A 63,364-nucleotide genomic window follows, 5' to 3' on the forward strand; every position below is an offset into this window, starting at 1 on the left:
CCCAAATGCTCAAGCCATTCTCTGGATTTCCAGGATGATGCCCTGGGACACATCCTGGGGATTTGTTAGCAGGGACACCTGCATTCCCTCCAGGCAAAAGCACTGCTCTTACCTAAGCAGTTAGTTTTGAGTCTGGGACTGTTCCTGAGAGTGCACCTGGAAGTTTCTGTCATTACATGGGACCAGACATCTTTTCAACCAAGGTCATTGATCATCCCAGCAGAAACATGTTACTGCAATTCCTGAAAATCTCATACAATTAAAAATCCTGCTGACAAGACCTCTAGCAGTAAGAATGAGAGGGTGAAATTTTTTTTATGAAATGACCATGACAATTTATTGTGAAAATTTGAATCTGGATGCACAATGCCACTGAAAAATCAAAAGTAGTGAATTTTTGATAGAGCTAATTCTACAATACTTTTAGTATAAAAAGAGGAGGCAATTATTTAGATTGGTCCAATCCCTCTCAGTCACATGAGAGCAGAGTTTTCCTTAAAATAGGCTATATTCCTAGGAATCTGAATGAACACAAGCCCATAAACATGTTATTGCATTTGCTGAAAAGGGAACAGAAGAAGCAGTCTAATCTGATCATATTACCAACACAGAGTAAGTGTCTCATAAACTGTGAAACTGGAAAAGGTAAACTCCATTAATTTCCTCTCTGCTAACCCAGTTTGCTTTTAGCAACTATAGAAAATAGAATTATAAAATAACATTCTTTTTTTAATATTAGTAACATAAACAGTCTCTTGCTCCAAATGAATGTGAAAAGCAAGCCACTGTTTTTTCCTCTTTACAGATAGAAATAATTCTCCTCCTCTCTGCAGATTTAAAGATCCCAGTAGCCCTAGAAAGGACTACTGAAAGTCTTAGGCAGACCATAAACAGGTCTGAGAGACATCCCAAAAGCCCAGATCAAACAGTTAAAAAGGGAAGCATTCTTTTCACTCCATGACTACCATTTTCTTGTTGCTGAGGAAAGAGGCAAACCTTCTAACTCCCAATGTGATATCTTTGTACATTAAGCAGTTATAATAAAGGCTAAATTCAAAACTAAATCGCTTGAGTAGAAAATCAGGACCTAATTTACTGTAATATTAGGCTCCTGGCTCCTATTCTCTTCAGTTCATAAATGCAGATTGGCTGGAGGGACTGCAAAACACAAAGCAATAACATAAAATAAACTATTAAAGCAAAGGACACCATGTTCCTTTGGTTCTCACACACACCCACACAAACACGCCCACACATACACAAAAGCTCCTCAGGAATAAGAATTCTGAAATGAGAGAAGTCCAATGTACAACAAGGCTGTAAAATAGACTTATTGCTTTTTTTTATGTTCATGTCCTGTGTCATGAAGCAGCTTTTTCTGAAAAAAGGCCATGACATCTACATGTTTTTGGCTTGTTTTTTTTTTTTTTCCCTGCTTGGTATGTAATTGCTTTTTTAATAGTAGTAATTTCAAGCTTTTTGCTACACATTGAGCGACAAACTGGACAAATAATTTTGTGTTCCCACAACACCAAATTAGAAAAGCAGCAGAACAGTACAGTAACCACAGGACAAACTTTTTTAATTGTTGCATAGAAAGCAAACAATATAATGCCCAGCTTTTGATTCCACAGTGGAACCTATTTCACCTCAAACTCTCTTGCAACAGTTCATGTCTATATTGCTTTTGAAAGGATTGCAAAGGTCTAGAAAGTTAAGCAAGAAACTTACTAATGTTTAATTTTACAGCAAACCATTAAAAAATTAGCCTTTTTTTTTCCATTTGGAAATAATTTCTTTAATAATTATGTCAGAGGCCCGATTTGTCCTTTAGAGTTCTTCTACTTTAACCAGTTTTGCATTCAGTCATACAAATTCAGTTGTGAGTCCCATTCACCAAACCCTCAGCTCAAGGTGGTAAAGTTATTCCTGGATAGCCCTTGCCTTCTCATAGCACAGTTACACAGTTGCAGGAACATACCACAGTAAATGGTGAATCCTCTGCACTATCAGAAAAACAGCTTCCACCAGGACCACCATTCTTTCAATTTTTTTATTCTTTTTAGAAAAAAACATAGCTGTCCAGAAACCACAGTGAATGCCTTCTCACCTTCTTCTTTAATGTGTCAGGTGGTTTTGGACAACTTACCTGCCAGCCCATCTTTGCCAGCATGTGTCTATGTCACCTGCAAAGAGAGAGGGCAGATAACCCCAGTTACATCATTTGCACAAGAATAAAGACATGGTTGTCCACGGAAAGCAAAACAAAGCTTTTGGGACAGTTCTGAATAGAAGAGAAAGGACTGCAGTTTTTGTACTTAAGGCAGGGGAAAAAAGGATAAGAAAGTCTGGAGCTGTCACCTCCATACCAGATGCTACTGTGCAGAACTGGATTCAGTGCTGAGCTCAGATTGCAACACTCCCCATGCCATAGTAGATGCCTTGCAGCACTGAGAGGAAGAGCTGAGGAAGGCCAGTTTTATTCAAAAGCATGTGACCCCTCCTAATGACTCTCCAGTGTTTGGCTAAAATTGATACAGCCTGCTGAAGAAGGGAAAAGGAGTTAAAGTAGCTTTATAATTGTGTACTCCAGTTTAACTGCCCTCACCCTTTCCTCTTTCCCAGAAGCGTCAAGCTTACACAAGCATACGCTGTGGATGGAAATAGGAGAGCCCCTTTGGAAGAAGACCATTTATTTTCACAATGTGCCCTGACAGTCATAAGCATACAAAACAGAAAACAAAAGGTTAACATTGAAAGCATGCATCTAAACCATTTCCAAGTGTATGATTTTACAGAACAGGCAGAGAAGTTTTTACAGAATAAATCAAAGCAATGAAAATGGAAAAAAGAACATGCTGAAACTCATACTTCAGTACTTAGATAAAATACATACAAATTTGAAAGAAAGTTTTGCAAGCAATTCACTAACTGGTTGTTCAGATTCCATGACTTTTCATAAATAAAATGACAAATATGTGAAGTAAACACCCAGATGCAGCATGTCAGTTTTCCCGTCTCCAAATCCAAGTCCAAAACAAATTACTTCCCTTCTGTGCTTGGACTTGGAATTAGAAATAAGCAGAACTGGTTCACTTCTGGCTCAGGGGATTGGCTTTCAATTGGCTTGCTTGGTTAGAGAGCAGCAATAAGCTTCCTGTTTGTAGAATATAATCTTAAACTTGGCACTTGCTGTCCCTACAGTCCTCTGGCACAATGACATCTATTCAGACTGCCTACTTTACTTGCCTAACACGAGTGCTGAACATCTCAAAACTGGATGCCTGTCCACAGCAGGCATCATTAAAAAGATAACTCAGAGTACCCAGATTAGGGCTACTTAGCCAGCAGAAGGAGCCAGGCCTGAAAGAAGGCTCCTGAAGAATGATTCAAAGCACTAAGAGGATGCCAAATTCCCCCTGGGGCCATGAAGGCCCTCAGCAATGAAGAAACAATCCTGGAGGTTTCCTTGGGACTACTACTGTGCAGCTGAATAGCCAATTGTCTGAAGGAGAGGAGAGAGTGCACTCCCAGCAGGTGTTTCTCTGGAAGTTTTGCATTGTTTGTTGCCTGCAGGTGCTCAGAAAGAGGAGCCCTCTCCTGTGGGTGCCACATCAGAGAACGTCAGCGATGTTTCTGCTTCCTGTGTGCCCCAGTGCAGCAGAGCCCGGCTCAGGGTGAGCCAGACCTGGTGCTCTGCAGCCCCCAGCACGGAGGCACTGGGGACCTGAGCCCACTGCTCTCTTTTCCCAGGGGAGTGCTGTTTGTTACCTCCTTAGAGGCGGTCTAGCAGAGCCTTTTTTCACACCATCCCACACACCACAGAAGAGCAGATATATTTCCTAAAGCAATTAGGTAAGTGAAGTACACAATATCAGTGCCCCTGCTGCAAACCAGGAGCTGATGCACTCCTGGCAGCACAATGAAACCTTGTTTTTATGTCACATCCTGTGACATAGATGAGTATACAGCTATATATACACACCCTAAAATACAAGTATATGCACTATATATTTATACAATATATAAAATGTAGATTATGTCATACATGTTACAAACTGTTGCATCATTATAAATATTTATGTATTCTATATTAGTAATATATATATATAACTGAATTCTTACTCATTCCAAAAATAATAATTTGATGTTGCTTTCAGACTTTATGGGCTGCATTCTTTAAAGCATCTGACACTTCAAGAAAACCTTCATCCCACCCCTGAGAAGTGGATCAATAAATTTAATAATGTGCTTCAATAAAATATAGCATTGCAGTGAAAATTTCATCAAGAGTTGGAATGATGTAAAGCAATCAGTTAAACTTAACTTCTACTTCCTCTGCTTGCATTTTTAAGCATGGATAAATGTAGCATAAATATAGAACAACCATAAGTCTTGAAGCATCTGCAATCCCATCTTTCTACTTTTTGATTTAATTTGTTTCATTTTGCAACCAAACTTTCATTTGGTTTTTCCAGTATTGCTAATCTTATTCAGTGCAATGTTCTGGCATTGTAAATTAAAAATTTGTAAAATGTACAAATAAATTTAATTCATAGGTACAAGTCACGCTAGAGCTAAGCTGCTCTGCCAAATATTAGCCTGTAAATATCAAAGTGAATTGCACTCTGTTAGTAGAGGCAAATATAGAAAAATTTTACTGGAATCAGTGGATACTCCAAGTTTATATCATATCTAGCAAGTAGGTGTTGTGGATCAACACCTAACGTTATTAAGCTTTAGCAGAACTTTGCTCATTTGTTGAAGTCACGAACATTTTTTGGGTTGCTGTCAGCATGACAAAAAGAGAAGACTATGGAATTTAGAATCATTTTCTTCAAAAGTAAAGTATGCAAAATGTGACCTTATATTCGCTGTCCTGTGCTACTCCTCTTACAGTCACTCACTGCATCTTTTCTAGAACTTGTCTTTATATTTCTGTCTTCCTATGAAATGTCCCTTTCTTCCCTTGCAAAGTTGGGTTTTTTTCAGAAAAAAAATATCAGAACATCTGTTTCAGTATCAAAGTTGTTTTGTAGGATTTTATGGTTTTCAGCCATAGGTTATGTTCTCTCCTAGGCAGCTACAAGCTTGGCTCCAGCCTCATCAGCAAATACAAAAATTCCCAAATGCCCAGATGTCATAAATGTCTGCTTGTCAAGTACAGACATCCCACATATCTGGCCATAATCATTTGTGGGCTCTATGTCTTCCAGGCATGATAAATAAAATTCACTGTATCAGGGACAAGAACCAGAAGTCAGGAAGAAAAATCCAGGTGATATAAAATTTAGCTGTGCACCTGCTTAGTGGCACAAGTTGTTTTGCCCTCAAAATATAGCACGTCCACTGCAGAGAGAAGGCTATAACTTCTAAAACCATGCCATTCAAATTAGAGAGGTGGTAAATAGAGAAAATTACACTTGAAAATTAAGTAATAAATGTAAGATTGGCAATTGCTATTTATTCCTCCATCATCTATAAGGCATCACGGGTGTTCAAAGCTGTGTGCAGCAGCTGAGCTGAAGTTAGGTGAAGATCTGGTCATTACAGAGTCAGTTGAAATGCGCAGCTCATACTCCAAGAAATACCGTGAATTCTATTCTGCCTGTTGGCTCACTGATTTGCCTCTTCAGCCATGCCCAGCTGAGGCATGAATCACCCTATTTCTGGGGATCACACCCTCGTTGTTGCATACTTTGTGCCAAGGTATGTACACCTCAGTGTCTGTTTCCTGTGTCTATGATCTCTGCTTGCTCACAAGTAACCACCAAGTATTTCAATTATTCCACCTCACAGCTTTCCTCATCCAAGCTTTTAATGGGTTCATCACAGAAAAACATTGCCTAGACTAATATTAATCTTCAGTGCCACAGAGGTCTAAAATTTGATTGTTGTGGAAATTCCTCTGGCTCTGCCGTATTTAAATTCTCAGCCACAATCCCATGTTAACATAGAAATTATTGTGTCTTGAATAGGTTTGTGCCTTCCCAGAACAATGTTAGATTAGAGCTTAACACTTCAGTGTCACTCAGCTTCTTGTCACATGCTTTTTTTTGCAAAATTAAGTCCAGCTTTATCTAGTACATACTAATGAGTCCAAGCTTCTCCTGTTTACATGTCAGGAGTTTTCTAAGGCTGCCATCACAGGTTGGAAAGCCTACTGTGTATTCTGCTCAAAAGAAAGAATAAAAGAAACAGAGTGGAAAATTACATCCTTAAGTAAAATGACAAAACTAAGAAAATTCCCCCAGCCCTCCAAATAATCACTTGCTTATTCAGGCCTCGTATGTTGCCAGAGACTACACACTGATATAACCAATTTTGGACTATTTAGACTTGAGCAAAACTCTGTGAGTTTAGGAAGTCAGCATGAAAATCATGGGCATAATGACAAGCTCCAGCAATAAGAAAATTTAATTAAATCATTACACAGAAACATAAGCACTGATGGAGTTTTCACAGCTTTAATGAGGCCAGTATGGAGTTCATGACCCTCTATGAAAGTGCGTTTAATGACGATGGGCTGGGCCACTGGGTGCGCCATTATTTATTTAAAGTCCTAAAAGGGAGCTTGTCTTTCACTCTGGATGATTCTTATCAGAATTAAAAAATGCTAGCCTAAATAAAAGATATGCCTCTACCTTTTTCAGCCTGTCCTTTATAAGCACCAGAGGAGAAAGGAAAAATATGAGTTTTGCAGCATTCTCATATACTGAGAACCAGGCAACTGTTGGTGAATGAGGAGCAGAGTTCAGCTCTATCCATGGGTCATGGCAATATTTTAAGGGATGTAGGAAAAATTATTTTCTTACTTCCACAGTTGCTAAATAAGTTGTCAAAGTAGAAAGAGAACAGGTGAACTGGGGTTAGGGTGTACAAGAAAAAGACCCAAGTCTATGAGAAAAGAAACAGAGCAGGAAGTTCCTGAGTTTAGAAGTAAAGCATGACCAAATAAATGCAACATTTAACTGATGAGGCATTTAATGGTGGAGAGCAGAAAATCAGAAAGGCCATGCCTATTCTTCTAAATCAAACAGCACCAAGGCACATTTCAGGTTTAGCACTGCTAGGCTCCATTCTTTGCCCCATTAAATTGTTAGTGATCTCTGGTACAGTTCAGGAGCATTTCAGCTAATGCTATCCAAAGTTTCCAGTTATGGTTCAAAAAGCAGCAGGGACAATCAGCTGGCACACAGCAGCTTCACTTAGAGGGGAGGGTGGGTGCAGTGCCCACATCATGCAGCAACAACACCTGGCAGCACTCGCAGGCAGTTCCATTAACTGATGTAGATATAGCTGGAAGCTCCATCTCTATTGCTCCAGTCCTAAGAGTTGTACCTGGCCTCATTTCTGCTCCTGAAGAAAGACAGCAAGAGGTGATGAATTTCTGCCCCAAGACACTGTCTGAGAGTGCAAGATACTGGCATTTATTGCAGTGCTGAGTACTGGGTGTATGGTCAAAATTTTTACAGGAAATTAAATCAAAACCAGAAAAAATGTCAGCTGAATGTGTCACGAGACTATTTCCTTGGTCATCTTTATTTCATTTGTTTATTTCAGATCAGCTCTTGGGAACATTAAGTACTTTGGACTCCATATGGAGTCCTCAAGTCAAAATTTTATTAAGATAAAATTGAACTCCCTCTTTAGGGAGTACACAAAATGAAATCCAACACCAAGAAAGAAAGAAAGGGAATTACATACTTCTGTACCCATGGGAAAAGTGAAATGCTATTAAAAAAATGCACAGTGGGTAAACACAGCTCTTCATGTTCTCTCTCAAATTGCATTTTAGAAATATTTTATTAGGGTCACCACTACTCAGAGTTGTTGTAAGAATGGGGAGAAAACACTCCTTGGTTTTCAAGAAGCTGTGCTCTGCAGCCTTCAGAGGATCTTTTTTGATTTTTTAACTCTGACTGTCTCCATCTACTGCTCTTCCATATGCAGACAGGACCCTTGGTTGAGTGTTTATTGAGCAGATATGTATTATGCTGCCACATAAATACTGTTCTATTGACATTTCCTAGCTAAATAAGCCTTTCTTTGGCTGTTTAAAATTCATCATGCAACACACAGTGTTTGTAGAAAGGTGCTAAATAAAGAGAAGTAAGAAAAAGAAAGGGAGAAAAATGCTTCAGGCAAAGTTTTCCATCATCTTCTTTTTGCTGTAATTATCACCAGAAAGCATAGCAAAAAAAAATGGTTCAGAGCACAATGGTTTATCTAACATGATAAAGTAATAAAGGTCTGATTCTGATTTTCTGATATTTATCAGTATTAATAAGTATAGTGTTAATAAATTCATGTGTTCTGTGGGGTCAATGATTGGAGACAGGGACAACACACACACACCAATGCTTCATGTGGCAAACAGCCTATTTTATTGTTGAGAGCTTTCTTATATAGAGAATTCAAAACTCCCAGGTCTAGACAGCTCATTGGTCTGATTCTAACACACAGCCCAGCTCTTGACCAGTGAGATATCTGCAGCCCAGGAGGGAACATGATAGGTGAAGGTCCCTGTCTATCAACCCAGGGACTCCAATGCCACAAGAAGACAGGTCCTCAGTATTCTACATTCTTCTACACCCTGTGTAAATGACACCACAAAAGAGTGGGGACTGATGCCCTTGGGGATGTTAACCTTATTTCCTACCAGACTGATCCAGCCAGTTTTCAATGCTCCCACTTCCAAGGAAGCACTCAGCTATGCTGTTTTCATCAGCATCTCTGTTCTCAAATGCCTCCATGCTCCAGGGGACAGTTTGCATCAAGGCAGTTTGCTCAGGAGGACACTGTAGATTGTACTGACCATGGCCTCCACTCCCTCTTTACAGAGCACAGAGAAACATCTGTGGAATAAGCCTGATTTCCTGAGGATCTAGAAGTTAGAGAAGTTATTGCTAAGAGAAGCAAGGCAAGAACAGAGGAAAAAAGTAGGATAGGTCCAGGAGGGCACATAGGAGAAAAACAAGCCCTGGGTTGCTGCGCTTTTTATAGATGTAGAGGGATTGCCGTTTAAATGTTGATGTCTGCCAAAGTAAACAAAATATTTATTAAGGAAATCGCTTGCTTGGGTGGAAAATAGCAGCTCTTCAAAACCAATGATGCATTTACCTGGAGCAAATGGAGATTTATTCTTTTTTAATAAACCCACACTATGAGCAAAAGTAAAACCCAGACCTTGACAGAGCATACTCAGAGCAATTCCTCTGCACTGCAACATTTGGAAATAACCCAGGTATTCCAACATTTGATATCTAACATAGCTCAGCTTCCCATTTGCACTTCTAAATAAGCTGCAACCACTGCTATAGGTAATGCCAATAAAACAGGTTGTGTTGCACAATATTCTGATGGGGATGATTCCTGCCTTGTTTTACTGCTCTCCAGCAGATTATCTTGCAAGTGTTTGCTGCAAGATATGATTATGCCTGATTGAAAAACAAAAAAACCCAACAGCATGTTCTTGCTGGGAACTGTAATAATTTCCTTGAATTGCTAAGGGTTTTTAATCCACAAAAAGGAATCATGCCATTTTAGTCTGAAATGCCTTTACTAGAAAAAAACATAAGAAACAAAAAACACCCACAAAAACTTTTGTGACAAAAATTCCCCATGTTTGTTTGCTTTGAAACAGTCAGACTTTATCAATTCTGCCCCAGGAATATCTCAGTTGCAAAGAAATTCTTTAGAAACCAGAAGGCAGAACACAGAGAAAATCAAATTATAATTGCATCAATGTCTTCTTCCTCTTTAGCCAGACTGGAAGCTGTTCCCACAGATATTTTGTAAATATACAGACTGGAAGCTGTTCCCACAGATATTTTGTAAAACTTTTCCCCCAGCCAGTTAGATGCAGAATCATTTTGGGGTTTTTGTCTGTTTGTGAGAGTCCTTGAATTTGATGCAGGAATACACATTGATGCACTTCTCAGGGATGGCTGAGTTTGAGGGTATTTAAACATTAGCTATTTATTGCACAGTTTTCAAGCACTTGAGTAGCAGATTTCATATAATTAGGCTTTGAAAAATAAAGATTTATTTTTTTTACAGCTTTCCTTCTTTGATGTCATTGTTTTTCGTGGTTTTCTGTGCAGCTTATTTATGTTTTGGAGCATGATCATGAAAGCTGTCTTGTTCATGGTCAAGGAAACAGCTGTGAACAGATGAAATATTTTATGCCCATTCTTGTTGTAGGGTCATACAATAATTTGTTTGAATTACCATCTGAGCTGAAAATTTTCTCTTGTCAATGTGAGTTGAAAGATACTTTGGCCTACATCAGGACTGGACATTTTAGAAAAGTACAAAAAGATAGTGAGATTCTCAGTTTAAAGAAATGAAACCTCTGAAATTCATTTGTTGTCAAATTGTGTCTCAAAAAAGATGTGATGAAAGCTAGCATGCTATTATTTTTGCAGCTATAGCAAAAACTTTGAAGAGGTGACAACTGCATTTCCAAAGTTATGCAGTATTTACATCAGGGTCCCCTTCCTCTTTCCTTGTGTTAGTTTGTCTACCTTCCTACTTCCACCTCCTTTATAAATATAGCTACCTTTATTCAGGCTTATGCTTCTGCCCTTCCAAACTGCTGGTCTCTCCCTGCCCTCTCAAATGTCGCAACTCTTACCTCTTTTTTTCCAAACAAATCCTTACATGTAAGCCGTGCCAACCCTGTCCATCCCAACTCTCTGCATGCCTGTCAGGGCTGCAGCTTCCTGGAGGAGTTCCTGGCACTTTTCCTCACACAGGCCTTAACGTCTCACTTTTTAGCCAGTTCCTCTACATCTATTCAGATCACTCAAAAAACCCACTCTTTTCCACATATCATTGGGGCTTATCCCTTTCTGCTTCCATTCCTGGTATGGCCTACCAGCTGCACAAACATCCTCCACCAGAAATGTGCCCTTGCCACCACCACCCTACACCCATGCTGCCCCTCATTGCCCCACTAACACCTTGGACATTTTAAATAGAACTGGTATTCACAATTATTTTTTTAAAGGTTTATCATTTAATATACTTTAGATTGTTATCTTCTAAGTTCTGTCATCAAAATTCCTGAAGTAGCAGAGGGAGAAAATATTAAGAGAAGAAATTCTGGCTGTGCATCAGCACAACCCAACTAGATTTGTGCTCCTATTTTTCTTGTTTAATGAAGGTTGATGAAATGTGGCCCGGTTGTATACATGTGAAAACTGTATCTCATTAGTTGATAACTCTTATAAATGTGTCAAAAACTGTTACTTGTATTAATGTGCTAAGGAAAGACTTCTATAATCATTACAAGATAATGAAGACATTGTGATCTCAGTTACATCTATTTTAGGAAGATATAATGAGCCAAAATTCATCTAAACTAAAAAATTTGAAAGCTATGTGTCTTGAGAGTTTGAAAAATGTAATGTCTTAAAAGCAATGCCCAGACAATGTAACACAATGAATTTTGAGTAGTATTTAGATGCCAAGAGAAGACAGAGCATTCTATTTCAAAATGAAAAATATCAAATCACAGATTTCTGTAAATTCTAGAGCCCTGAGAATAGTAACAAAATGAGAAGAAAGGAGTAAAAGAGGAAGAAATCAATATCTTAAAACGTTATGATACAATGATTTGCATGTTGTTTTTCTGGTTTTACCAGCACTTTTGTTGGAAAAGTTTAAGGAATTCTGTGAAAATGTTACATAACCCATACAGCATGTTTTCACCTAGAAAGGCTTGTTACAACACAGACTTTAGGAAGAACATGCTTACAGAGAAGTCAGAGCAGCACCCTAGAACTATGCTTTTGAAACTCAACTTTGGGGCCTCCATTGTGACCACAGTAAATGCTCTAGCAGAAGCACTGCCTCACCTGAACAACCTCACACAACAAGATGTAAGCTTCCCTTGGCCACTTTCACATCCCACTATTTCCAGAAACAATGGTCAGGGTCCCTTAGAGAGCAGTAAAAAAGTTGGAAGCAGAAGGACTGCCCACCTCCAGGCTGGATGGATGGCCAGGGAGAGGTAGCAGCCCTGTGCATTATCACTGCTCAGCACTGTGATCATCACAGTGACCATCACTACCCATCTTCACTGCAGCTGCACCCATCCTTTGTAATGGCACCAAAGGATGTCAAAGTGGCAGTCTTTCTTCTGGCCAACAAAGTGATCAGAGGTACCCTTAGGCCACACAGCCCCTGAAACTCCTGGATACAAAGATAACGAAAGTATGTAGTGCAGGATATATCCTGTTAACAACCCACAGGGCTGGAACTAGACTGATGCATCAAAAATTATTACTTTCTAAGCAAGTAGCTCTGTGTGGTAGGACAAACTGTTCTGAGGATCATCTCGTACTCAGATAACTCAGACCTTGGCACACAGCACCAACAGTTGCCATCTCCTCCTGCTGCCCTATAAATTTGCTGTCACACTGCTGCCTTTTCCTCCTCTCACACTCACACTTGCAAGTAGACATGCTGCTCCTCTTTGTTTTCTCCTTACCAATCCTCAGGGCTGGCTCACCCATACATACATACATAAATGACATCAGGACAGAGTAAGTGCAGCTGGAAGGAAAGGTGTTACCTTACCTGAGGATTAATGCAGTACTACAAAGATTCTATGGAAACTGTCATAATTTTAGGTGATGACAGCATGGCCTCCATATTGTTCAAAGAACAGGCCCTAGCTGTTCTGAAAAAGGATAAAACCTATAAACATTGTTGCATTCATTCATGAAAATACCTTCTGAAAACCTAACACCATTAAATCAATAATAATAAAATAAGCCTTGGTAATTCTGTACAAGCTAAGCCAACCAGAAAGATTCTGAGAGGATTTTCACTGTTTGTACTCTCATAAATTGTTACTTCCTAGGAATAGTATTCTAAATACAGAAAAAAAAAAGTCTTGAAGAAGGAGTTTTATAATGTCCCCATAAACCTGTAAAATAACAATGCAAGTGCAGAAGCTTTTTTTCTTTTTTTAAAGTGTATCACAGAATGCTGATGTGTAGACTGGAATTATGTTCTCAAGAATAAATCTCTGGAACTACCTCTGGATCTATCTACTTATGTCATATTGCATCCATTACAGCAGCATTTGAACACCTTACAACTACTTACAGTACAAATAATAATCTCTGTCTCCTTTTCCACAATAGGGCAGTGATCATATTCGTGGTTGGTATGTGTATCTGGTGTTTACATAGTGTGTATGGCAACTTGATGCTGTTTCTGGGTACAACCTGCAGTAAGTATAATAAGAAATAACAGAGGTGAAGCAGGTGACTTTTTTTGTAAGACTGTGTGTACATTCAAGCCTGGAAAATTGAATGGGCAAGTATTGCATTTGCTTTTCAAAGCAAGTATTATTTATCACACCAGCACGTCTCTCATTTTGTAGAGGCAGATTATCATCTCTACTGCTGAAGATTTCTTGTCACACTGGTTCAGTCCCATGTGCATCTCCTTTCTTCTAAGATAAACCCTCCATGAAATACTGGTAGTGAACTTTCGATTTTCACAGTCATTTAATAAAAAGTACTTCATTATTCATTCTATATGACTCTCTCTGGAAATAGTAAGCTCTTTTTTAACAGAGAGATGTTTCAGCAGTAAATCATAGTATACCAAACAAGGAAGATAAAACTTGTGAAAAACTTTTTAATTAAAAGAATGAGTGAACAATTCATAATTAATTAGTTGGGAATTAATGCCACCTCAATTTATCATCAAACATCTGCAAAGGCAATACATGCACTTGTATGCCTTTTATAGTCTTTACAGTCTTTAGGGTCACTACTGAATGCTGGCCCAATCCAATATAGTATGACAGATGTAGTCAGGGCATTAGTTCTTTGTTGACTGCTCTGCAGAAGTTGTATGAAGGATGATGTCAGTAATCATTTAAATGCTCAATTCTTTACGGATAAAAGGACCAGGAAATTAAAACTTTGTGCCTATTTATTATTTCAGTGTGACTGGCTGTAAATTGTTATGCAATGATTTGTGTAATCTCTGTTGGTACAATTTGAAAATAGTTTGATATTATGAATTCCCTGTGTTTCAGTCATGAAGACCTCAATTTCATTTCACATACTGAGTTTTCCTTCACTTGCCATTGGTTTTTTTATCTCTTCATTTTTATTTTTTACTGAAATTCTCAAGGATGGTGATTCAGGGCTAATAGTTGAGCAGGGATGCCATCTTTCTGCCAGCATGTCACATAACCTGTTATGGAGATATTGGGCAACTATTCACTGCTAACTTTGTCACTCATAAAACCACACATGCAGCATCTCAGGAGCATTACCAGGGTCACTATGTGCACCATCACATCACTTCTGGCCATGGGGTGGGATTGTGCATCAGGTCTTCTAAGCAACTTCTCACACACATCTCAGACCAGAGCGAGGAGATCCTGAGCATGTCAGCTGCAATAAATACATTTCATTCAAAGTCTCAGGATGGAAGAGCCCACTTAATCTTCAGAAGGGAGAATGTTAGGGAAGAGGCAATGAGCTCCCAGAGCATTCATCCAGTCCAATTCAGGCTCTCCCCATCTCCAGGCTAACCCCATAAAAGGAGTTGGTATGAAAACCACAGAATGGTTGAACTCTTCTTGAATTCATTACAGTTTTTTTCATCCTCTGTTCACATGGACATTTATTGTCCAAACTGTTCATTAACACATTGGTCATCTGCTTTCCTAGACCTGAATATAAAGAGAGAAGTAACCAAGCAGGTAATTACTGAGTGGGGATCTAGATAACTTTGAAAGGCTAATAAAAGTTTTAATTGACACAGAAAATTTTGGTCTAAGTACAGGAGATAAAGATGAATCCAGGAGAGGAGACATAAAGATAGTTACATGCCAGAACAGAGACCCTGAAGGAAAAGAGTTATCATTGCTGCAGAAAGAGAATTCTGGGCACTCCAAGCCCAAGGACAGGTCCAAAGGAGAAAACTGGAGTATGTGTATATATGGTTCTGATTTCTGATTGTTCTGGTTCTGATTTCTGATTCTTCTGGTTCTGATTTCTTGTGCAAGGCAACAAAGCGTTACCATTTTCTAGAGCACTTGCCTCTTGCATCTCCACACAGCCAGAACTTTGAGAAGGAATGAGTAACAATGTTTGGGGGAAACCAAGGGATCATCATTGTTCCTGGCTAGTTCAGGCTTCTATATTTAAGACCTGTTTCTGAGAAAGATGCCAAAGTTTCATAGATAACATTTACAGAGACCAAGGAAACAATACCAGAATTATTAAAGTGGCAGAAACCTTAAAAGGACAGAGGATCAACAGCAGCCATCCTAGCAGTGTGACATATATCCAGCTTCTTTAAAAGTTCATATTTTTCCTTCCTTCAAGGATCCTCAGAATGTCTCAGTGAAATGCAACCAGATAATGAGACCTAGAAGCAGCAATTAATGAATTCTCAAAGGAAAATACATTTGCTTCTAGTTTTATAAAACCAGCTTCTGTACAAAGACATTTAATTTAGACATGCCATAATATTTTGAGAGTTTCCAACACTATTCTTTACCAGTATTTTCCATACCTGACATTCTCATGCAACTTTTATTCAGATCTGAAAGAGAAAGATTAAGTGAAGCCTTCAGCATTTATTGGAACTTGTGACTCAAAAATCAGCAGGATCTACATGTTACATGTAGACCATTCCTTTGGGCCTGCATGCAGGTAGGATCTCCTGGAAAAGCTCTTTTTTCTGATTTGGGAACTTTTGATGGAGGAAATCTGCTGGATAGATCCATTGGTCTGGAGTTTCTGTACTGCTGTAAGTACAAAGGTTCCTGAGGTGTTGTTGTCTATGCATAACCCAACTCCAGAGCACTGGCTTAGCCACCTCTAGAACTAGATAGGCTGCTGGAGTTCTGCTGTAGTGCAAATCCTGTATTTCTAAGCTGCCTTGGTGTTCCTATACACAAATAAATAATCAGTATCCCCATAAACAGTCGATCCAACCTGAGTAGACCTCAATAGCAGAGATCTTCCCACACATGTGGTGCATAAACAAGTACTTCTGACATTTCCAAGACTCAGATTTCATCTCTCCTGCCCAGAAGCAGAAATCAGCTTCCCACAGATCACCAACAGTCATATCTCATGGCTAAGAGCTGAGAATATACTGAAGGCAAGGCTGACATGACTCACTTCACTCAGCACTCACATAAGTTTTTTTGAGAAAAGTTGTTTCCCTTTTATGCCCTCATTCCTAGGGAGACTGTCACTGTCGTAGGTCCTCAGGTACTTCTGTACAAGGACAAACTACACTGAGGGAGCAATAGCCAATGTTTCCATGCAAACAACAACCCAGCAGAGCATTCTCACTGAAATAACATAATGGAGGTAATTATACAGAGGAGCTGGGTCCAACTCATGACCAGAAAAATGAAGTAAACTGATGACGCTCAAAATACTTAACTTTTTTCCCATTAGTCATTCCTACTGCAACAAAGATGCTATTTGTTCCCCTAAATTGTTTTTTTTAATCTATGTTGGCCAAAATATTTGTGTCCAGAGCACTGTAGTATCCCTGGCCAAGCCAGTAGAATGGCTTGCCAAACAATGTCTGTGGACACATACAAAAGCTGGAATGAAAAACAAAATGTTGATGCTGGCCTGGAAGCAGGAGTCAGGTTTTCAAGGTCAGCAAGAGGTAAGTGATTTGTTTGTTCTCATGGGGGTAAGTATTAAGCCTCTGAGGCTTAGAAGGGAATTAAGCCTGGACATTTCATTTTCTAAGGAAGTGATGTACTCAGCAAGCTATTCGATAATCAGAGGGGACACATTCATTTCATTGCCACCTAAAAGAAAGAGAGATGTGTTGTTTTTTGAGAGAACAGCTGCAGATAAAGATCCCTCCATGCAGCAGTTTCTTCACTTGTTCTCACCTACCTTTAAATACACAGCAGAAATACCTAAGCTCGTATCTATGTTTGCTCAAAGGTCACTGGAGGCAGCCAGAGAGCTTAGCTCAGAGGCTAGATGTGATTTCTGTCTCCTGGAGATGCAGGACTTCAATGACTGTAAAGGAAGTACAGGCACTACAGGTGGGAGGCTAAAGTTGATAGAACAAACACAGGTAGCAGTACAAATGTTTTTCAGGAAACTCCCTGGGACACCCAACTGCCTTCCTGGTTTGAACAGAAAACCACAGACATGGCTTTCAGCTTTGGGTCCCACCTTGTGAATTAAGGACTTAAAAGACATGAACCTGCCTTCTACTACATCTGTCTTTTTACTCCTCTCCTCCCTCTTAGTCAGCTCCTCAGTCAGCTTCAAGTTTCACAGATCTAATGTTGATCCCTAGAGAGCTACCCTGGAAAACCTCAAGATCCCTGATACTAATGAGCCACATGTAGCTCCTCAGCTACAGGATACTTAGGAGCAGTTCAGAAGTCACTCCTGCATGAAAGCTGTGCCTCCCAGGGCTGTGCTGACCCCACAGCCAATGGGTTATCTAAACCCTTGGCTGCTAGAAGAAGCTGCTGAGACTGACTTTGCTGGGTTACAATCCACCTCTGCACCTAATTCAAGAGCCATTGCCATCTCCTGTCAATGTGTCCAGAACATTCTATAGCTTTTGGAGCAGTGTAACAGGCATCTTGTCATTCTCAGTCTGAGAGCAATGCAGGCTCAGGCAGCCTCCCCTTATTTGGAGCAGGTGAACATGAGGACACACCCAATCTATATTCTGCATTCCTTCCCAGTGCACTTCTAGTGTCAGTTCAAAGCCTCTGTGACTAAAGCCACAGATAGCCAAGGATATAGATAACACCCTGTGAAAGAGCTCCTGTAGCAGGGAGATTGGTCAGCATGCTGTGGTCTGCCTCTGCATCTCAGTGCAGCTTTGTGTAGAATTACTATCACTCACTGTACTGAGAACAGCCATTTACAATTGTGGAAATTCAAAGGGTCATGGAAACACCATCAATGAGGCAGTCTGCAATAACAACTCCTGGTGAGAGCAAGCTATGGCTCACAAACAAGCAGCCATTGTTAATAGCTGTCGACACAACAGGTAGCTACAAGAAATAACAGAAGAAAGGAAGAAAAGAGGAAAGATGGAGGGCAATGCTAAGAAATCAAGCCTTTACAAGACCTGACAAAGTATGTAACTGAGAGATTTTAATTGGATTCAAGGTGTTATTCAGCTCTTCTGTGATTAACTCCTGGTCAATCAAAAGCTTTTTGAGGTTATGCAGAAGTTAACACTTGCACAATAATGGAAAAAACTGATGCAAAGCCACAGGAGTTGTACAAACACTTTCCACACATAGATGCCTATTCATTTTGGTGAAATCTGCTTATCCATACCTCTTCAGGCAGTTCATGATATTTCAAAAACCAATAAAGACATTCAGTGCACAAATAAAACCAATAAAAATCTATAAATTATTTTAAGAAGCCAGGTGTATCCCTAATATGCCATGTTTATCAGAGAGGAAAACAAACAAACAAGACACAACAAAACAAACCCTGACCAATGCTGTATTAAAATGCTGGTGGTTATGTAATCATTATTGGTTATAAGTAATTTGAAAATTCTTTTAACAATAACAGATAACTGAGTGGACTAAATATTAGTCCAGGGAATTAACCTGTATGAGTTCTGTGGACTAGATTCTAGTAATTAGGGGAGGTGGTATTTCAGTATTTGTGCATCCTATATGCATTTGGGATATGAGTTTGTATGTTACAAATGAGTTTGTAATGTTACAAAAATGGAAGGAGAAGGGGAATAATGAAGATAGGTACAGTGCAGTTTGATTCAGCACTCTTTCTTGGGGCTACACTTAGTCAGGAGAAGCTGATATCAGACACTTTGTATGCAGCAGCACTTAAGGCAGGAGAATTGCTGAAGGGATGGAAGCTAGACAGAGCAACAGGATTTACCAGGAGATCCAGTCCCATCCCCCACTGCCGTGGTCACAGCATTTGGCTGCACAACTCTTACCTGATCCAAGGCAGAGTCTCTCTGGGGGCAAAGGAATCAAAACCTGGCCACATCTTCTGATGTCTTTACAGTCTTCAGTCTTACCATGATATTTTCACACGTTACCTGCTGACTGCCTGAATTTAAAGCACTTTTAATGGCAATATTAATGTTTTCCCAGTTAAAAATAATAACGACAAATGCAAAACACTTACATTTTTTCATATAAAAGAAACAGTACTATGCCATCTGTAGTTCCTAATAAAAATTGCTAAATGCTCTTGTATAATAATGCCAAAATAATGACACACAAAATAAAGCCAATTACTAAAGACCAAAAGAATTAAATTCAAAGAAAGATGAAAATATAAGATTATAACGTTTTATTCTGTGTACATACTGAATACAATTACCACACAAAATTCTCATATAAATCATCATAAGCTGCTATGCTACATGTTCCAGTGTTAAGTGTCTGGGAACAGAAATTTAAGAGTTAGCTGAATATTCAGTTTTCTTTTGCTTTTCAGACTCTGGAAATCTGCATGGTTCAAGATTCTTTTGTTAGCTTTCAAGAAAAAGGTAGACTTTGTGCCATCTGGAAGGTGAGAGGAGATAGCACATTTTAGCAAGCCAGAGGTACGAGGCAGGGCTATTTGGCAGATCTTTTACTCCTCCAGAGCAGCCAGCTCAGGCTCCCTTGTGCCGCGGTTTCGGACAGAAGGCTCTGCTTTACCATTTACAATGCTGCCATCTATTGACCCCGGTGGGCTTTCATCTCACGATCCGTGGCAGTATTTTCCTTTAGCAACTTTTTGCACTTGTATTTGCACTTGTATTTTTCTCGATGGGATTTATCTGACTAAACACACACACCTGCAATAACAGCACCATGTAAGAATTGCCTCAGGCTTCCTTGAAAATCACTGGAAGAAAAAAGCACTTCTGTGGTGTGATTCACATCTACCCCAAGTAAATAACCAACGTATACCAGACGAACAGCACCCAAAATGCATTACTGTGCTTTGCCCGTGGCAATAATGATATCTGGAGAGTGACTAGCTCAAGTGTAGAGATCACTGTCAGACTGTAAGTGAGCACAGAAAGACAGCAAAAGGAATATTATCCCCTGTCCCAGTGGGGAAGTTTTTAGAGGTGCTCCTGGTATTTAATTTATCCATGTACAGTGGGGCCACAGGAGCTTCAGAAGAGAGATATGAGCTACATCTAACTTTGGATAAAAGTACTGGCATTTGGTCTAGGAGTTTACCTCCACTTCATATTTTCTTTGGCTGTAAAATTGTTTTAAAAGATATTTTACCTCTCCCCAGCTCTGCCTCTGGTCCCTCAGAAAGCCAGAGGTAAGAGAAATCTCACATGTAGTTTCCTACATCCAAACACAGCCACACACCTTCCCCCTCCCCCATATCCCCCCAAAGAGGTATCTTTTCCTGTAAATTTTATGGATTGTAGGTTCACATTATACAGGAGCTAGACCTAAGAAGGATTTATTTTAATCCAAGCAAATATTTTATATAACGATTGACATTCTGCTAGAAACAATGTAAAATATTATTTTGTCTTAGTAAAGCACAAGTAGAGTCAATAATTGCAACATCTTGGACAATCTGCAGTTCTAAATGTGACTTATTTTGTATTACATTTAACTCACTTCAAAAACACAATCTCTGCAAAATAATGGTCTATACACAAATTTGCACAAGTTTTGCAGAATCATACACTTGGGTGTGACAGATGTATGATTCTTGAACAGTGGAACAAGAAAAATAGCTTACTGCCTACTTTCCAGCTTCCAGTCATTGCCACTGTGTGCTGGAAATGACCTCCCCTTCAGATCTGATGCCCAGAATGCTTTCTCAGCTTATGTAAGTGTGCTACAAATGTAAACCTTCTACACTTCTTTGTTTCCAAACCTCCAGTCATTGAACTCATTGCTCCTTAAAGAATAAGTTAATGAAATTAATTGGCCAATTAATGAATCTGAGTAGCTGACAAATGTTCTCTAGGACTTGACAACTGCAAATACTGTTTCTTATGAAGAAATTTCTGTACTTTAATAGGCAGCAACATTTTGTTTTCTTGCCAGGAAACATTTCCCAGCAAAGAGTGTCCTTATTTTTAGCCTACTGGAGCAACACTGAAAGCTGCAAGGAACACAGTCATGGAAGAAAGTAGTTCAAGAGGGACGTGCTACATTATGGGACACCATTGACAAAACTGATCAATAAAACCAAGGCTCCTCTGTGATGCCTCTGGCCCTCAGCCTGTGAGAGATGTCATGCTGGAATCAATAGGAGCTATGCTTTCATCACCAAATCATTATTTTTGAGAAAGAAATTGCTGGGGTATTCACTTCATTCTAGACTCAGTTTACATTTTTATGCTTCATGAATGTAGAAAAAATATATTTATCAATCAAAATTAATGTGAGACCTTTTCTACTGTTGGGTTGTGGGAGGGACCATGAAGGGGGCTTCCTTTAAAAGCAAACCTTGCAGGGTGCTCCTTCTCCTCTGATAAGACAGATTTTAAACTCCTTAAATATCTGCGTGGTCTTCCAAGGAAATCACAGCTCATACAGCAGCAGATATCTTGTGAAGTGAAAGATTCAGAGGTGATCCAGGGAAAGTGATCAGGTGAAACACAGAGGAAGAAATTGGTTTTCAGCAGACAAGAAGTACGGATATCACTGTTTAAAAATGTATATAATTATAGGTTTATTTAATGTGATATTTCAGTAGATCCCATAGCATAACTTTTTCTGTGCTTCCAGACAAATATGCATAAGTAAGGCAGATAGAAGGAAATAAGCCAGAAGCAGTGAACCAGGAGAATGTACATTTTATAAGTAAGACTACCCAAAAAAGTACTATTTCAAACTGAAATATTACAAAATTACAAAACATGACAATGCTGATTGCATTTTCAAAATCTACATAGCACCAACAGTAAGACATCACTTGAAGTCTTTGCCTGAGACTGATAAGTTTAACAAAACCAACACATATACCATACCTTTGTGCAGGTTGCCCTGATGCCTTTCTCCCATAGAAAGTGCAGAAGTTCAGCAATAAAGCATGCCTTGATTTTAATATATGTGTAACATAATCACCATAATGAACATGATTTACTCCAACTAAAGATCTGTGCAGTCCATCACCACTTTTTCTGAGAGTGGCGCGTGTCAGTGCCCTCAGGAGTGAACAGGGCAAACACAGAGCCGCTCTTTCTTAGTGCACCAGGACTACTTAAGTCAGAAGTGTGTCCTGATGACTGACTAATAGATTCTCCACTTATGATTTGCCTTCCTTTTTTCACCTACTGACTCTCCAAGATAACCTCGATGTGCTGCTGTCCACATCCTTCTGCCATCAGTGTGCCATGTATAAAAGCAGATACCAATGTGTGAGCATAAAGCAACCTAAATCTGCTTCTAAGAATACAGAGATCAGAGCAAGAAAAGCTGGAAGAGTCTCTGAGCGCACTGGGTGCCCATCAGACAAAGCAGGCTGGTAGTTGTATAAAACACTTCTTTCTTGGAGACAGAGGCTCTCTATGAGTTTTTTGGCCATACACAGGGAAATCACAAAACACTTGGGATGCAGGGGCTGAATGGGACCACAGTTAAAATCCACTGCAGTATCTAGACTTCCCAGCTCTGCACAGATGCCTGACTTCCACAGGAAACTATACAGTGACACGGTAGCTGGAAGAAAAAAAATACACAGATGATGGAGAAGCCACTAGAGTTTCAGAAGCGGTGACTTAGTGCTCTGAATATGCTGAAAACATATTTACATCCTACCATTTTTACCACTTTTAAAGAAGATCTTGTGAAGTATTAAATGTGATGCCCTTACTAGGCAGATTAGTAACAATTATTTTTAAAAATAACTTTAGTAGATATATGGGAAATAAATGTAGAAATCTGCTATATGAATGAGACTCAATATGAAATTTCACTTCACAATGGGCATTTTTAATTAAAGCAGGTAACAAAGGGAAGTTGTCTCAATATGATCTGCTGAAATTTTCAGCAGGCAAGCAGCTAGAGCAGTAAGCACACCAGGAGAGCTGAAAAACGGGAATAATCTTGTGCTGAAAGTATTAATTAAAAGCATGGAAATTAGAGAAGAAAAATAGCCTTAGTGGAGAGAAGCCCTAGGGGACCCCTTCTTGCTGGGATCAGGAGCACAAGCCACACTTGTGTGTTACAGCCCATCCGTAAGGTGTCTAGAGAAAGGCACAGACAATGGGGTGGCACAGTCTGCTGAGGATCCTGGGCTATTCAGTACAGTACAGCTGAGTGGCTTATTGACCATGGAGAAACACACAACAACATTATGGCACCAGGCAATAGCTGGCAAATTTAATACAGAGAATGTAAAATGCTACACAGGGGAAAATGCAATCCATGCAACCCTGCTCTGCCAGCTGTGACAGGTCCTCAAGGGGCTGCTCATTCACAGACCCATGAAAATACTGGCACAGTGCAGAGCCCTGAACAGAAAATTAGATATTAACTATGGAAAATATAATAACCAGAGGGTAAAGTATGGAAGCGCCACAGCACCACCACCGCAGTGCACGCATGTTTTGAGTAAGGTGTCAGCTTGGTGAGCACTGTGTGTGTGCTCTGGAACTGGAGATGGTGACCAGGGTCAGGTGGGACGGCAGGAACTCAGAACTTGCCAGAGAAGGGCAATGAAGCTGGTGAAAGGTCTGGAGCACAAGGCCTGTGAGGAGCAGCTGGGGGAGCTGGGGGTGTTTAGCTGGGGGTGTTTTGCCTGTTTTCTCCTGTTTAGCCTGGAGAAAAGGAGGCTCAGGGGTGACCTTACCACTCCGTACAACTCCCTGAAAGGTGGCTGTAGTGAGGTCTCTTCTTGGTCTCTTTTCTGGGATAGCAAGTGACAGAACGAGAAGAGATAATGTTAAGCTGTGCCAGCGGAGATTTAGATTGGACATTAAGACAAAGTTTTTCACAAAAAGGGGATTAGACATTGGAATAAACTGCCCAGGGAGGTGGTTAAGGAAAAGACTGGACGTGGCACTCAGTGCCATGGTTAAGTTGTTCGGTCATAGGTTGAACTGGATGATGTCGCAGGTCTTTCCCAAACCATCTATCCTGTAATTCTGTGAGGGACCGGCAGCTCCAGGGGCGGCTGCGGGGAGCGGGGCCCCGGCCGCGCCTCCCCACAGCACCACGAGATGGCGCCGTGGGCACGGGGAGCGCCGGGCGGAAGCAGCGGGGGAAGCGGCGCTCGGCCCCGCCGGAACGGAGCGAGGGAGCGCTGGAGGCGGCTGTGCCCGGCTCTCCGTGCCCGCCGGAGCCCCGCGCTGCCCGGGTGGGTGCGGGGACGGCGGTGCCCCCGCGCAGGCTGCGGCCTCCCGCCCGGGAAGGGGACCGGGCTGAGGGCGGTGGCAGCCGGGGCGAAACGGCGGCGGGAGCGGGAAAACGAAGGGCTCAGGAAGGAGATGTGGGAGCCCGGGCGCCTGGCGGGGCCAAGGCCGGGGATTGTGGTCCCAGGCGGTGGTTGTGGTACTGGCACGGGAGCGGGGCTTTCCCGTTTCTCTGCAGTTTATCTGCCCGGGGCCTGAGGCGGCGATGAGCGAGCTCGGGCAGAGCGGCGCTCTGTGCGCTGGGGCAGCCGAGGCACAGGGCCCGTGCTCCTGGCAGCCCTTGGGTGTAATTGTGTGCCCTGCTAGCACAGGCCGGAGCTGATCAGCGCTGCTCGAGCCTTTCAGTCACTTGCCGGAGTCTGGGCACGAGATCTGTGAGACCAGGAAATTACTACGCCTTCAAAAGCTGTACTGGAGAAGTTCCATCCTGTTCCTTGTTTATGACTAAATTGACCAGATTTATATATAAAACTTAAGCTAACTGGGCTACTGATAATTGTACAGCTTTCACACTTTATTTCTTCCCTCTGACTTTTGGCCGAAATAGCTTTTGGGTTTATGTCCTGAAGCTCAGAGAATAAAACACCCTTTTTTGGGGACCCACAGTGGATTACACTGCCTCGATTTCTGATAGGGCCAAAAGATCTTACACATATGCTAAAGTTTGAGAACGTTCTTTTGCGTTATGCTAATTTGTTTCCCTTCCATTCACAGGAATTGCTGCTGTTGTTTTAAGGACATTGATGTGAACATCATAGTGATAGGTGGGTCTTCATAGCATTCCTGTTGGGATGAGTAAGAGCTGTAACTGTATCCTAAGTGCTGGACAAGTCTTGTATTTACAGCCATCGGCAAACCACTATGCAGTATAGTGTTGGGAATTTTTACGCCTTCTTTTGAAGAGAAATAACTTTTGCTGCCAGCTGCCCCAGCAATCACAGGCTTGTGTTTCTACGTGACTGTAACTAGGGCACTTCAGTATTAAAGTTAACGTCACAGCAATGTGCAGCGTTAATCTGAAGCACAGAATGTCAGACCACTTTTCAAACATTTCCCTCTTCTGGAGGTAATTCTGCATCAGAAGTATAAAATGAAATAGTGTTCATGAGAAGATGCATGCTATTGATGTTGTTACGTTTACATTTTTTTAGGTAGTATGTACTAAGGTGAGTTCAAAATACACAGCACAAAATTATGCTTAATCCCTTAAACTGTGAAGTTTACTGCCAGGGGATTTATTGGAAACACCTGTTTCTCATGGGGGTTTTGGGTTTAAATGCCAAAATCAGTTTGGGGATAAAAAAATAACAAAGTGTCTGAACTACCACTTGCTGAAATCAGGAGAAATGTATATGGAAAAGTAATTCCTTTATGAATATGTTAGCATCACATTTTACCGAGTATCTCCTACTAACCATTGCCAGAAACTGGATAGTAGACTATCCAGTCCACTTCGTAGATGTTGTATGATTATTCCTCTACATTTCTATCTACTGATGAGGATCTTACTCTTCTAGTATATTAATTACAATCGACTACCAATCCTTAGAATCTGGTTTAAATCCAGAGAAGAGTAATAAACATAATCTTATTCATACTAACCCTATCACTAACCCTAAGTATCCTTCTAGCTGCACTGGGCAGCTCTGGCCTGACTGAAGACAGTTTTCACAGCAGGGACAAAAGCAGCAGCAGCAGGCAGAGGGGCTGGTCAGCTCTCTGTTGTTAGGGACATTTCCAATTCAAATGTAGTTAGCTTTTTACTGAAAGCTTTGTAAAAATACGTTTTGTTGAAACCTGCTGAATTTATTGAAATTCCACCTTCCTTTAATAACATACTATGTTTTTACCATAATATCGTGTAATAGGGTAGTTGATTTTGTGTCGATGGATATTGTGCATAGTGGAACCCTCACTGGTCCTGCACTGGGCTTGGAGTTGTCTCTGTTTCCTTCATGTGGCCACACTGTATCCAACACACCACTAGTCCCCCAGTGGTCCCAGAGTGGGATTTACTTAGCAAGTTATAAACCCCAGTGCATTGAAGTTGAGTCTAAGGTATGACAGACATTGTCTCCATTTCTATTGACTCCAAGGGAATTAAATACTGTCATTGCTTTGATGGGATTTATTTATTTTCTCTAATGCTCACCTGCCTCAAGCTGGTAAGGGGGACAGACACGTTTTGATGAAAGGGAGTACATCCCTGGTTCATTATCAGTGGAGAAATATTTTAAAACCGGGACAAGAAAGTAGAAAAAATGTCCATCATTAATGATCAGTATAAGCAAACAAATCTCTTTCCCATCTTAAATTGTACATTTAGTCATGAGTTTCATATATTCAATGGTTACAGATTTCATTTTTTTAAAGTATAAATTATAGAAGTAGAACTATTACATTTATTTTTCTGCTGCTTGTCATGTTTCATATTTGATGTAGTTTGTTTTGGAAGAGTAATCAACTGAAAATAAAACAAACTCACTTTTTAATTTCGTTTCCTCGCTTGCAGCATTTTTGTGTTCTGCTTTATATTTGTAGTCTAATGTTTCATAAATAATTTATGAAAATAATTAAAGTTTCTATGTTGGGCAAAACAGGTTTTTCATATTTGGTAAACTAATACAGTTGGATGGTTTTGCCAGGGTTTTTTCCCTCCTTCCCTTTCAGAAAGCATAGGTACATGTTTTGTGTTAATAATAAAGTATCAGACTTTACCAATTACTGCTTAAAAAAATTATTTACATTGAGATCAATTCCGATTTCTGTTTATTCTGAAACTGTTTCAAAGAAATTTTTGTCATGTAGGAATTAGCGTGAACATGAAAAGTAAACACACCTACTTTTCTGAAGTAGAAAATGAAAGAATTGGATATCATGGGCTTAGGTTTTTAAGTATGAGAAAAAGACTTTATGGCAACCTTGACAGTATCCAGATGTATCTAGAGAGACAAAAAGTATATGTGTACATCATGAGAGTGGAGATGAAAGTTCTGAAGAAGGCAGTGGTTGTAAATGAGACATTTGAAATGCACAAAGAAGGATGGCACAGCAATCTTCTATCTGTGCATGGTTTTTGGGTGCTAAAAGTCACTGCAGTGTTTTGCAGTGATCTCAGTGCTGGGTTTCCTTCTTCCTCCAAGCAGACAGAAGAGATTCCAGCATGCTTTAGTTGCCTAATGCCTGAATCTGCAGCCTTTGCTGGCATGAGTAGTTCCATCAACTGCAGTGGGACTGCTCCTGTATGTAGAGCTTCTTGCAGACATGGGGTTATGGTGTTACCAGGGGTTTATGGCTTTGAGCTTAGTGTGAGCTTTGGACACATCCAAAAGGACCATCATTTGCTTTTGTAGTTGCTGCATGATTTGCATTTTGTTTGACCATTCCATTCTCCTTTCATGCATTATGGCTTGTCTTAAGTGACAAAAAGTTGCTCTTTAATGAGTATTGTTAAATATGAGGCAGAACACAACTGTCCTGTATTCATATGCATTTTGAAAAACCCTGGCTTTATCCTGGTATGAATCTACAGTGGTTTTAAGTGCTGTCTTGGCTATATTCCAGTGTTTCTGGGAATAGCATTTGACCATGTCTTAAGAGTAGCAATAGGTAGTTTAGTGTACTCTATTTCTGTTACCTTTCACTGGCACCTAAAATAAAGTTCAGGCTGAGGGTGAGAATGTCAGGAGAAATATGTGAATGAAGCAGCTAACCTATTAGTGTAATAAAATAATTGTCAGATAAGAGGAGATTAAGAATATTTCTCAGTGATATGTACTGGTAAACCACCAGTTGTGGTGGTTTATATGTTGGTGATTATACATCCTGCCTGATGGTTATAGAGCTCTTGTTCCCCCTTTCTACCCTCACAGCCATTTTTTCCTTTTTTCTTTTTTTCCTGTCCGGTTGCCCCTCTTCCTTATGCCTTTTCCTCGCATTTAAAAATTGTGGCTGCAACTTGAACTGATCTGTGTTTCCTTCATGGGAGGCAGGATCAGATGCTGGAGGGAGAAAAAAAAAAAGAGAAGCAAGGAGAAAGAAGGGACAGTATGTGGTCCAAAGTCTACCACAGGTTAAACAGAAACCTCACTGCATGAGTGGAATCAGGATGGGTTTAATCATTTTATGGCAATTGCTTTTTTTATAAAAGTTCCTGTGCAGACACAGCTAAAAACTGAGAACAATTTGTTTCTTTTAAGTTTATAGTTTTTGTTTGGCATTAATTTGGAGAATAAAGGTTGGGGAAGCATGAAAAAAGAGAAGAGCAATGGGAGAATGTTCAGTTCCAGCATTTCAGGCTGCATTTTGTAGAAGGCTCTATTTTAACTTTCTTACTGTAGTGGAGAATTTTAAGGAATGGGATTTTTACTGCTGCTAATCAAAATCTATCAGTAAGAGACTTCAACTTGCCCCAACAGAGAAGGGATGCTTAACAGCTATAGGTCATAGTACTCAAATATAACAAAAAATATATTCAGTGTCTGTGACCACCTTAATACATATATTTTTATGAATTAAAATGCTACTCTTTTCTTTTCTAGTTCACCTTGATCATCACCAGAACAAACTCCACAAGAGATGGTAAGAGGTCTTCACAGATTTCTGTGGAATGGTTTAGTCACATTTTATATATAAAATGCATATAAATACTTTCATTGAACTGTGAGGGCAGACATGTAAAAATTAGATGTAAAAGTCACTAAATTGCTTTGAAAATAGAATTCGGATTACAACAATGAATGATTTGTCTACTCCTGGGAAGACTCCAGAGAAATAACAGGAGAATAACAGAGGACTCTGATCATTTGCCTCGGATTTATAGCTTTTGTTTCCTTGAGGAAATCTCTTATTTCCATTTATTCCACAGCTGAAAAAGCAAAGACACAGAATTAAGTGAGACTAAAAGTGTTCCTTTCCCTTTTCCACCCAAATGTAAAACATGTCTATAATTTCTTTTTTAACAGATGTATTTTTAAAATTCAAATGTAAGGAGGTTTTCAAGGGTCGCTTTCAACAAAAAAACCCTCACAAAAAGTAGTTGGACAAGCACCAGCATCACAGTTCTGTCTGTATGAACTGGCTTTTTGTCTTCCTTTCCCCAAAATTAACAACTGGAGCTAGTCAGCCAGACAAATCAACCAACTTGATTCCAGAGCTTTCAGTAAAGTCATCAAGTTCCTTTGTAGAAACATTTTATAAGAACTGGAGATAATTTTTGAGCTTTAAAAGAATATATTGTCTTTTTTGCAGATATATAGAAGGTAGGAGATACCTGCTTTTGTCAAGTGTCGTGGTCTTTCAAAACTGGATTTTAAAGTATATTAATATTTAAGGAAAAAATAGTCAAAATGTTTTAAAAGTAACTTGTTAATGTATCAGGTTGGATAATAGGACATTCTCATCTGTCTGCTGAAGGATGAGGAGTCAGTATGACATTCTTAAGCAAAGGGAAACAGTAAATAAAGCATTGTTCATCCTAGCTGTTAGGTAGTTGGATGATTAAGGATGAAGAAATTCCATATGGAAGGCAGATGCTTTCCTTCTACCCACTCATCTTGGGAATGCTGCATTTTGGAAGCTCCAAATGCATGGTCTTGTAGCAATGCAGTGTTAGACCAAGGGGAGAATAGCAGTGAAGTTTCATCTCCATGAATTCTTTCTTTTCAGGAAAGATAAGTTGACTGCACTTTTAAAACACATAGCTGAGCTACACAGCCCTTCACAAATAGGCTGCAGGTTTTTTTCAGGAATACCTTAAGGAATGCAAATTTGTGGAGGTTTTCTTTATGTACTCTGTTAGCTGAAAGTATTTTGTTTCTGAGAGCACTTCGGAATGACCTAAAAAAGATAGAGCATTGATCTCTTATGGAATAATAGGCTAAATTTTCCAGAAAGAAAGGCAGCACGAGAGTTGCAATTTTTATTCCAAACTCACTAGCATTTGCTTTATTGTCTTAGAACCAGAAAGTGAAAACAAGTGTAAGTAAACCAAGTGAAACTCTCTGGATAGTGTTAAATGGAAAGTATTTTTAGGTTTGAGTTTTCTGTTTTTGCCTTGGGATTTCTTTTCCCCACAGAATCATTTTTTTAAAGGGACCAAATAGTGCCAGGGTAGATCAAGAAAACAGACTTTAAGATTTTTGTCCTGTATGTCCTTAAAAGGAAAAAAAAAAGGAAAAGAAACCATCTTAGTAAAGGACTGTAAATGTCACATTCATATCTGAAAACATCAGCTAGTTTTGCCATAGTTTTGAGTGTTTGCCAGAACATGGCTTAATTAAAATTCTCCTATTTAAAGTAGAGGCATTCTGTTTTACTCCAGATAAAGTATTTTCTATGGAAATTAAGACATGAGGGAAAGGGAGAAAATATTTGCTATTTAGTTTACTTGTTCTAGGCTCTAGTCTACTTTATAGCTTTGTTTTTTTAAGATCTTCTATTCTGCTTTTTGAGAGTAGGATGAGGTGGGAGATGAAATGGCTTGTATGAAGGGAGCTTAAGGCTACAGGGACTGTGGGGCTTTGTAGTTGCTGGTGAAATCTGAACAGCATGAAACTTCTTTAATGAAAACTAAAATTAGCTGGAAGATAGGAGGTGTGTACACTATGTTTCTTTCTATAGAACTGTTTTTCTCTGTACTTTATCAGTGGCACTTTATTGCCTCTTTTCATGTTTTGATTGGTGATGGATACAAAAGGAGATTTACTGGCAGCTTGCATTTGGCTAAATACAGTCTTGTTTTTGATTGTGGCCATGGTGGATATGCGAACTTGTCTGAATTGCTGTTTGACCTTTTCTGAGAAACTTTGGCAGGCAGATGGAGGAAATATATTACTGTAGGAAATATGTTACTGGATAAAATGAATGCATTTGTTTAATACAGAGGAATCTTAATCTCTTGTGTTTTCTGTCTGTGGAGTTGGAAATTAGGTATAGGCTGTAACATCTACACCTTGGAATTACTCAATTCTTAAAACTCAATGTGAGTGTCTAAGGAATTGTAGATTATATCCACATGGCATATTTCCTAAAAAAGACTGTTTCTTACTGTAGTAGCATGAACACTAGGAAAATACCTTCTGGACACTACAATTTCTCTGTTTCTAGTTCTTCAGTGATAGTTGATGCCAAAGGAGTCTCTTGTAGGAGTAATGAGGTGTGGTGCAAGTGCACTGTGCTCATACATGCTGTTTTTCAAATCTCTGTGTTCTATCATAGCTAAAGGATGACTAAAAGATTAAAAGGTAGCATTTAGTTGCTCCCCTCATTTCTCTCTCTCTTTATACCTTCTTTTTGGAGGGAGCATGAGTGCTGTGGTCTGTGGTTGATGGTTTGTGTTCTTTCCCTCTCTCTGGCCACAGGAGGACACGGAGCCGTGGTACTCTCACAAGGTGTATGCCAGGTACTGGAGGCACTATGACTCAGCCATGCGCTGGATGCACAGGCACCAGAAAGCCTACAGGAAAGCCATGGAGTCCTTTTACTGCCTGCCATGGCATCCCTGGCATCCTGCTGCAGCCTCTTCAAGCAGCCACTACTCAGATTGGCATGGGAGTGATCTCCCACATATCCAAAACTATTCTTCCAGCTACAGACCAGATGTCAGAGCTCCGTGTCACGGGGGAGCTCAGCAGTACGCCGGTGCCTACCAGGAAAGGGAGGATGCTGATGAGGACTCCGAAATGGAAGAGGATGCTGAAATGGACTCTGAAATGGAGGAAGACTCTGAGTCTGAAGGAGAGATAGAATATGACTTGAGTAACATGGAGATCACAGAGGAGCTTCGTCAGTTTTTTGCAGAGACAGAGAGGCACCGAGAAGAGCTGCGTAAGTCCATGCTTGTTCTGTGTTTATTGGAATTATTACCAATATAACCAGATGGGACATGCCTAGGCTTGGCTGGCCCTTGCTCCTTGACCAAAGGCGGCAGCTGTGGTGGTTTCACCTCAGAGACACCTTTGGCTGGCTGGATGCTGCAGCTGGGCACTTGGGACAAGTCCAGGCATGCAGGAGCTCAGGTTTACCTCTGGTGGAGAGGCTTTAAGGCGAGGTGAAGGAAAAGGAGTCGGTTCTGATGGAGGGTTTCAATCCAGAGCTTTATTCCTGGCACACAGATCCCTGAATCCAGCCACAGCTCTAACAGAACCACTGAACCGCGTGGTTGTTCTTCCTTTTAACCCCGGGGAGAGGGAGAGGGAAGGGGTAGGGATCCCACCAACCAGGTAAGGGCGGGGGTGGTGGGGGAAGTCTCAGGGCACAAATGACACCTGGATGGCCCAACGTCCCCCAAGGCTGAAGGGCATTTTTTGAACTCTGCCAATCATTCAACACCCTTCTGGAATGCCTGGACTGACAGACAGCACTCAGCAGGGGGCAAGGGAGGGGGAGGGAGAGGTGGCTGGCAGACCTGGGGCAGGAAGCAGGATAACTGACACAAGCTATGGCATCACACTGCAACATGTGTTTTGTGGTATTTGGTGGCCATAACCTTGAGTGCTGGGTGGCTTCAACATTTACAGGTTTTGTAAGAATTCACAGAAATAGGCACTGCAAGTGAGCAAGTCAGCTGACCGAAACAGGCAGAACTGATGGGTGCACTTAAGTACCACTCATTAGAAATAAGTTTCAGAAAATGTTTGGAAGTTTTTGGTGAGAGAGAGGGAGAAAAAAAATTATGACTGCAAAGAGGAGAATAACACTTTTGCCCAGAAGACAGTAATTAATCTTCAGTGCTGAGGAAAAAAGCTCCAGAATTTTTATGGTTAAATCTAGTTAATGTCTGAGGGGGAACCCACAGGAAATGCTTGAATACATCACCGAATCCTAGAGTAACCCTCAATGTATTTTATAATATGGAGCAGCCATTTTGTTTGTTATTCTTTGGCTAACCTGGCAGTAAAATTTCATGATCCTTTTCTCCTCCCCCTGCATCCTCTTCATTCTGTACTATACCACAAGTTTCTCTTTGTTGAGCATCTTGATCTGGACCCAAGTCCTTTGGTAGGGAATGTAAGCCTTAAGAGTTTTCTCAGGTCTTGATCCTCAGAGGTGTTGGTCATCTTTGTTTCTGTGAAATCCTTAAAAGAGTAAAGGATTATTCTGTACTTTACTGATACTTTACTCATATACAGATGTTGCAGAAAAATTTATCTGTTTTAAGAAAGCAGAATAATAAAAATAACTCTTCTCACATTACTCCAGTAGAAAATGTGTAATGAATGTTTAATAGAACTTTTTCTGCTTCTATGAAAGAGAAAACATTCTAAAAATGTATAATAAAGGCAATGATTGAAAGGGAAAGAAAAAGTATGTTAAATTCTTTGATCAGCAGGTATCAGAGGGTGAGCTGATAGCTCAACTTCACGCTTCTCATCAATGTGATGCAGAGTTGATCTAGTTAGCAGAGGAAAGTGAGTTAGGGAGTTCTGTGGTAGTGCCTGACATGAGTGCCTTTCTCACTGTGCTTTTGCAGAATCAGCTTGGTGTTCTCTGTTGAAATGTTCCTTTGATGAAATACATGGTGCTTTAAGACACTGGGCTACTTCTGGGAATGCAGAACATTTTCTTTGGATTTTTTTTACCAGTATGATTAGTGGTATTTAAAGGTATGTGAGTGATTAAAGGTGTTATCCTGGAAATTGGGAAATCAGGGCTTAGAGATGTTCTCTGTTGTAAATATCCTGTATGACCTTGGTGTAGCTATTTAGTCTCTTCCTGACCCCTCACTGGCTGTGCTTGCTAAAAATATGACCTGTTCTTTATGATGAGCAGGTGAATTGGGAAGAAGTTTATGACTCAGAATACAGATTTGACTTTTGTTCCTTCCACCACAGCAGTACTCAGAGCCTTTTGGAATGATTTGGTGTCTGCTCTGTGCTGTGTAGTAACCTAGTTCTGGATGAGTGTAACTCCATGTGCTTCAGTGGCACTGCTGCAGATCTTCATGCAAATTCAAGCAGGCCCTGGTCTTTCACTGCTGCATCCCTCAGTTTCTTTAGCAGCTTCCCTGATAAAGTGAGGATAGTGCTGAGTAAGCATCAGTAATTCCTCAAAGCATGAGAAAGTAAACAAGTACTTGACATTAATGAAATTTAAAAGTGACATAGAAGTCGAGGGTGAATGTTGCTTTCTAAATGCTAATTTTGTGAGTAATTGAAAACACAGTATGATCTTGTTTGTGGTGCATCTTTTCTTGCATGGTGAGGGAAAAGGAAAATAGAAGAAATTTTTTATTCTGATAAAGTTTCTCAAAAGAAGAAACATAAGCAGCAGGAGGAGGGGAAAATCATTGTTTCTCTAATGGTTTGGAAATGAGCTGGTATGGAGACCATGTTGAAGGCAGTAGTACTCAACTTTAAGAGGTAGTTTTATTAATTTTCCTGATTGCTGTTTATGAACAAAATTAAATTTAGAGGTTCATTAAGCTGTGATCCATAATGATGCTATATCATGTTATATCTTTCATAATGTTTAACAGTTGACATTCTGTATTGATGCTTGAGAAGATTGAGATAATGCATCTGCAGAAGAAACCCTCAGTTACTTGAGTATTTTCTCTGTAATGACTTTTCCTTTTAATCCCAAACTGCATGTCCTTAGGAGCAGATTTACAGAGAAACTTGGGTAGCATTAACCTCAATAACGCCTGAAATTTACACCTCCACTTCTGAGAGAGACATATGTAGGGGTGAGGCAAGAGTTTTACACAGCAGTTAAAGCGAATGAGATTGTTTGGGTGTGCCGCAGTAGAATACCAATAGGGACCTTGACGATCAATTAAAGTAAAAGCCAGTCGTTATGGGACATCAAGGGGAAGGCTGTGTCTCATGTTTTCTTCCTCTGGCATCAATAAGGGGCTCCGGGTGGAATTCACGGCCTCTGACCCCTGCACCTTGATACTCATTTGTCTGGGAGAAGACACACAGCTTGCTCTTCTAAAGGCAGAGTTTGCAAGAGTTAGATACGCACTTATGGGCAGCTAATGAGGTGGGAGTCACAAGGGAGCAGAGCATCAATGGGGCAAATAGGAACGGGAATTTGGCACTTAGGGAAGGGGATACCAATCTCTGTGAAGTATGACCTCCATTACTTTGGTGTTTTTCTACCTGTCCAAGTTAGGAAATACTACACAGCATTAATGCATCTATTTTGGACACGTGTAGTGAGTCCTGATTTTTCATGTGAGTTATGCTGGCTCCCACACCTGATCCACAGATGTCTCTTAGGCATGTAGAAGGATAATCAAATAGATTAAAAGCAATCCTACCTGATGTCAGACTCTTCACTTGTAATGCCTGATCTAGAGCCTGCTGGACATAAATGATCACAGACATCAGAGGACAAGATCTTGCAAACTTTAACTGTGAAAGACTTAAATAGACCTGAGGTAGGTGGGAATGAGGTGATTCAATCTTGGAGGTCTTTTCCAACCTTAATGATTCTATGATTCTGTGGCTCTGTGAAAGGCATTTGAGCCTAGATGGTGGCATACAAGCCTTAAAGCTAATTGCAAAGAGAAAAGCTCTACAGATATGAAAGATGTTGTGTCAGACTAGCCAAAGAAGAAAACTTAAGTTTTATTTCATTTCTTTGTAGCTGCCACAAACTTGAAGAAGAAGCAGATTTCTAACCTCTGTAGGATTTTTGGTTTTGTTTTCTCAGTGGGCATTTGCAGTGATTGGCTGACTTGCAAAGTAAGGGCTTTGAAACTGGCAAACTTGCTGAATGATTTAACACTTCTGCAGTGATACAGTTCACAACCAACCTCTTTTAAAACAATCTTCTTTTTTTGTCTTTGAAGTCACATCAATTTCTTACTAGTTTTTGTATTTGTATCATGTGTTGTAGTCAATGTTACATGTTCCTGGAATGCCCAGAAGTAATTATGAGTAAATTTTGGCTGAGGCTGTATGAACTCAGACATACTAATACACTACCAACTTATTTCATGTTTTAGATAAATGGCATTTGGTTAAGACCCTTACAGACAGTTTTAATTCCTCTACATTTGTTTCTTGATATGCAATCATAATTATATAGTGATTCTCTTTTTTAGAGGGTTTTCTTGTCAGGCTAGTCTGTCGTTCTGGTTCTTCATGTAGCTGGTGATCCAAACATACTGTGCATCTTGGGCATGTTTATGGTTGCATTTAAGTTTTCCCTCTGGCAGTTGAAAAGCATGAAGTTGTTCTCCTGGGTTACCATACCTGTCAGACCTAGGTATGGTAGCAGATTCTTCAGGCATCCTAGATGTAAAGGATAGAATGCAATAAGTTGCCTTTTTACATTTGCAAGAATTAAAAGGGCAAAAATCAAGAAAGGAAGATTCACAGCCCTAACAGTTCTGTAAGTTGACTAATTGCACGTATTTATTAGACTTTTAAATTTAGCCTTTGAAACATGTAGTTTGTCCTTATACAATTTTTCCTTGTTTCCTTTTGCATATAAGAGAAAATCACTGCTAAAATTAAGTGAGTACAGCATTGCAAGTACATTGAGAACCATTCTGTAGTAGTTAACAGGACACAGACAGAATCCTTTATTCAAAAGCAAAGAAAAGCAAGGGTAAGTACCATCATGTCAGTTCATTACCGAAGGATAATAGTCCATCATTTGTTAATGCTCTAACTAGTTTTTTCCATCAAAGCCTCTGTTCCTATTGCCCACACATAGCCTCCAGCTTTTCCCAAAAATAATGTCTGAACTTAAATTCTTTTTATGCTAGATGGAAAATATTTTTTTTAGAAATGAACGGAAATGGTGAATGAAGATGTTTGTTTCAAAACTGCAATCTGCAGACTTTTCCCCTCAGGTTTCTTTTTCTCTGAAAGATGGTAGTTGCCACTGTCTCTTCTGTGAAGAGGAAGTAATGGAATTTTCCACGTTTTGTAACTTGTTTGAATCGTACCAGATCCATGAAGCTTTTGGTCTTGTTTAAAGCTTGCATGCCTCTAGGAAAATAGACTTTGATTCAGGGGTTTTGTCACCATGTTTTCCTTCTTTCCTTCATTTTTGGTAATTGCTTTTCCCTGGTTTTTTATCTGCCTTTTTCATCATAAGACTGTAGCTCAAATTCTTGGAACTACAGACTCCCCACCGTTTCTTTTTCTTTCTTCTTCACTACCCTAAACTGTCCAAGCAGTGTGGATGGTGAATTTATAAATATCTGCTCAACTTCCCTGCCTTTAACAGCCTTTGTTGACAAACTTTTTAACAAACCAAAAAGGGTTGTTTGGCATGAACTTCTGCCACAGCCTGTAGAGGCTGAGATGCTGAAGCTTCTGAGAAATGCCTGTGAAACAAGAGTGCTCTCTGCAATATGTGTGGGTGCTTGAGAGATGCTTTTGAAACATGTTTTGTGAACTGAAGAAGAAATGTGAAAGTTACTCTTGTACCACATCTCTGATCCTGATGATTGAACCTTTTGCTGTGTAGCAGCAGAATCTTCTCAAGTGCACACACTGTGTCCAGCAGAGGCTGTGTTATTCAGTACCGGAAGCCAACAATTGAGAAAATGCCCCTTACCAGAGAAACAAGGAAAAGTGCAACAATTTTCCCTGCTTTAATATTGAAAACTAATCTCTACTTGCAAAATTAGAGAGTCTGAAGAGCAAGAGTTGTGCACAGTTTTAGATATGTTTCATGACAGACAAGGTTATCTTTATACAAAGCATATCAATTTGTAAAATATTGCCAAGAAAATGTCCTTGGGTCCTATGCTAAAGACAGAATTTGAGCTTAAGAGAGTGTGTATCTTTGCTCTGTGAACCTATGGCTTGCTGCTGCTGGAAGTAATGGAAGAGAGACGTTGGAAAGCTCAAGGTACTGCTGAGGAAACAGAGCTGTGTGCTCTGGACAGTTGCAGAGGAGTTAATACATGTACCTAGAAATTATATATAAAGTCTTTCTTATGTGTATGTGCCTCAGGCTGAGTCTGTTTGACAGTGTTGGCAATCCTGAAAGTACACAAGAGCAAGGCCAGGCTTCTTGTTTTCTGCTAAGGGATGCCACAGGCTTCAGCTCCTAGGTGGCATCTGGGCCTTCTGTAGACCCGGCTCCCATGGGTGCAGCCTGGACAGCTGGGTGGAGCTGGGACCTGGAATGCCAGTTCCCTATCTACCAGTGGCTGTACTGGTCTTAGTTTATCTAGCATGCTGTGGAGTACTGGAATTTGAGTTACAGCAGGTTTATAGCTGGAAGTGTGGGAAAAGAAGCTCATAGAGTTCAGTGTGACTGTAGTGTAGACGTTGCTTTAAGAGGAATGCCGAGATGTTGAACACCTCTACTTCCTCTTAAATTTGATGGAAATGAAGAATGCTGTCTTAATATGAACATATATATTAAACTTCAGAAACCTGTGTTTGAAGTTGTCATCCTTTATTTGTCTGCCTGATGTGTTCCTGTTATTGTAGTGAGACAGTACATACACTAGGGGGCTTGTTGAGAGGTTCAGTTTATTCATCTTTATAAGGCGTTTTGAGGATCTCAGCAGGAAGAAAGCAAAAGCCTCAAATGCTAGAATAATAAACAGTCTGATCTAAGTGTTCTTTATAGACCTTTTGCTTAACAGTTAACTTAGATGTCATCCCTGTGACCAAAATGCATCTTATTGACAACACCTTTGCTGAACACACACAGAATTTAAGCGACTCTTTCTCCCAGGAAGCTATTATCCCTAAGTTTCTCTTGACTCAGTAAGAGAAGTCTGGTAATCTTGTATTGTTGCTGCCCTGGTAAATCAGTAATGCAGTAAAATTCCTTCTGACTGGACTTGTCTTGAGGATACATGAATTAAAACAGGAGAGACAGGTCATTGCTCCTCTCAGCAGCTTTGTTCCTCAGCATCTGAGATCCATTTGATACCTGGTTTTGGTAGTTAACTGGTTACAGAAGGATCCCTGGTCAGTAGCTTGCTCTGATGGATCAGCCACTGGAACTTTCTCTTTACAAAGAAAATACATGTGGTAATTCAGTTTTAGATCACACAGTGTCAGTGCTTGTTTTGTGTCCATGAGGTTTCCAAGGATTGAAGGTACTGCTGTGACATACTTGGGCTCTGCAAAGTTTTGGCAAAGAACTGACAGGTGGGCCCCAGGGTTGAGGCCATGTGGACAGCAAGGAATCCTTCCCCAGCCTTGTTGTAAGAGCAAATATTCCTTTCAGAATGCTGTTATGGAAGATTGCTTCATATGGGAATAGTTTGATGTGGGAAGATGCGGAGACTACTTACAGTCAGAACTGGTGCTGGTAGTCTTTCGAAGGCAGGTTTGCCTGCTTGGTTATTCCATTAGTACCTGCAGCTGCTCTGAGTGGCTCCTCTAGTCTCCTCTTCATTCTTTGTCCTTGCAGGGAAGGCTGTTAAAGCAGCTGCAGCTGCTGTGGAAAAGAGCAGGTGAGACCATGCTGACAGACACAGCTCTTGGGAAGAGTGGCATAAAAGCATCTCTGTGCTAATCACTCAGCTTGGGCAGTCTGTTTTCACAGTTGATGCACTTTTCCCTTTTCCCTAAAATTCCTTGATTACTGGTTCCATCTGGGTGCCACATGCAGCATTTCTGATCTCTAAATGATCTGAGGGAAGAGCTGTGTCTCAGTTCTCTGCTGATAAATCTGAATTCATCTGCCTTTAGTGTGACACTTTCAACCTTGTAAGTGGACAGTGACATTGTGGATTATGAAGTATTTTCTAACACAAGCTATTTTGGTATCTACTGGGGGAGCTTTTGTTGTAGAAAGAATGTTTAAAGTTTCAGGGTGTCCAGCACTAGAGTAATAGTCAAAAGCAAATGCCAGAGAGCAAGGTGGAAATGGATGTAATGATGATGTCTTCTTTCTACACTCATGATGTACAAAATCTGCTCAGAAGCTGCAACAGAGCATGGCAGCAAAATACCTCCAGTGTAACACATTTTAGGTCTCTCTGTTATAAAGCAGATCACCTATACAGACAGATTTGCTTGGAGACAGGTAATTTACCCTGGCTAAGTTTAGTTGGGTGTTGTTAGTGCCAAGACTTCAGAGGCACCATTTGCTTTTCAGCATCTCTCACTGTGCCTCAGTTTTATCACAAGTACCCAGATGGAGTTCACATCCTTTGTCATTAGGGAAATGTGGGTGCTGGCAGGGCAGAAACTGCCAGTTCAGAGACTTCCATCTGCCTGGGTCTTTTCAAAACTCATTTCCTTGGATGCTAAAAATCAAGTGCGAGAGGCAGGCAGAGTTTGTTAGGCCACCCATCTCAGACTTGGGTGGCCTGTACAGACTTCCATCACAGCTTTGGGTGTTCCGGGTGTGGCTAGATCCACAAAAGCTTTCAACGTAGGTAGAATGCAGAAACAAGTATCCTACAGAACTGTCTTTGTCTTCCACATGCCTGCCAGGAAGAAAAAAGCTAGTCATTTATACCCAAAGGATGATGCATCTTGAACCCTAAGGAAACAGGGGAACATTGTCCTTCTTGTCTTTTCCAGTGACAGGGTTGAGCACCTATGCCACTATGTGATGTCATCTGCTGTGAAGCTCATTCCAAAGAATCTAGAACACCTCCTGCTCTAGGAATTTGTGTCCATTTTCTGTTTATTTAGATCTTTAGCACAGGGGTGATAGTACTTCCCTGTTGCTCAGAGAAATAGAGAAGGTTGATACAGCAACATACTGAGAAACACTTGTGCTGGAACCTATGAAGTACCCAGTACAGAGCAATCCAGCTGTTCATCAGTGTTAGAATTATTACAATTGTTGCTGGCCTCCAAAGTACCCAAAGCTGTTTATGTGACTATTGAAATTTCCCACAGTATTTCAAGGACACATGTCTGAATTTGTCAGATCACTGCTCTGGTACACTGAAATCATGGAGATAAAGTTAAAAAATGAAGGCTCAATACTAAATGGATATTTTTACTGAAATAATTAACATGGGTGTTACACCATTGAGTGTTATCATTCACATTTAGCTGGATAAGAATCTCCTGGGTTTCATTTCATTTGTAGTTGCTGAAGTGATCATTGCTCTAAAAGTCAGCTCTGTGTTCCCAGAAGTTGTAGAAAGGAATGTAGGTCTCCAAAGAGCGTGCTGGGCCTCAGGTTTTCTGTGGTTGTTCAAATGCTGAAACTAATGCTGCTGTTCTCACTTTGTACAAGCCTTGCAGAATACCTTGATTTCTAGAAGGTCTGCAGTTTGTGATGTGGTTGCTGAACAGAGTGTAGGCAGAATCACTCTAAAATTCATCAGTTGTCATTTCCTTGGGATTTTTGGCCACTGGTAAATGTAGAAATGTCCAGACTGTGAAGATTGCATCATGTACAACATGCTGATGGAGGAGGTGTTGAGGTGGTAGATTGCAGAGCAGCTGGCTGGCTTTGGAGAAGCATCTGCATTTTTTGTATCTCCATTTCTCACTAGGTGATGCTGGTGACATGAAGACATTTGCATTCTCTGCTTTTGCATCCTTCCCTTGGCATTAGGTACTGACCTCTGTCAGGCTGTCAGACTGGGGCTTTTAGTCTGGTGGCTCTCCTTGTGTAAAGTCTTCATCAAGTCACTGAAATACTTAATGTAGGAATTATCCCCTTGAAGTGACAGAGAGGAGACAGAAAGCTCCCAAGTGCTAAGAAGTACAACTTAACTTTCTGACAAGTGGGATGCCAGCTGTCTCTCTTTAAAAAGAGTGCTCAGATTTGTGCTCCAGCACCAAATCCTGGAACTACTTGAGAAGTCAAACATTCCCATTTTGTGGAAGGTACAATAGATTCACATCTGCAGGTTTCTTCTGGCCTATGTCCCCAATGTTTTTTGTTGTGTTTTTAATACTGGACATAGCAGTTACCCTCATGAGTTCAAGTATATTTCATTTCATTTACTAGAGTGCTGAAGTGAGCAATGAGAAATTCAGAAGGTCAGAGGTAAACTTATATTTCCAAAGTTACCCTTCAACCCTTCCTTCCAAAAACTGTGATATGTTTCACCAACTCCTTTAGTTTGACCCTTTTTCCAGATGTCTTTTTCCAAATGCTCGGTCAGGCAGCACATGTAGTTTACTAGCAGCATGGAGAAAATGTGTATTTACTTGCTGAATTAATTTTCTCTGGATTAGACCTCGTTATTTAATTCTGCATGTCTGTGGTAATACTGAATTTTGGACCTGCCAGTTAACTGAAAGGTCAATTCATAGCCTGACTATACTTCCTCCCAGAAAATCAGCCACAAACATGGCTGCAGGTTGTTCTCCAAAATGTTTTTCAAGTGTTTTTGATAATGTAGCTCTCTCATGTCAAGCAATAAACCAAACTTGAATTCAGCACTGTACTGTGTCTGGAGTCAAGAAAGAAATTTCAGTGTGAAGTTCAAATGAGTGAGTTTGATCTAGAAGACTGACACAGGCTATTTCCTTTCTTTTTTCCTGAAAGTACTAAACTCAGTATTATTTAGCTGTCTAGCAGCTCAGTGCATTGTGAAACATATTCTTCCAAGAGCATGTGTTTAATTTCCATTCAGGGCACACATTAAAAAATATTGTGAAACTCATGTTTCTTCTGTGTTCTGGTTTGCTTTTAAAGTAGCACTTTTAAATTTTAACATTTCCTTGTTCAGTCTCCTCAGACTGTGCCATAAATGTATGTGAAGACATAGTTATATATAGATTTAGGTAATCCTTCTGTTTACTCCAGCAGTGTTGTCTTTGTCTGGTGTCAGCATTGTTGCCATCAGTGACAGATTGGAGTTGTTTTGGGGGATGGGAGTGCAGAGTCAGCTGGTCTGTATTTAATCTTATTGAAGTAGACTTGATCCTTACTAGAGGCAGCTGCCAGTGCCTGATCCTGTTCTAATTTCTTAGCAGTGGTCGTTCAGCAACTTCCTATCAGTTTAATTGTGTCAGATGGCAGCAGGGTACAGACACCTTGGTGCCTCTGGTGTGCTGCAGACCCCTGACTGCACAGGGCTCACCTCTGAGTTTTCTTCTCATCATCAACAAATCCCTGATTGTGAATTACATTTAGAGCAATCAAATTCTAGAGCAGGCTTTCACTTGAGATTCCATTGACTCGGTGATTGTTTCATATTCATGGGGTTTAATTGTTTCAGTGCATTCTCTGGTTGGACTATAAATACTCCTTTTTAGGGGTTTTATTGTGGAAGGTAATAGAAGAAAATAAAGGTGATTTGATGTTTAGCTGGGCAGTAACCAGTGTAGCCTGGTGCTAATGTAAACATGGGCATGAAGGCTTTTATTGTTTCTGTGTAGGATCCTTGGCAGTTTGTTTTGGAGACCACAAAAAAATCCTTGGTTTTTAATCTTATTTCTAAAACAAAAATCGGCTTCTTTATTCTCCAGTTAGCTGTATAACTTTGTGCCAGTTGCTTAACCCAAATAACAAAATAATAAGAGATAATTAATTCTTTAAGGTATTAGATTAATTTTACAGATTATTTACAGTGAGACATGTGGTTAATTAACTTGAGAGTGACACATACCATTAAGTACCAAACCTGAAGTGGAGCACCTTAGTTCTAATCTTACTTCCTTGGTTTCTCTTCATTTTTATTTCAAAGGTAATTTTCTCAATTTTCTGTCTAGGTAAGTAGTTTTGCCCTGTTTCTACAGAGCTGTCCTCTTCAAGCTGTGTAGAAAAATTGGATTACAGTGAAAGAAGGTATTGGAGTGTGTCAGATGTGCAAAATCTGTTTGCTGTCTGTTTAGACAGCCTGTTGCAACTGTGTCTGAGGGAGTGCACTCTCTTACCTGAGATTATTTCCTGCTCTTAGCAATAGGTTTCTGTTGGGCTGTGCTTCAGTGAACACATCTTGGTGCCAAAGCCAGGCTAAGCAATTCTTCTTCCTAGACATTGCTCCTGCTCTGGTGTTTCCAGGGCACTGAACTGTTTTAGAACTAAATATAATGTGTGGAAGTTTTGTTTGTTTGGGGGGATTGTTTGTTTTTTGTGGGATTCTTTGTGTTGTCCCTTACACAATTGTAGCATGAGGGACCTGGGAGCTGGAGCACTCAGCTAAGGGGGAAGAGCAGAAATTGCATAAGCTGGTTTTGTAGCTGAGGAAGGAAAAATGTCCATGGAACCATGGTTTCAGGCTGCCACAAGCTTGCCAAGGAATCACATCTGCTCTTACTTCAAAGCCTGTAAGGGAACGTTTTCCTTTTTCTTGAGAATATTGCATTGCGTGTATATATATGTGATGAAACAGTCCATTTCTTTTAACTCATTCTTTCCTCAACAAGCAGATGGAAATTTTGTCACTGTAGATGTTTGGGGTTTTAATATCCTCAGGATTTTTGGTAGTTCTCTTTTATGATTGTCATGACTGGTAACTGAAAGCTTAACATTGCAGGCAATAACTCCCACCAAAAGTAATTTTTATTCTGAATGAGTTTTTTCCAGGCAGCTGCAGCATTTGATTTTTCTGTATAGGTGAGAATGCTTACATAGTAAGATGGAGCCTAGCTGTCCTTGGAGATCAGACTTCTCCTAAAAATGGGAAGGGGAAAGTTATGTGATGTCATGGGGAATCCCTTTGTCACATCTTTTGAAGCACAAAGTTTAAAATTTAAGACGTTTTAAAAGAAGTCTATTTTCCCCAAGCTAGCTTACAGCTAGAACAAGGCTGTTCATTCTGCTATAAAATCATCATTCTCTTTCAGTCTGTTTCCATAATTTCAGTAAGTTACTTAGTGTTCCATAGTAACCTGCCAGCAAGCAGGACCACGCTGGTTTTAGCAACCAAGAATATTTTATCTTTACAGATGTGGGGGTAAGTCACAATTGTTTGTATCTTGTAGACTCCCACTGATGGAAACTTGCTGTGCAAAACTTTGCACTTGATAAAGAGTAGTACTTGAGATTCCAGTCCTGTGGAAATCCAGAGCTCTGCAGAAATTAAACTCCTTGAATATCCTGTGTACAAATCCTGATTTAAATCCCTGTTTTGGTGGAATTCCTTGAGGCAAAGATTTTGATTTTCCCCATGTTATGCCCAGTTCATGCAAGTATGGGTACAATAAAATGGTCTGATTCTATCACATCAAAAAAAACCCTCTTATGTAGGTTTATGGTGAAGGTATTTATCTTTTCTAGGAAGATGAAGAAGCTGGCATTTTGCATGGAGAAACCTGTGTGGGCAGAACACTTAACACAGCAGATAGGCTTGTGGGATGTGGCATTCAAAGAGAGAACTAGGAGTTTCTAATCAGTAGAAAAGGGTAGTGGTTTTAACTGTTAGTGTGGGCTGCTCAAGATCAGCATAGGTAGCATTTAAGATGAAAAGCTCACTAAGTGCACATGCAGCAGTAGCAGAAAATAATTAATCATTTCAAATAAGCAGACAACTATGTGAACACACAGTCTGAAATCATGGAAAATTAAAAACACACCAAGACTGGAGAAAGTGCAATATTTCCTTGAAAAATAATGTGCTATCTAAGCAAGCCACTGAAAGTCAGTAATGGCATTTAACACCTGGGAGGAGCAAGCTCTTGGGTCTCCTAGCACACCTGCCATTGTGTGGGGCGGCAGCACATGGCTGGCCGCTGAGTGTGGGCACCTACAGACCTGTGGGGAAGAATGTCTGTTAAAAAATGTTGTCAGATGGAATATTATCACTGGCTGCAGTGAGCTGAGGGTTGGATGTATAAATACCAAGAGCTAAAAATGGTACAAGAAACCACACAATGCTGGGTATAAATCTTTCATTTAAAATCTGACATAGATAATTACCCTTCCTACTTCTATCTCCTTTTAATGTTGCAAAGTCTCTCCATGGAGACTTCTTCCTAAATAAGGGAATTTGTTTGGGTTTTGGTTTTGAAGTTGTTTCTTTTTCTTGGTTTGTTTTGCTGGTATTTTTTTTCTTTTAATAAGAAGAGGATAAGTTCTGGACAGGATTTTTTTTATTATTACTACTTAAGCTTCTCAAAGGATATTACAAAGAAAGAAATGTAAAGTGGATCAAACTTAGAAAAAGTGTGAGACATTTTCCCTTTTATAAAATAAGAGAAACAAGGCATCTGAGTTTCTAAGACCTAGGGGGGAAATAGCTTATGTCTTAGGTCATAGTCTTGCTGAAAAGTAAGTAAGAGGTCATTTGTGTGCGTGTGAAGGCCCAAATGCAGTGAATGGCTAATACAGTAGTTAGTCTCCTATTCTGGCAGTTCCAGAGCATGGAGGTAGTTGTCTGTGTTTGTTCACTTTTCTTTTCAGCTAGTACACACCTGATTAAAAGTCATTCATAAAAAGTGGGAAAAGTGGTGAAGGGAGAAACAGTAATCTGAAACTTTCTTTCATAAGGCCTAGAATTACTAATGATGGCCCAGGAATGTAGCATGAGTTAGGTAGACATGCTGGTTTTGGCTGGGGTAGAATTTATTTCCTTCACATGACTGGTTGGGGGCAGTGTTTTGAATCTACACTCAACACAGGGTTGATAATATAGAAATGTTTTTGTTATTGCTGAGCAGGGCTTACACACAGCCAAGGCCTTTTCTGCTTTTCCTGCTGCCGTGCTGGTGAGGACCTTGGTGGTGAATGGGAGATTCAGAGGAGACACAGCCAGGACAGGTGACCCCAACTGACCAAAGGGATATTCCAGACCATCTGACATCATGCTCAGGATTTAAACGGGGGGGAAGAAGAAGGAAAGGGGGGACATTTGGAGTGATGATGTTTTTCTTTACAAGTCACTGTTATGTGTGATGGAGCCCTGCTCTCCTGGACATGGCTGAACACCTGCCTGCCTCGTGATAAAAGCCCCAGAAGAAAACCAGAGGGGAGCTGCCACCAGTGCTGCCTCAGCTCTCTGCCTGCAAGAGTGAAAGGAAAGAGCAAGAGCCACAGGCAAGAGAGAGCTCTGCCTGCACAACCCCGACTTCAAAATGGCCAGAACCTGCTGGCCCCAAGGCTCCATTTCCAGATCTAGCAGTCTTAAAGAGACACTTCCCATTCTGGGCACAGAATACAATAACTTTTTTGGTAACCCAGGACACTGGGGGCATGACAGAGCTGGACTTTTTTTCTTTGTGGTTAAAGAATTCTATTTACTGTGTTTGGAAAAAGATACCCCAACTGGTTTTGGCCAGATAACAATGACTTCCCAGCAGAGCTAAACTTGGTAGGAATAAGTTAATTTTGAAGAGAGCTTCAAGAGAGAGAAAGAGCATCTTTGAAAAGAAATAGAGCTGACCAACTGGGAAAACGTCAGCAGTGCTTTTCCTTAGTGCGGGAACCAGCCATCACTGCAGCTGCCTGCCTTGTCAACATTTGCAAAATACTCTTCCTTGATTGGGGGAAGCTTACCAGCAGTTGAAGATGAATGCTGTAAAAGAAAGCATGTTTATTTTAGTCTGTGTGAAGTAGAAGGAGGAACTACTTAGAATTGTGTAAAAATTACTTGTTTTACATTTATAACTTGGCAGCCCAATGATTTGAGAATTTGGAATGTGAAACTGATCTGAGAGTAAGCTGGGGACTTTGTTGCTGCAGACTGAGAATTAATATTTTGATAAACCACACTATCTGCTTCATGGATGAGTATGTGTTGCTTGCTTCAGAGAAATTCTGGTTGTCTCCATAGGCTTGTGGTTATAGACAGCTTATAATTTTGTTTGTATTTCCATTGTCAGATTCTGGTTGTCAGCTTTTTGATGAAGAGGTAGTTGCTCATTTAGCTCAAGTTTTACTGCTTTATATTGTTTTTAAACTAAACTCTGAGGTAATGGATAGAACCCAGACTGCTGGAAATTACAGCACTTCTACTTCCCAGCCCTTGCCCCACCAAAGAAAGTTTAGTGTGCATCTCAACAGGACAATACTTTCTCTGTTATCTATTCCTTATGCCTATTTGTGGAAATATTGTTTTTGGAAACACAGTAGTTTACATACCCATTTAGTTTCATGACTTCTTTCCTTGATAGTCTATAAAAGCAAATAATGCTGCCTACTGTGAGGGTGGTGAAGCACTGGAACTGGTTGCCCAGAGAAGGTGTGGATGTCCCATCCCTGGCAGTGCTCAAGGCCAGACTGGATGGGGTCATGAGCAACTTGATCTGGTGGACACTGTCCCTTCCTGTGGCAGGGGGGTTGGAATAAGATGATCTTTAAGGTTCCTTGTAGCCCAAGCCGTTCTATGATTCTGTCTATGACTGGAGTTTGTTCCAGTGGTATCTCTGCACAGATAACTGATTTGAAACTGCAACATATTCCACACAGCTGCAGTGGTATTACCAGCAACAGCTGTCATGTTCTCAAATCCAGCCTTTGGTGCAAAAAACTGTGGGTCCCTTTAGCACATTTCTGTCCTGAGCCTCTGCCTGGATTCTAGACTTGATTTATATGTCTAAAACTCTGTAATACAATCACCCTGGGACTTTTTTAACCAGTAGTTAGGGAATAGCAGAAGTAAAGTTAGAAAGTTAGGGGCACTATATCTGAATAGTGTAAAGTGAAACACTCCAGACATACATCAGGTAATTCTGAGAATGGAATTTATATTGGTATTATTATTTTGATTGTTACAATTAGGATCTACAGATTTATGAACTACTCTGTGTTGAGAAATGGAGATTGATGCACACTAAACTGTAATCTACTCATCCATCATGAAGCTTCTGCTAGAGATCCATTTAATTTCCAAACAGAAGAATTCATTATCTATCTACAGAGAAATTTTTTTTTCTTAAAGATCAGCATGTGCAGTGAGCTATCAGACAGCATTCTGCAGCAAACAATCAAGGAAGCAGCTGTCTCTAGCATGCAGCTATGAAACTAAAGAATTAGAAATTTCCATGGGTAATACAGAAGTACAAGGAATTATCTAGAGTCCCAAGAGAGTTAACAAATATGGGTCCAATTCATTGCCTTACCAGTTTTGCTGTGTAATCTACAGTGAGAAACATTGGTTTGCCACTATAGTCTTGTTTGGTTTTATCTGTCTGAAACTATTCAGTGTGATGTGCATGAAGTTTGTGCTTAAAAGCAGTGCTGTGCAGTTGTGGGCAGCGTGGTGTCCCAGGAAGTTGGTTTCAGTGGGATGCAGGGTGTAGCCTGGGTGCTATACCGTGATGAGCTCTCTGTAGACAATGTTAGTTTCTTCAATTCAGACCTTCTGGTTAAAATGGCCCAACACCAAATAAATCTGACTCTTCCAAAAACACATATGGACTCTAATGTATATTTCCTTGTGAATTCTGGCAGTGCAGCCTAATGCAGGGGTGTGCCCTTAAAGCAAAATCACAGAAATGGCTTTCTGGAATAGATGGCTAATAACTCCTCAAGCCCTTCTATGACCAATACAAATGGTGTTTCAAATGACAGGACAAAAGCTTTCTGTGTCTGTCAGACAAACAGATCCCAAAATTGAAGTTTCTGGTTGTATTGTTTAAAATATCTGTTTTCTGTGAGTGCCGTTCAGGGGATAATTCCTTTAGGAAGGCTGACAGTCAGTTGGCTGCTCGGTACAGTACTTTCCAGTATAAAAATAAACTGCAGATGTTTGACACACAAATGTCAGGATATTTAACTTTGGGTTAGGGTTTGCAGATGTCATGGGTGTTGTGGAAGCTAAATCTCTGTGTTAGGGTGAAAGAGAGAAGAAGTACATGGCACCAAACGCTGAGAAGCATTTCTTGTGTGTGACCAATGCATCCTGACCTGTGGACACTGTCCTTTTTGATGTTTAAAAAAACCCTACTGCTGTCATTAGTAGTGAATTGTGCCTGTTACACGGTTTTGAGGGTGCTCATTTGTTATTGAGAGTTCAGCTGCTGGGTGATTTTCTCTCTCTTGTAGAAATGCCCCCATAAGAGGGGAGTTTTGTGTAGCACTCTGATGTTTTAACTGCACAAAGCATTGTTTCTTTCATCAGAGCAGTACCCAGGAAGCAGAAGTAAATTTGGACATGCCACAACCAAGTTCTTGCTTCCAGTCAGGCTTACCACAGCATTTTTGTTGACAGATTGGTCCAAATGTTTCACCTCTTGAATTGTTTTAAATCCTCTTTAAAAGTCCTGATGCATACTTTATGTTGGTGGTGTTTTGTTTGTTTTCAAAGCAATAGAGTAAGGCTGCCAGCTTTGAACTTTGCAAGTCTTGAGAAATGGCTGAGTTTGGACAGTTTATCTAAACACGATGCTTACAGCTGTGTTTCATTGAATGCACTTAATGGCTGACATGACAGACCCATTTGTTCATTTTCACTGAGTAGCAACTGATTACATTTTCTCTTGGCTATCATTCAGCTAAAGTTGCATTGTCCTGTGCATTGTTTCTTTTCTCAGCTGCTAAGTCATTATTTTGGAAACAACTCTCCTTTTTGTTTGATTTTTTTTGGTATGGGGAGTGGTTTGGGATTTTTTGGTTGGGTTGTTTCTGTTTTCTTGGGAGGGAGAGGGGGGTTGTGTTTTGGGTTTTTGTTGTTTTGTTGTTTGAGTTTTTTTCAGGGCAATGTGTGTTTTGGGGAGAAATTGAGCAATGTTGATTTTTGCCTAGTAGTACTAATACAGAGGTTTCCTACACATTTAGGATTCAGTTCCAGGATCTTCTTCATTTCTCCCCATTTATTCCAGCCTGGCTTTATCATGATATTTAGTAGGAATTTCTTTATGCAAAATGAGTGCAGCTGCACCCTAGAACATGTGGATTTTTTCCTTTTAGACCCAGCTAAAATATGAATATATAATATTTTTAAAGTTAAAATAAAACATGATTGGTTGACAGCCCAGTAATTTACATCTCTTATGGTTTATTTGTCTAGGGAGGCAGCAGCAGCTGGAAGCTGAGGATCCCTATGTGGAGGCTGATCAGGACCTGCACAGGAGGCTGGAGCGTTCTGTGGAGCCGCCCACAGAAAGACCTGGGGAGAGGCGCATGGCAGAAATGCAGAAGCTGTATGGTGCTGAAGCTGCCAAAATCCAGGCAATGGAGGCTGCCATGCAGCTTATCTTTGATAGGAACTGTGACAGAAAGCAGCCCAAATACTGGCCCATTATTCCCCTTAAGCTGTGAGTACCTGCACTGTGCTCTGATGTGGCAGATTAATCACACCAGAAATAAGTAAAGAGACAAATCACACCAGTGCTGTAGGGTCAGGTGCCTCAGGCTGGGCTGCTGAAAGAACAAACTGCAAGTTTTGGTTTTGGACTTTGAGGGAGAGCGTGGCAAGGACAGTATGTATTTCTTTGGCCTTTTTTTCTTTTACAGTGTCTGTCAGTGATGTTCACGTTAAACACACATACAGTTGTCAAGTAGTAATAGGAGGGACAGGAATATCAAACCTGTCTAAAATTCAATCATTTGATACCCACTTGCCTTGACCACACATGCAAGAAACGTAACAATGTCCATATCCAGTGAACTGGGAAAACTTAAAGCAATGCAGAGAAGAAAAAGACTTTACAAATTGTCTGCTCTTCCTGTTTAGGAATTTGAGTGATCCCATTTTCTAGTCTTATTTAACATAGTAGTATTAGGATCTTGTTTCACACAGCATAGCTTGAAGTGTTATGTCTGCTAATCTTGGATTTTTTTGAGAATCAGGAGCCCACTGGCCAAGATACAACTTATCAAATTACCATAGCCCAGACATTGGAATTCTTTTTCAAAGGTTTATAATGAAGCAGGAAGTTTTTCTTCCAGACTGATACTTGTCTGGCAGGAGTTTGACTCTAAAGCAACATTATATAGAAAAATGTTTTAATGAAGGGGTGGGAGGATCAGGCAGAAGCCTGATGTGGTCCTGTCTGCTAGAGATCTGTTTAGCAGAACAGAAACTTAAGAGTTTCTCTTAAGTAGGGACCGTGCTATTGGAGCCAGTGCCTACAGTGATTTTTGCCTTTCTAGTAAAAAGCAGCAATGGGCTTGAAGACTTGAAGTTTTAAAAAAGGCTTAGAGTGATAGACTATATCTGACCAATGTTTACAGAGCTGTGGAAGCCAGGTAGCCCTGGGGGCTATGTGTCTATTTTATGTGCAGGTTTCCAATGGCCAAGTGCATAGGACATGTACAAAATTTAAGTATAAGCAAGTAGATCTGTTTTCATCCATCTGCACAGAGATGTGCCTCTGTGTGTGCTCATCCATCTGCACTAGCTGTATTGGTTCTGCTTCTGTCACTCTTTACTTTGGGCCAGTTGTGTTTGCCCCACAGAGTGAAGCACACTGGTGGTTTGTGTAAATGAGGCTGAACTGGCCCCTCTAAACCTGTGGCTCCTTAGAAAATGGTGCCCTGAACGCTTAAAAGGACTCTCTGAAGCTCTGCTGATAAATATCATTGTGTATTGAAGGCAGTAGTTTGTGACATTGCTGCATTTCCATGCCAGGGCAAAGGAATCATCTGCTGGTTTCATAGTGACACACTCATCTGCTTTCCAGGCAACAGAGGAAGGTTACAAGTAAAATTTTAACTTCAGTTCATGCTGAGTGCCCAGAGTTTCTCTGTATCATGTGTAGTTTATAATATACTACTACTATAATGCTGTGCCCTCTGCAGCAGCCAGCTGCAACAAAACAAGTCTGCAGTGCAGTTTGGAATATCTTTGCTTTCAGTAGTAGTTACTGTTTTTTCAAAGCAGAATTTCCATGTCAGTTCCACATCTTTCACAGATGAAGTTAAAGTGAACACTGAAACGAAAAAGCCTCCAGTTTCCAAGACTTACTTCTGGTGTGATTAATCTGAAAAACTTCAGTGAGACAGGAGAGAGAAAAGGATTATTAACAGTTCTGCATTTGTTGTCACTCAAGTTTTTGGCGGGTTTTGTCAAAATTCAGTGTTTTGTTTGGGTTTCCTTCCTTTGACCAAATAAATTTTCTTCTTAACACCTTGTAAATTACTTTTATTTTTATAAAAACAAACTTCCATACTTAGAACACTTCAATTCTTAGATGGTAAAGCTTTCTTTTAGCTGCTGTATTGTTTAAGGAAGATTGAACTTAGAGCAGGAGTGGTTTTAACATATGGAGAAGCACGAGGAGTGTTGACAGGACTTTCACAGCAATGTCAGGCAATACCACACATGCATGGTGTGGTGCAAAATGAATGGGAGGGTTGCTGTATCCACTGGGGGAAAAACCCTGTCACAGATTAACAAGCATAAATTTCTCTGTTCCTATTTGAAATGTTTCCAGTGTGGTGATGGTGTTTTCCCTGTGCAGTTCAGTTCAGAAAAAAAAGGAAGAATGGGTGAGGTAGGACTGGGCTGTTCTTACTTTTCAATACAAGTTCCAGTTCTTGCTGTGGTTGATTCTTTATCCAACTAGTTCTGCTAGCAGAAGCAGAAATTCTGGTCTCAAAAAGTATTTGTGGAGACCTCATATAAGACAAACATTGAATTCCTTTCCTACTTCACAAAAAATGTAAAATAAATCTATAAAAAGAAATATACAAAGGAAATTACCTTGCCTTTGGTTCTTTTAAGTATTTTTAAGAGGGCTTAATATGCTTAAATATGCTATGAGGTTAGAAGGAGAGAGAACTGGATGAATTGTTCCTTAGGAGCTGTGTACTAACTCCTGAAATACCCTACTGCAGATTTAAAAGTTGCTGCCAAATAATCTCATTTCAGGGGATGGGCCAGCAAAATGGGACATCTGGCCAACTACCCCTAGATGTGCCATTTTGCTGGAAATTCAGCAGGACTTGAAAATTCTGTGTTGCAGTTCTTTTACTCTATCTTCCATATCATTTTGCATTTCTGATAAATACCTCACATAAAAGCATGTGATCATGGAGGAAATACAGCAGCAACTCAAAAATGGCACTTCAGTTGTCTGTAACATCCACCTTCCTTTTACACATGTATTATGCTGCAGTCCTCAGTCATGGGAACATGGACCTTTTTTGCCCAAAGACACAATGTTCCTTGACTAGAATGCAGCTGTGGTGCTGCAGAGTTGGTTCCTCCTTCTCCAGAAGGTTGCACCTGTGCTTTCAGTTATGCCAACTGTTGGTGCAGTCCTGCCCAAAGGGAATTCTTCACTTGCTGGTGGTCCTGTTTCTCAAGAGCTTTTCCCAGCGCCAGTAGAAGGAATTATAACCCTGGAGTCAAAAGTTGGAATCCAATCAGTCTTCATTTCAAAAACTGGTTTCCTCATTTGTTACAAACAAATAAGCCTTATTTTCAGGAGAAGAATGTGTGATTGGTTGAAGATGCTTTTAAGATAGGAGAAAAATGTAATAGGTCTTTTCTACTAAAAGCCTTCATAAAAGGAATGAGCAAAAAAACCCTTTCAGAATTGGTGTGATATAAATGTAACATAGAAATGAAGCAATGACCTGTTTCCTACTGAAAGAAACCTTGCTTACTTTTATGGTGACGTTGTCAAGGGCTCTGTTCTTTTAGAAATTTTTCCCCATACAGCAGCTGACAGCTCAGTGTGCCTGTGTGTACAGAGAACAGATTGAGCCCTTTTGATGAGCATCATTTTCTCAATCAACATTACAGGTAAGTATTCATCCTTTTTGACAGGGGTCTCATTAATGGCTGGCTGCAACCATCTCACATTTGGAAAAAGTGTTAAAAAAAAACAACGTAAATTTCTGTAACAGCCTTTATGAAAGATAAAGGTCACATAAGTAACACATACAGATTTGGTCACTTGTGTCTTTGTCTTAGTAAAAGCTTTTCATTCATTACGTGAAATATGCTGTAAATATTGGTGTCTTCATCTCTTGTTGCACTAATAGCAGTCTAGCTCTTGGTGTAGAAATTGAGAAAAGCAAGACACAGATTCAGCTGCTTGAATTTTGAGTTTTAAGTGTGATTTTTGGCATGCTTGGCTGAACATTTTGGCTGAAAGAATTAGAGGGGGGCCAAGATTATTGCCCAAAATGTGAAATATAGTCTGTCAAAATGAAACATCGCAACTCTGTTTTCCTTCTGGTTTCTTAAAAGTGTAAGCTCCTGGAAAATGTATTATTTGATAAATAATACATTCATGCTGTGACAATTTTTTTTTTCATGTTTGTGTGCTAATCAATCAGATGTCCACCCTGTCTGACCTGTTGACTCCTGTGTTCCTGCATGGGTAGTCCAAAGGACACTAATTCTTACGGGCTCTTTTCTAGGTAGAACAGCTGCCTGTAAGGGAGTCTCAGCTGCTTTTGAAGGGTGATTATGGCCACAGGGTGTTCAAGGCTTCACACATCTTCCTGCATTCTCACATAGCTGGAATTGCTGAGCTGGCACACAGTGACAGTGCAGAGGAGCCCAGGGTGGGTGGGTGACAGACCATGATGTTGCCATGTGGGTGTTGTCTTGGAGACCTGGCTGTAATGGCAGAGGAATTGCTTGGACTCAGTCCATTCTTTGGAATTGGTTGTACAGGCATCAGCCTCAACTATTAATATTGACAGGCCAGGAATGCTCTGTCTTGCTTGGCCAAAAGTGGAGAAAGACTTGCTTCTCTTGAGCTTGCAGGGAGTAATGGAGATTCTCTGTGCATGGATTTCATTACACAGTCACAGAAGAATTTTTTTCCCCTTCATCATTAATCCTTTTTTGCTAAGAAGGCAAGCAAGCAGAGTAAATGCAAACATAGATAGTTTTTGCAAAGAAAATACTTTTCAGCCTAATGGTGCCAATACCACTGCTGGTTCCCTAAACTACATTGAGATCTTCTGCCTGCAAAGCCTTTTGAAAAACCAAAATACACATAACTGCTATCCCCATGACTGTTGTTTTCAGCCATCCCAAAGACATAATTTGTGGGGAGGAAGGAATGAGAAAAGAGGAAAGGATTGGTGGGGATTTCTTCTAAATAGAGTTACAAGTGGTACTCCTTCACTTTAAGAGTTTGTTTTAAATAAAAGCAACAATATCTTGACTCAATAAGAAGTGAGGCAAAAGTCTATGAGGAGCTATTAAAATTAAATTACACTACTGTCTTTGGATGTCCATAATCTGAACTTTACTGATAGCTGGGGAAGGCTAAAAAAATAGTGTTGTATTCATGACCCCCTAGACAGCTGCCATCAGGTGTTGGCACAGGAGGATAACAGATTCCTAATCTGTTTATAGGGATGTTTAGAATCTTTCCACATGCATCTACTGGAGATGGAGATTGAAATCCGAGTCCTGAGGTTCAGCTTTCAGCCATCTCATGCATTTTCTAGTTACAGCAACCCCTCCTGTTTGGTGACTCAGTTCCACCAAAGTTTACTGTTATTGGGGTCAAAAGGAGTCAAGTTGGAAGACACCTAGTGCTAAGCTGTTTAATGTAATCCCATTTACTTGTTATTTGGCCCGAGATTCAGTAAGCTCTTTTGGTCTAGGCTTGTACAAGCAGCCAGCATGAAAAAGTCTCTGCATTGTATGTCAGCAATTCTGATACTTGTATAGCTGTGTTGCTCCCATCCTTTGCATTGGACAGGAAAAGATCTCAGTCATCATGTCTGGTTTCTGCTACCTCCAGCAATAACATCATCTCATACATTTCAGAAACTAATTAGGAAATTCCATTTCCTGTCACCTCCACATCTGCTTGTTAAGGCTGCAAGGCCTGCTTCTCACTTGCAAAGTTTAATAAAATACCAGGAAATTCAAGTTGTCCTTGTCAGAGAGTTGCAAAAAAATGTAAATGTGGTTACAGATTATGTATATTGGGCTTTTTTAGAATTAAGATCCTGTAATATCTTCTATGTGGACAGAAGGCAGGGACTTCACAGAAATAAATGCTTGAAGTATGCTTTTATTTAAGCAATAACTCATCAAACGCTTCTGCTCTGCAGCATATTCCATGAAGTGGCTGAGTAATAGGTGAAGGCTCCCCTTCTGCTATCCTTTCCTGAAAAGTGGTGAGGTTGAGATAAAACTTCAGCCAGTTATGCTGTAATGCACTTGAAACACAAGTTATGTCAGTTTCTCCAAACAGAATAATTCTTACATGACTGCACAATATAAATCTGAAATGCACTTTAAACCAATAGCAGTGAAATGAATAATGGACTGTGTAATGGAAAGGCAGTAGTATTCACTACATTTTATCAATTTTTCTCTACATGTGTTGATGAATTTAGGATTTCCAGTAATGCCAGACCACACTGCACTAGAGACAAGAAAATATTTGTTGAGCAAAACATGACATTTTCCTTGATACTGCTCTGCAACAGAGTTGTGTCAGCAGTGCCACAGCTGCTTTGCTGTCCTGTTTAAATGTCACTGCCGTGGGTGTTAGGGGCACTCTGGAAGTCCTTCCTCCTCAGAGAAGCCCCATACCTGAGCATGCTCATGGCAGCTGTTTTTGTCATTTTATCCTGGCCCTGTGGTCCTTGTCACCTTTTTCTGGTGCCTGCTGGACTCAGATGTGTCAGCTGTACTGTTTTGCTCTGAAAGGATGCTGAGTGTGGGATATGTGTGATGACATGATGGTCCCATGGCAACAGGCTGTGATATCATCAGTGCCAGATGGTGAATTCTTTCAGGGACACATCAGAAAGAACAGCTGTGTTGTGCTATAGAAAATCCTTACTCCAGAACTGCTCTTCTCTATCACCACAGAAAATAGAGAAAATGGCAGACAAAATTTTCCTTCCTTTGCTTTTTGTGTTGAGCAGATCCCTCTTCAGGTCACCTACAGCTCCAGTGTGAGAGTATAAACATGTATCTCCAGAGTGGAAAGTGCTTTATAGAGAGCTTGTTAACAAGATTAGTTATTTTGAGTGTGTTTTACTATGCAGACCTGCTTTAGAAAGATGTCCTGTACTTTCTCTGTCAACAGCAGTTAATTCTTGTTTAAAAGCAGAAAAAGAGCTGCCTTACTGTCTCTTCCCTTCAATAGCTCTTTTAGTCTAGCTGTGTTACTTGTATTTTCAGGTCTAACAAAGTGAAATCTGTTTCTCTGGCATGGTTAGAACTAAAGATTTTTGTGGTAAATACATTGATAATAATTAGCAGCACTAGTGATTTGTGTTACTCTTGGAAACTGTCATTCCATGCACAGCCTGCAGTGCAGTAGTCCCATCAGCATGACAGAACTGTTCACCTCAATCCAGGAAGATAGGATGTCCTACTGGAATAAAACATACTAACTGCTTATATTGTTGGAATTTTTTAAATACCTTACTAAAAGCCAGTAATTAAACAATTTTGTTTTGCTAGTTAAACTTCCTTCATGACAGGCTTTTGAAGTCTGAATTTATGTAAAACCCTTAAAATGCTAAAAACATTCAGCAGATTCTCAAGTACAATGCAGATTTTTTTCATTCTAGTAGGGTGCCCAAAATTATTATAATTATTGTAAAGAAAATGTGTCCAAAAAACTGTGTTTGATTTTCCAAAGTTATTTTGATTTCCTGGTTTCCAGTATTAAAATCTGAGGTGTTTTCTAATATAATTCTTAGTCGAGCAACCTTTAAAATGTTGAGTGGCTTAGCAGCTGCACTTTCAAGGCCTGAAGTAACATCTGAATGTATACTGAATGTAGGAAAAACACCTCTCCCACCACTGCCACCCCCATGAAGCTACCTGGAATTAAATGAATATGCACTGTGATGCATTTTTCTGGCCACATCCCTGACATTTTATATCTCCAAGAATCCAACTGAGCAGTTTCCTGGGCTTCTCATTTCCTCAGTTCTTATCAGCACACCTCTCTTCTTGCTCCCTCAAGTTCTTTTTCACAAAGACTCCTTCCTGACTGTGTCTCTCCACCCCAGCACATGCTGTTCTGCAGGCTGATGATGCTCTCTCAGCCCCTGCACTCCTGTCTGCCTCGCACAGGGAGGGCAAAAACTGTTGCCTGGACACTCAGTTGCTGGCAGAGCACATGAGAAGGACTAATGGACATGACCAGATTTTCTGGTCAATGCCTCTGGCACCATAAATGCTGAAAGCAGAAAGTAGCAAGACCCTTCCCACAGCATTGCCCCTGGCCTGTCAGTGGGTAAGGGAAGATTTTTTTCTCCTCTTTTCCTACCTAAAAGAAAATCTCCTCACTGTTGTGCAGATGGTGGGAATTGTGTCACTGCCAGTTTGTTTCTCTCCACTGCAGCCAATCACCCAAAACCTTTCTAAAGTTGCAGTGCAATGAACCACCACAATCCTGTTGAACACAAGGGAAAGGCTTTTGTAAGACTTTCCCCTAGTGGGAGAAACAATTGCTGGATACAGTGCCTGGCCTGCACAATCCATCTGTTAAATTTATGTGTCTCAACAGTACATCTCAGTCAACTGCACCTCCAAGGGCAAGGAGTAACTGTAACTTGGGAGCTCAGCCATTTGGAAGACCAAACAGGCAACTGTGATCTATTACCACCCCGCAGATGAGGACATTGCTAAGGCAGTTTCTCGATGTAAGAATGATTTTATCTCTTTTTTCTCTCTTTTCAGCCCTCTTGGCCAGCTGGCATCCCGTTTTTTCCTTTTCCAGCAGGCATTGGTTCAGTTTGGCGAGATCCTTCAGAGTGGGAGCAGTAGCCTATTTAGAGCTTCAAACACATAAAGACTGACTGGCTGGAACCCCAGAGAACAACCTAGCAAGAGGCTGATGAGGGCACTTAGCCAGCCCATCTCTGAAACACTATTGTTAAAAGAACCTGATGTGCATGTTAAGTAAACATCAAATATGCAAAACCCAGTACATGTAACTTGCAGATAATAGCATAAGGTAATGGGCCCTATCTCCAAATAAATAATAGCACCCTCATAACCACAGGCAGTTTCAATATTTTCTGTTCACTTTCAATGTCCTCTGGATGGGTCATATCTATAACACAATAAAACTCCCACAGGCTCCAGCAGGAGCTGGATTTAGTATTAAACCCCGGGTAAAATGAGGGAAAGAAATTTCTCTTGCACACAAACAGGCAAAAGCTCTAGAATAAATGTGATCCAGGAAGTTATTATATAAAGGCATTGATAATTTCATTTGCATATAAAATAATAACAACAAGAACGGAAGCTAAATTATCCCATATATACAGAAACCCTGGGTGTTCAGGATTGGCTATTCATTATTCTCTTGTCATATAAAGCAATTCAGTCTGCAGCTGCATTTCTCTTACAAATCCAATTCAATCAAGAGAACCGAAACATCATTAGCAAACCCACTGATTTATCCACCAGTAAAGTGCTGATACAGGCCTCTGTTCCTGCTGCTAATAAATTTTCTGCATAGCAGTGTTGGCTCTCTCTAGGGATCTCCCATTATTCTAATGACTACAGATTTCAAACTTAACCACTGGAATTTTTCAACCTGAAAGTCTATAACAGTAGGGTTCAAAACCTGTGGGAGTCATAGGAAAGAAAGGACATGAGCCAAACCATCCAGTTGCCTCAGAGATGTGTATGGATGAAACTGCAGATAGAGCAGCACCTGGTGTCTTAGAAAATTGCTGTAGTAGGACCTTTTTTTTCCCCTTTCTGAAAGACATTGTCTCCTGTTTTGCTCATCACTTCCTATTTCCCTCAGTGGGATTGCCTGCAGAGCTTTGCTTCCCTCTCTGCACCTTTCCCTGGCTCCTGCTTGGTTTGTTGCCTTAATTGCCAGCCTGCCAGGCTCATTTACCTCTGCCTCAACCTCTGCCTCAACCTCTGTTCTCCTATAGAACTGCAGGAAATGCTCTGATAACCCCTGGTGGATGTTGTCTCTGGTTGCTCCTGCTCATCGTCTGCCACCGGCACTCTGGGCAGTCACCCCGAGCCCATCACAGCATCACCTTGTTGATACTTCATATGCATGAGCCCTTGCACGCTCTTTCAAGGCCTGGGCATGCACTTCTGCTTCTTTTCCAAGGTGGACTTCAAACAGTGTCACTTCTACCAGCCCAATGGGTGTTTGAAGTAATGTTGTCTTTTGGGAATAATTCTACAAGCGACAGTTTCTGTAGCTTCTTTAACAGCCTTGGGTCATTTTGTCTGCCAGGTTCTTGTGATGTTTGGTTTGCCTGTGGCCCTTTCATCTTTTAAACACAAAGAAGCTATTTCCTTGGAATATTGGATGGCAGAATTAATGTTCTAGGCTATCTGGTGGTTACAAAACACTCATGTTCAGCCTGAACTTTATTAAATAAAAAGAAGTACAAAAAGTAAGAATCCAGATTCACCTATGACAGTATAATGTGTTTAATATAGTTTTAATAAAAAGTTTTATTACATTCCTCACTTGGAATATTATTTTTCTATTTGCTGAACATGATATCCAGGAGAACAAGAATCAAATAACAAGAGTCTTAAAAAAGTGTTCTTTATTTTAAAAATACAGGCACTCCTATGTATCTTATGTATGCTATAAATAAAGGATAAAATTATTATTAATGTAAGATACTTGACACTTTCATTTACTTTTTTATCTCTCCTAATTGAAGAATGGATACCTATGGGTGACTAGTGTGTTCTGCTTTTATGTTTTAATCATGTACTTGTGCATCTGCAAAAAATTAGGAGGAGAATGCTCTTGTTTAGAATAGGTGTTTGGATTTTTTTAGGAAAAAATCACCAGGTTTATTAGTCTAGGGAATTAGAAGTTACATTAATCTTCCAAACTCAACATTTAATATCAAAATGTCATCTCGTTATTTTTCAAGTTCCTCAGTTTCATTTACCAGGTTGGGCTTTCTGGGAGGGCTCTCGCTCATCTGACCAGAGTGGCTTGAGCTTTTTTACTCCTGAGTGTCACATTTCTGGCAGGTCTAATGTGTTTGGTTTCCTGTGAAGTCAGAAGGAGGTCAGAAGCATTTCCATGATGTCAGCAGATCTGAAGCCACACCTTCCTCCCAAAACCACATCTGATGGAGGATGTTGTGTTTAGTTAGAGCTGCTTCTGTTACCTCCCAGTGAAAAACCTGCATGGCTGTGCCAGCTCCTGTAGCTCCCCCAGCCCAGGACACCCATCCTCTGCAGCCTGTTGGCACTGTGGGCACAGCAAGGATGTTACATTATTGCTGGCTAATGGAGTCTTTCCCATCTTTCATCCAACACATCACATTTTTGCCACAAACCACAGCTCTGGGTAAAGCCACTTGCCAGAACTGGACTGTACAAAGCAGGAAGATCAGTACAGAAGCAATAAAATATACTGTGTGTGGGGAGGGAAAATCCCAACACAAAACCCAAACCAGCACTTTGGAATGTGTGTTAGTAAAAAAACTTAAGCTGAGTGGCCCTTTAGGAGAGAATTTAACTCAGCTTTGTGATACAGTTTAAGGCACAATTCACTTTTACAGAGCAGCCTTAAAACCTTCTGTAATCAGTTACAAGCTTGTACCTATTGACAGAAGTAAAAAAATGAGAACTAAAGTGAAATCAGCTGGCTGTTTCTCAGTCTCCACTGCCCAACTAAAGCAGGAAAAGTGTTAAAATGACTCCTACAATTTTCCTCTCTAGTTTTTTGAGTTTGATTTTTCAGTTTGCAAAAAAGGCACCTGAGAATGTTCTTAAATGCTCTGTCTGCCTGCCATCAAAGGAGTTTTCTACTTTGGAAAAAGAGAGAGAGCCTTGTCTCAAAAGGTACTTTGCCAGGAATTCTGTCCTGATTAGGCTGCCTTGGAGCGCTTTCTTGGGAAGTTGCCATGCTGAAGTTGTTGGATGGCAGCCATGTGTTCAACACTCTCAAAATAAAGTCTTTTCCCTTAATTTGCAGTGCAACAGAAAACTGAGGTTAAAACTATTGATGCCACTGGAGGGTGGGGCTAACATACATATGTATGCAATTATTTTCAGAGTATTGCAATGAGTGCATGTATGCTCACACAGAGGTTGCTCTGAAGTTGAATACTAATGTTCCATGGGTATGTATTTTGCCCCCCTCTCGTTTCTTCATTTGCAAATTATTCCACATTCAAATCTCCCCAGTGGTACTAATGAAAATGTTGGATAATCCATACATTTGAGTCAGCTCCCCCTAAAGACCCTAGGCTGGCCTCTCCAGCCCACATGATCATACCTCACAATAGGAACTTAGCAAAGCACTTCAGTGAGTGTTTTTATCCAAGACTTCTAGACTGAACTCATCATCTCTGATCAATCTCAAGTGAATTTTTCAGCCCAAATGTT

At 40.3% G+C, this 63,364-nt stretch overlaps 1 protein-coding gene across 1 annotated transcript; it reads left to right on the plus strand.

The window, feature by feature from the left end:
• The first annotated feature begins 24,238 nt into the window (after positions 1–24,238).
• On the plus strand, positions 24,239–60,622 carry GEMIN8 (gem nuclear organelle associated protein 8). Its single transcript, XM_036390749.2, has 6 exons — positions 24,239–24,326; positions 25,096–25,145; positions 28,923–28,962; positions 31,743–32,208; positions 51,134–51,380; positions 59,702–60,622. Exons 3-6 carry the CDS (start codon positions 28,960–28,962, stop codon positions 59,811–59,813), a joined length of 828 nt encoding a protein of 275 aa, XP_036246642.1. The 5' UTR covers positions 24,239–24,326; positions 25,096–25,145; positions 28,923–28,959; the 3' UTR covers positions 59,814–60,622.
• The last annotated feature ends 2,742 nt before the right edge of the window (positions 60,623–63,364 follow it).

Source organism: Molothrus ater, chromosome 2 (assembly GCF_012460135.2).
Source record: "Molothrus ater isolate BHLD 08-10-18 breed brown headed cowbird chromosome 2, BPBGC_Mater_1.1, whole genome shotgun sequence".
Classification (NCBI taxonomy): domain Eukaryota; kingdom Metazoa; phylum Chordata; class Aves; order Passeriformes; family Icteridae; genus Molothrus; species Molothrus ater.

What these genes read in the sequence shown, in the direction of transcription:
- GEMIN8 (XM_036390749.2), top strand. An exon ending in GAGGCACCGAGAAGAGCTGC is followed by an intron (nt 32,209 to 51,133) that starts GTAAGTCCATGC and finishes TTATTTGTCTAG; the next exon opens with GGAGGCAGCAGCAGCTGGAA. An exon ending in CCCATTATTCCCCTTAAGCT is followed by an intron (nt 51,381 to 59,701) that starts GTGAGTACCTGC and finishes CTCTCTTTTCAG; the next exon opens with CCCTCTTGGCCAGCTGGCAT.